The sequence below is a fragment of the Pan paniscus genome, chromosome 1, assembly GCF_029289425.2.
Source record: "Pan paniscus chromosome 1, NHGRI_mPanPan1-v2.0_pri, whole genome shotgun sequence".
In the NCBI taxonomy this organism is placed as follows: domain Eukaryota; kingdom Metazoa; phylum Chordata; class Mammalia; order Primates; family Hominidae; genus Pan; species Pan paniscus.
Window position 1 is genome coordinate 204,578,187 of NC_073249.2, and position 71,632 is coordinate 204,649,818.

General features: G+C 47.7%; 1 protein-coding gene across 1 annotated transcript; it reads left to right on the plus strand.

Moving 5' to 3' along the window:
• The first annotated feature begins 26,177 nt into the window (after positions 1-26,177).
• LOC117976041 (peptidyl-prolyl cis-trans isomerase A-like) lies at positions 26,178-39,195 on the plus strand. The gene is made up of 5 exons (XM_034939142.3): positions 26,178-26,224; positions 31,567-31,633; positions 32,871-32,988; positions 34,798-34,927; positions 38,634-39,195. The coding sequence occupies exons 1-5, from the start codon at positions 26,178-26,180 to the stop codon at positions 39,175-39,177; spliced, it is 906 nt and encodes a 301-aa protein (XP_034795033.3). The 3' UTR covers positions 39,178-39,195.
• Positions 39,196-71,632: the final 32,437 nt, after the last annotated feature.

Consider the following 71,632-nt stretch of genomic DNA (forward strand, 5'->3'; position numbering starts at 1 on the left):
TGGGCTCAAGGGATTCCCATGCTTCAGCCTCCCAAGTAGCTGAGACTACAGGCATGAGCCACCACGCCCAGCTAATCTTTTTTTTTTTTTTTTTTTTTTTTTTGTAGAGATGGGGTTTCACCATGTTACCCAAGCTGGAATCCTGGGTTTTAATCTCACTCCCCCTACTTCCTTCTCTGCAAATACAGAGAAAAGGTATCTGTATTGTAATATGAAGGTCTAGAGAGAATAGCTGGGAAGCCCAGATCACATTGGGGACCTAATGAGATCTCTCTTGCCAGAGTTCCAGGATAGGAGGCTAAGGCTTTACTTTCCTTCTCTTGGAACCTTTTATAAATAGCACCTGGCATAAGTCTTAAACCATTGAATGGTGCTCAATATACAGTTACTGAACAAGTTCCAGGTATATATTTAAATATAAACCCATCTTTTGTTAGTCATTAACACTTTAGTGTGAATTGGCATATAGAAATACTAACTCAGGCAGCCAGGAGAAAAACCAAGCCAAACTGCATGGGAATCAAGTCAGGATTGGGGGAAAGAGGTTCTGAAGGAAAAGACGGGTCTGGGGGAGACATCAGACCTAGAAGAGTCCCTCCAGTTCTCACAGGTAGAGAAACTGTAAGAATTTTAAGAAATTAAGAAAATCAAGCATTTTCTGCTTAAAGGCAGAAAATGAATTGTCTGAGGTTACACAGCAAGATGGAGGGACTAGAACCAAGTGTCCCAACCCCTAGGCTGCCGCCTGACCTCCGTACAGCCCCTTCGTCATCCCAAATGGTGGAGAGGGTGATGGCTGCCCTTCTCAGAACTCATTCATTCAGGGATGAATATCTGGCAGAGGTGTCTGGGTCCTTGGAGAACAACTCAGTTTCTCTTCTCCCTGCTGGTGATGTGCTGGGAGGAAGAGTCCATCTGAGCTGTCCTGTCCGTCTCTCCACTAGCTCAGCAGGTGGGAGTCAGCTTCTCCAGCCTCCTGATTTTTGTTAAAACAGAGAAGGAGATGGAGAAACAGCCTCGCAGAAGAGGGCAGGGATCATTCTTAGTCCTCACTGCAATTGGTTTGTGCCAAGGGCAGAACTTCCTCCCCCGAAGGCCAATCACATTCTCTGGTCCGTTGTCTACCTAAACTCCTGCTCCTTCCAAGCTCCCCACCCGCTCTCAGCGGCTCCTTGCCTTCAACCATCCCTCTAGTGATATCACAGGGTCAGGACTGATGCTAAATACAGCCTGCTCACTTTTCCATTCCAAATAGCTTCTTGACACCTTTTAGCAAGCATCTCAACCTTAACACATCCAAAAGCAACTCTTTATTTTCTAGCTAAAACTTTCCTACCAAAATCTTCCCCCTCTCAAATAACATCACCATCCACCCAGGTGGCAGGGTGCCCAGCAGCAAGAGAGATCTGCGGGGACCCCAATACCATCCACCACATGAGTCATCTCTCATTCCCCGCTCCAGTCACATCCCACATCCTACCCATTGGAAACACTGTCAGCTCTGCCTTCGTGGGGCATTCCATTATGACAAGTTGTCACCACGCACACTTCTTCATCTTAGTCCCTGCCACCACTGCCTGTTGCCTGCACCAACCCCACACCCTCTGCCCAGCCCATCTCCTGGTTTCACTTTGGCCTCCACCAGCCATTCTACAACCAACCACCAATCCAATCTTCCTTCCTTCCTTCCTTCCTTCCTTCCTTCCTTCTTTCCTTCCTTCCTTCCTTCATTCCTTCCTTCCTCTCTTTCTCCTTCCTTCCTTCCTTCCTCTCTCTCTCTTTCTCTCTCTCTCTCTCTCTCTCCTCTCTCTCTCTTTCTCTCTCTCTCTCTCTCTGTCTCCTCTCTCTCTCTTTCTTTTCTTTCAAGACAGAGTCTTGCTCTGTTGCCCAGGCTGGAGTGCAGTGGCTTGATCTCGGCTCACTGCAACCTCTGCCTCCCGAGCTCAAGTGGTTCTTGTGCCTCAGCCTTCTGAGTAGCTGGGATTACAGGCACCCGCCACCACGCCTGGCTAATTTTTGTATTTTTAGTAGAGACGGGTTTTCGCCATGTTGGCCAGGCCAGTTTTAAACTCCTGACCTCAGGTGATCCGCCCCCCTTGGCCTCCCAAAGGGCTGGGATTACAGCAGTGAGCCACCATGCCCAGCCCAATCTTTTAAAAACATAACTCACATTAGGTCACCATCCCTCTGAAATCCTTCTGGAGCTACTCATTGTACTTGGAATAACACCCAAACCTGACCTTTGTCTAGAAGGTTCAGAGTGATCTGCGCTTTCTTTACCTCTTGTACTGAATTTCTCATCATTCTCTTCCTCACTTGCTAACTCCTGACTCCTTTACATTGACCCCTTTTTATTGTTCTTTAAATTCACCCAGCTGGTTCTACCCTCAGGTCCCTTGCCTTTACTGTTTAATTTGGATGCTTCGCCCCCAGACTGGACTCGTTCTTTCTCATCTTGGGGAATCTTAGTTCACAAGTCCTCCAAGTCCCTCTTTGTCATATCAGCCAGCTGAATTTCTTTGTAGCACTTTGCACTGTTGGCAAGTATTCTGTTGATTTTTTCCACCTGCTTACTTCCTGTGTCCCAGCTACAGACTCAGCACTCTGAGTGCAGACTTGCCTGTCTCCCTGCCTAGGACATTGCATACTCACAGTCTAGGACAGTGCCTGGCACATACGGACTTACAATAAAGATTTGTTGAATGAGTAACTGAATGACCCTTCTCCCCTAGTCTCTATCTGTATTAGTCCGTCATTGTGTTGCTATACAGGAATACCTGAGACTGGGTAATTTATAAAGAAAAGAGGTTTAATTGGCTCTGCAGCCTGTCCAGGAAGCATGGTACCAGCATCTCCTTGGTTTCTGATGAGGCCTCAGGGAGCTTCCAATCATGGTGGAAGGTAAAAGGGGGAATCAGTGTATTACACGACAAGAGATGGAGCAAGAGTGAGGGGAGGTACCATGCTCTTTTTAAACAATGAGATCTCCCGTGAACTCACTGAGCAAGAATTCACTCATCACCAAGGGGATGGCGCTAAGCCATTCATGAGGGATCCACTCCCATGATCCAGTCACCTCCCCCAGGCCCCACCTCCAACACTGGGGATTGCCTTTCAATCTGAGATTTGGAGAAGACCAGCATCCAAACCATGTCCCCTATTTTAACTGCTTTCCTCTCCTGGTTTTGGACAGAGGACCCTGACAATGCTGCCCTCTATCTGGACTGTGTTCTGGGGGGTCTACCTCTCCCAACTCCCAGGAAGAACCCTGGCCCCATGAGCATCTGTGACATCGACTCTTCCCTCTGGGCTCAGGAGGACTACATACTAAGCCTGCCCCACCAGGGCCATCACAGCAGAAATGGCGTCAACAACCTCCTCTGCTTTCACATGGGCTGGCTGGACCTGAAACTTTTCTCTTTCTCTTGAAGAATCTTATTGAGGGCTACAAAAAGGAGCCAACACAGTCCAACATCCTTACATTTTTCTACCAAATTCCCTAAGGCTTTAGCCCTTGAGGCACAAAATCAGAGTCTCAGTATACAACTAGTATAGTTTAGCCAAGTGCCTCCTATTACCTAACGAGAATTTTCAATTCCCCAGCAAGGATTGGGGAACCCTCCCAGGCCTGCATCTCCCCTCAACTCAGCTCATTCCACATTTTAGGTTGTCATTTATAATATATCATTTTGGGGTACCAATTTCTAAATACATCATTACTGTTTTAGTTGCTAATGACTAGAAACATGACCATAATAAGCTTAAGCAAAAAGGGGAAGGCATTGGTTCATATAATTAGAATACCGACAGTATGACAGTTTCAGGCATGGCTGGATCCAGGGAATCAAGTGATGTTTCCAAGACTCTGGCCATCTTTCTTCAGTCCTCTCTCTGTAGTTTTCAGCTCTGCTTCCTTCTGTATGTTAGCTTAAATCTCAGACAACCTTTACCTCACAAGGTGAGAAAGAAACTATGCCAAGTCTCTGCCAAACTCTACATTGCTTATGATCCAATAAGTTGTTTTCTCCCACAGTCCATACATCTGACCTCATGGAAGGAATCCAATTGGCTGTGTTTGGATCAGCTGCCCAGTCCTTGGGCCAAGAACTATGAGGGTGAGACCCATGGCAAAACAACAGACACAGCAGGGAGCCCTGCCATTGATTGATCCACTGGAACCATGCGGGATGGGAACCTGGGGAAGACATAGCAAGCGATGTCCCTTGCACCTGTGCTCCAAAGGTTATCCTTGATTCAAATGGAAAACAAAACAGTAATGCCTATAAACCCATCAAAACCCATAAGCATTATAGTTGTTTCCACGCAGGTCATGATGCCAGTACTGTTTCCATGACAAGGCACAGATAGGCTGTGAGTCCTGAGCAAAGCCCAGGGCTAAAGCTGTAATTCCACAGCTTTCTCCTGCACCCAAAAAGCTGTCCAAAAGTATGCGGGTGAGAATCATGATAATTCAATTCCTTCTGAGTCTCAGTGACTTTCTGTAGAATTAGCTGGGATACACCTCCCACAGATTTTCACTTGCTAGGCAAACACTTGAAAGCTGTTGTTCTAATGAATGAACACAGTGATTCCCACAGTATATCCTATAAGATATAGTTGTCATGGGAAGGAAAAAGAATTACGTGGTCAAATACGTTCAGGCAAAATGGATGATATGGTTTGACTCTGTGTCCCCACCCAAATCTCATCTTGAATTGTAATCCCCACATGTCGAGGGAGGGATCTGGTGGGAGGTGAGAGGTGATTGGATAAGGGGGGTGGTTTCCCCCATGCTGTTCTCCTGATAGTGAGGGAGTTCTCATGAGATCTGATGGTTTAAAAGTGGCTGTTTCCCCTACATGCTCTCTCTGTCCTGCCACCTTGTGAAGAAGGTACTTGCTTCTCCTTTGCCTTCCACCATGATTGTAAGTTGCCTGAAGTCTCCCCAGCCATGCGGAGCTATGAGTCAATTAAACTTCTTTCCTTTATAAATTACCCAGTCTCAGGTAGTATCTTTATGGCAGTGTGAGAACAGACTGATACACTACATTAAACAATATCAATCCAGCTTCTTTCATGGAGGATTTTTCAGAGCCTTTAGGTGCTAATGAATATTGTGACTTTCCAAGAGGGAGAAATAGTTTGCAGCATTTCCCAAAACAATTCACCCAAGAAGTTCTTTTTTGGCATATTACCTGGTGGCTCTCATGACCCATGGGACGCACTTGGGGAGTGGAAAGATGACGGGACTTGGAGACAGCACAGCCAGGTTTGGAGCCCAGCTCTGCCGTTTGGTAGCTGTGTGACCTTTATATTTTGAGCCTCCGTTTGCTCACTTGTAACATGGGATCATTATCATTATTGCCTTACCTGTTTTATTTTTGCCTTGTTTTGAGGGTTATGTATATGAAGTCATCCACTGAGAGCCTGGCACAATGAGTTATCCTTCTCTGAACTAAATTCTGCTCTTGCAGCAGAACCATCAAAGGATATGAACAGTGTCCTTGGTGGTGATAGCCTAAGAGTGTCACCCACACACTGAATCCCCCAGGTACAGAAGTCTGGTAACCTTGGGAACTCAATAGCTTGCTTGCGCCTGACATCCTGAAACTGCCCTCCAGCAAGCAGGTGTCTCTGGGCTACGTCACTGGGAGCTTTAGGAATGGGAAATGTCAATGTCTAATGGCTCTGACCAATAGGTTGAGGTGCATGCATTGAAGGAGGGGAGATGTCAGTTCAGCCGAAGCAGAAACCTTCGGGAACCTCTTTGTCCAGTGGCCATTGCTATCTAATTATCCTGGGAACTGTCTGACTCTTAACTTCAGAACCCCTTATGTTTACATTACTGAAACTCTAAATGCTACAAGTTTTATAAGTCCCACCCTATGAGTATAAGGCATGCAAAAAAAAAAATTTTTTTTTTTTTGAGACAGAATTTCCCTTTGTCACCCAGGCTGGAGTGGAGTGGCACAATCTCAAGTGATTCTCATGTCTCAGCCTCCCGAGTAGCTGGGATTACAGGCGCCTGCCACCATGCCCGGCTAATTTTTGTATTTTTAGTAGAGACGAGGTTTCACCATGTTGGCCAGGCTGATCTTGAACTCCTGCCCTCAAGTGATCCGCCTGCCTTGGCCTCCCAAAGTGATGGGATTACAGGCAAGAGCCACTGTGCGCAGCCAAAAAAAAATTTCTGTTAAGGATGCTGTATTTGATTACACTTAAGTTTTGCATTCCATTAGTCATGGATACAGAGCTGACTAGAGGGTAAGTGAGACTGGAGGGGCCTGTACCCAGAATCTATCCCTTTGGGATTCATCTCCCCTGATTCCATGACTTTGAAGAGGAGGTGGGAGGAGGCGGCTCAGGAGCTATCTGGCCCCTCTTCCCTGCTGAAACCGGGGAACCAAGCAGGAGTAAGAGATAGATGCAGATGGCCCTGATCCCCAAAGCCAGCCTTTTAAAGCTGTGAGCTTCAGCAGCAAGGCAACACTTTCCCTTTCTCTTATAAACCAAGTTATGTTTCTGTCTCTTGCAGCCAAAAGAGTACTGATTAATCTGAGGAGTGTTTGAGCCATTTATTAATAAGCAGTTATTCAGCCAGATGCGGTGGCTCATGCCTGTGATCCCAGCATTTTGGGAGGCCAAGGTAGGAGGATCACTTGAAGCCAGGTGTTCAAGACCAGCCTGGACAGTAAAGTGAGACCCCAGCTCTACATAAAATTTAAAAGTTAGCTGGGCACAGTGGTGTGCACTTGTAGTCCCAGCTATTATACTTGGGAGGCTGAGGTGGGAGAATTTCTTGAGCATAGGAGTTCAAGGCATAGCAGCGAGTTATGATTACACCATTGCACTCCAGTCTGGGCAACAGAGTGAAATCCTATTTAAAAAAAAAAAAAAAGCAGTTATTAAACAAATGTTTATTGAGCACCTACTATCTGCCAGGTCCTAGTATGAGTTCTGGAAATGCAATAGGGGACAAAGCAGACATGTTTCCAGTCTTCCTAGGCCTGTCTGGAGTATAGACTCAAAGGGTGAACTAACTTAAAAATATCACCTTTAGGCCAGGCACGGTGGCTCACACCTGGAATCCCAGCACTTTGGGAGGCCAAGGCAGGCGGATCACTTGAGGTCAGGAGTTCAAGACCATCCTGGCCAACATATAGTGAAACCCTCTCTCTACTAAAAAAAAATACAAAAATTAGCTGGGCATGGTGGTGCACACCTGTAGTCCCAGCTACTTGGGAAACTGAGGCAGGAGAATCACTTGAACCCGGGAGGCAGAGGTAGCAGTGAGGCAAGATTGTACCACTCTACTCCAGCCTGGACAAGAGAGCGAGACTCCATCTCTCAAAAAAAAAAAAATCCACCTTTAATTCCCAGTTATAAAATGAATACAAGCCAGGTGCAGTGGCTCACACCTGTAATCCTGCAGCCTTTAGGAGGCTGAAGCAAGAAGATTGCTTGAGGGGAGGAATTTGAGACCAGCCTGGGCAACATAGCAAGACCCTGTCTCTAAAACAACAACAACAAAAAAATAGGCAGGGGGTGGGGGCTCACACTTGTAATTCCAGCACTTTGGGAGGCCAAGGTGGGAGGATCACTTGAGGTCAGGAGTTCAAGATCAGCCTGGCCAACATGGTGAACCCCCATCTTTACAAAAAATACAAAAATTAGCTGGGTGTGGTGGCGCACACCTGTAATCCCAGCTACTGGGGAGGCTGAGGTTCAAGAATCGCTTGAACTCGGGAAGTGGAGGTTACAGTGAGCCAAGATCGTGCCACTGCACTCCAGTCTGGGTGACAGAGCGAGACTGTGACTCAAATAAAAAAATAAATAATAAAAAAATAGCAAAACAAAAAAAAAACACAGAAAAAGAAAAAAAAACATAAACTCCTTGGAATATAAAAAACAGTAGAAAGAAGACATATACAAAAAAAGTAGAAGAAATATTTAAAAATTGACTCATCATCCCATCACCCTGGGACAATTACTATTAACATTTTTATGTATTTAGTTTTTTCAAAACAAATATGCATTTTAAAACGAAAGAATGGGAAATTTATAGCTTTTATCTTGCATTTCCATAAAAGGCATCATGAATATTTTCCCATGTCATTAAATATTCTTCAAAAGTTTTATTCTGAAAAACCATGATTCAAAACAGCTGTACTTTTTTTTAAGCACATTGATCAACAGCGTTTTAAAAAATGAATCCTCTGTTTTGGGGCAGCCAGGTTATTTCCAACATCATGCCGTGATAAATAACACTGAAATGAACATCTTTGTACAAAAACAAACTTCGCCCGTATCAAAAGACTTCTTTAGATAAATCTCCGGAGGTGGCATTGTGGTAGGCCATAGGAAATGAATATTTTAATGTTTTTGGATGGATATCACCAGTCTGCCCTGCAGAGAAGCTGTATCAGTCTGGATCCCAGCCAGTAGGACAGAAGCAGGTCCATTCACAATACCTTCCTCTTTTAGAATTTACTTGGGCTGAGATTGGGTGAGACCCATGAGACACTTGCCTGGGGCACAAAATTTGAGAGGGTGGCAAAAAGCTCAGTAATTAAGATAAATACTATTTCAATGCAATACTTTATTTAAAAATCAAAGTTAACGCCAAAAGAAAATCCATGATGAATAAAATATCAAAATTTTAAATAAAAATAAGATTTGACAGTGTCCACCACACGGCTATGTCGAAGCCTGGGGAAAACCGCGTGCCCCTATACACATGATTTTACGCATTTTTCAAAAATATGCTTCCCAGAATGTTAAAGAAGCTGAAAAGTTATTAAAACATTAAAAAGTGGGTTATTAAAACTCACAATAGTATTTTAAGCTTAAATATCTAGAGAGTATATTCATATCTTTTTCTAAAGTTTTACATTCATCAAACATACTTTCAAAGTTTTCTCTCATTTGTTGTAACTTACAACTCTCAATTGAGAAAGAAAAATAAGCATGGCCAAGTGTGGTGGCTCACGCCTGCAATCCCAGCACTTTGGGAGGCCATGACAGGAGGATCGCTTCAGCCCAGGAGTTCGAGACCAGCCTGGGCAACATGGTGAAACCCTGTCTCTACAAAATATCCAAAAAAAATTTAGCCAAGTATGGTGGCACCTGCCTGTGGTCCCGGCTACTAGGGAGGCCGAGTCAGGAGGATCGCTTGAGCCTGGGAGGTCGCAGCTGCAGTGAGCCAAGATCACACCACTGTACTCCAGCCTGGGTGACAGAAAAAAAAAGAAAAAAGAAAGAGAAAAGAAAAAAAAGAGAAGCAAATAATTACAAATAAGTAGACTGACTTTACATTTTGATTGTTATTGATGAGTTTATTTTCAGCAAAGACAGGCAGGCAAAATTATAATACATTGTGATTTTGCTATAAATAAAATATCGAAACTTAAAAAATAATGTTGTGATTTTTAGTAGTCTTGCTTTTTATTCTTCAATATTCCTTTCCTTAATGTTCTAGAAAAAAATTATTGAAAAACCACCTAAAATACGTATACACAGGCGCACATTTTTCGTTTTGCTTGGGTTCCAATATGGCTTGGCACGGTGGCCCTGGAATTTAGCTCAGTCGTGGTTGATGTGAAAATGACAGTGGTTACATATTCATTTATTCATTCGCTCATTCAGTCATTTGATTTTGTGCACATATTATGCTGGGTCCTGGGAGGAGGGGTGTACACAGGTGAGTGCCACACAGTCTGCCCTGGGAGGCAGAACCGATGCCAGTGAAAGAAAACATCGTTTGGACCTGGGTCCTATCATTCACCAGCTCTTCCGCCTTGAGCAAGCCTTCAACCTTTCCAGGCTCAGTTTTTCCTCCTGTAAGACAGTGATTTTAAAACCCTCCCTTGCAGGGTTGGTGTAAAGATTACATGAGATGATGGAGGTGAGGTGCTTGGTGCACAGTAACTGATGACGGTGATGCTGTGATCATTTATACGTCCAGTTACTTCAAGCCATTCATTCTGCAAACAAATCTGGAGCAGCACCTAATGTGCCAGGCACTGCGATCGACTCTAATAATTGTGTCAACACATCTTAAGTCTAACCTCAAGGTGCATATAATCCCAGGGGCAGTCGGCATTAATGGATAAATGATAATATAATGCAATAACTCCTTGACAGAAGTTGTGTCCTGCAGGATGAAGAGGAGTTTGCGAGGCAGAGAAGGGGGAAGAACAGAGACAGGAGGCAGGAAGAGTCTGGGAAAGAGCGTCAGGTCCAGGTGGCTTCAAGGAGGGCGAGTAGTGCCGACCCAGCCGAGCTTACTTCTTCACCCTCAGAAGAGATTCCTTCACGATCCCAGTGGCCGGGGCGCAAGCTGGTCTCTCCCTGTCTGCCTGCAGTAAATGGCGTTAAGTGCTGAGTGGCTACGGGATTTCATCCAGGACACAGAACAGGGGACTCCAGGACACTGATTCAGTGAAGGCCGAACTTTGTGTTTGTCCTTTGGGAAAAGCTGGAGAAGCCATGGCATTTATGCTTGTTTTGCCCTTTTTCAAATCCCATCTTTGATTATTCACCCCTCCTTCCGCCGTCGTGCATATGGACCGTCCCTGACATTTGGCCATGAGTGTGTTCAGAAACAGCCGCCTGTAAATCACATCCTGTCAACCTGGAGCCAGTGAGAATCGAATGAATGTGACTCTCCCTGTTCCCCACCTCCCGGCCCCCCAACACCCTGTAAACGCCATGAGAGCCCGGGGTTCCTGTCTGGCCGCTTCCCCCGTGTTGGAGGCAGCACGTGGCCTGTAGTAGATGCTGGACGAACCCGTTTTGAATCGACACGAGCCAGGTGATGGGAGGACCCTTTAGGGATGTTTTAGCCGCAGGCTGGTTAAGCGTGGAAGACTTCTCCCTTTTTCTCTGCATCTTCCCAGTTTCCCTGGCTGTGTCCCGTGGGGCCTCCCAGCCTCTCTGTCTGGAAGTCACTGAGCTATAAACAGACACCTAAATGAACGAGTTTAGCTTTTAAAGAATCCTTTGAAGAAGGATTGCAACGTGACTAATCACCCCCTAATTTATTGGCCTGTAAATTTGCATTTTCCTACAATATATTTTTCTTCGCAGAGGGCCCTCGCATCCCACAGACAAAGGCAATTTCAGCTGTGGCTGAGCTGCCCGTTTAGAAGCTACAGATGCTTGTCTTTTCCAGCAGTGGAGTCATTATATTGTTTTAATGTCAAGAACGAGATTATAGGCAGGCAGGGGCCAGGAGAGAGGGTGGGGGCGGGGGCAGGAAGGAGGGGAAGGATGCGAGGGGGGCGGGGCTAGGAGAGGGCTGGGGTAAGGAGCTTGGGCAAGGGAGCAGGAGGTCAGGGGCAGGCCGCCTGGGCCCACTGTTGCCCCCTTTCTTGGCCCCTGTTGCGGCCCCTGCTCAGCTCCATCCTTCTGTACCTGGAACTGCCCTGCTACACCTCGCCCCTCCCCACTCTGGCCTCCCCTCCCCCATCCCTTGGCCAGGGGACAGGGTCGCGCAGGATTTATGGAGCTGGCCCCTGCGGAGAGGATCCGGGGATAAATCTCAGCTTATTTAGGAGCGTGATCTACATTTATTGCACTTAATGTGATCTTTAACGTGTCCAAAAGGGGCCCATAAATCCCAGCCTGGCCGGCTCTGCCAGCAGGGCCCCTGGGCCAGCCCCTCCCCTTGCTGGGGTGAGCTAGTGCGAGTTCCTGGGTCTGTTGATCCCCCTTTCCCTGGGGCTCGCGCCCTGGCTCAGTCATCCAGGAGTGGTGCCCTCCCTGAGCGGGCTGAAGCCACATCCAGAGTGTATGCCAGGTTCTGCTGAGACCTGGGTTATACCTCTCTGGGACAGAAACAGCGCATGCCTCTCTGACTGGGTAACTTCTGAGATCCCTTCCCGAGCTAGATCTGAAAGCGCCAAGATTTGTAATTAACGTGATGCAGGCCCAGATGACAGCAGTGAGCCGAGCAGAGCAGAAGGGAGGCCATGGGAACAGCATCCCAGTGCGGAAGGCAGAGGCGGGGAGAGGGAGAGTCTACCAACACTGCTTCCTATGGTTTTTATAAATATGAGCCCGTGCATATCTAACAACGGTGGGCTCCCTAATGTAGATGGCAGTTTACAATGCATAAAGCACGTCCACACCTGCCCTCCCACTGCCCAGAGGAAGAAACAACGGCTTCCAGAAGCCACACTTACTTAAATTCACAAAATTAATAAGCAGCAAACTGGACACGGACCTGTCTCTTTTCACAGGACCACGCTGCCCAGATGTGTGGGCACGTGTGTACCCCACAAAGCACACACAGATGCTGTGTCCTTGGGAGCATGCCGTGTGTGTTTGTGTGTGTGTGTGTGTGTGCACGTGCACGTGGGTGTGCCTGCTGGAGCACTCCCAGTGGAGATTGTGCAGACACGCTCGAGGTCACCACATGTATGTTTTTAATCCTTTTGTCTCTGTTTTTCTCCTGGCAAAAAGAAGCCATGCCTAGCTGTTAAGAATCTGTATATTCGCATGTGTGTCTCTTGGGTGTGTGAGTGCGTGTTTGGAGTAGGGTGGGAAAATGACGGGGAGGGAATCCCAATTAGTCTATTTGCCTGGAACAAGAGAAGCAGCTTTAAGAACCAGCGCTCATATCAAAGATCATTCTCGTCTCTGGATTAGAGATTACTGTCCCCACCCCTATTTTGGCATCAGCTGGCAGCATGCCCAGCCTCAGGAAACACACTGTGCACACATCTGTCTGCACACACGTTTGCATGTACATGTGAGACACAGGGTTGAAATCCAGGACCCAGCAAGGAGCATTAGGACTGCTACTTAGGGTGAAGGGCATGGCTCATCTATACCCAGAATGCGAGGCGTCCTTTCACAATGATGGGAAGCAGCATGTGAAATGTCAGTGCATCCCTGCACTGAGGTTTTCCTTTGATTAAATTCATAGAAGTAGAATGGCTACCTCAAAGGTTGTACACATTTGAGAGATTTCTACTAATTCCTTTTTTTTTTTTTTTTTTTTTTGAGACGGAGTCTCACTCTGTCGCCCAGGCTGGAGTGCAGTAGTGTGATCTCGGCTCACTGCAACCTCCGCCTCCCAGGTTCAAGCAATTCTCATGCCTCAGCCTCCCGAGTATCTGGGATTACAGGGGCGCACCACCACACCTGGCTAATTTTTGTATTTTTAGTAGCGGCGGGATTTCACTATGTTGGCCAGGCTGGTCTCAGACTCCTGACCTCAAGTGATCCATCCCACTTCGGCCTCCCAAAGTGTGGGATTATAGGCGTGAACCACTGCGGCTGGCCAGTTTCTACTAACTCTTGCTGAATTGCTCTCTGGAAAGCAGAATCTGGGATGGGAGGGTCTGCTTGATAACGGGAACGGTTTTGTTGATAAAGGAGGAGTTTGGGAGTCAGTCCCTTGGGAGCAAAGGGCTGGGGTCATCCTGTCTCTTTTGCTGTGGTTTGGGGTGACAGAGGAAAGGAGGGAGGTATTGAAAGCATTCTGCCACCCTGAGTCTTTTGCCAAGGACCAACCCGACTTTATGCCACCTGGGGCTCTGTCCCTAACACCACGTCTGCAGTCCCTGTGCATAGGGGAGGAGCTGAGTCAACACTAGTGAGAGAACAAATATTTGTTGAATGGACCAATGTTTGTTGAATGTTCCAAAGTTTGCTGATGGAAAGAATGTTTGTTAGGAGAACACTATTGTTCTTGGAAAAGCCGCTGCTGATTCACAGGCTACTTCCCTTCTCCAAAGTTCCTGGTAAGCTCATGGCCCACCTCAGCAGAGCCACAAAGGGGACCACGACAGCCTCCTCCTGGCCGCATCAGGCGGCTTCAGGAGGGTGGGCTGGTCGTCTGTCTTCTCTGAGATTCCAGGATGCAGCCCATTTCCCTCTTCCCGCTGTGTTCGAGAAACGTCAGTTAAATGAATAAATGCCTTGGTTTTAGATCCCTGCTCGACTCACCGCTACTGCTCAGTGAGGCATAGGGTAGGTTGCTTAACCTCCCTAAACCTCCACTCTCAAATACAAAATGAACAGACTGGCCTCTCTGTGGCTATCCATCTTTTTTTCTTTAAAGTAGAATTTTTTTCTTCAAACAAATTCCACTCCAAAGTGCTGCCTCCCCTCCCTCCATGGAACCTCTAGGGTTCTGTGGTACCTAGTTTGAGGGCCCCTGGAATTGTCTGTGTCTAAAATCCACACTAACCCAGGGGCACCATGGCTGGACTCAGCACCATGGATTTCCCCCAAACATAGATGATCATTCAAGAAAATGTGAAGAAAGGGACGTTTAAATCAGGGAGGAGAACTGTGAATTAGATAGAAACACTGTATCGATATTAAATATCCTGGATTGTGAAATTATATATTCTAGATTATATAAGAGAAGATCTTCATTCTTAGAAAATACTCACTTAAGTAGGAAGGCAAACAGTAGCATCACATGGCCTACTTTCGAATGGTTCAGAAAAAGGGAATATATATACATAGAATGAGAAAGCAAATACAGCAAAATGTCCAAAATGCTGAATATGGACAAAAGATACCCAGGAATTCTTTGTACTATTCTCTTGCAACTCTTCTGTAGGTTCGAATGATCTCAAAATAAGAAGCTTTAAAAATAATTCATCTTTTTTTGAACTACTTGGTAAAAAAAAATGTAAAACTTTAAATATTTCTCATTTCAAAATAATAAAAACGAAAGAAGAGACTCTAAGGCCAGGGAGCGTCTGTCTGAGTATCTACAGGCCCATTCAGGTTAGTCCTTTCTGAAGGCGGAAGGGAGTAGGCGGCAGGGAACTCTTCTTCTTCTTTTTTTTTTTTTTGAAACGGAGTCTCGCTCTGTTGCCCAGGCTGGAGTGCAGTGGCGCAATCTTGGCTCACTGCAAGCTCCGCCTCTGGGTTCATGCCATTCTCCTGTCTCAGCCTCCCGAGTAACTGAGACCACAGGTGCCCACCACCACACCCGGCTAATTTTTTTTGTGTGTGTATTTTTAATAGGGACGGGGTTTCACTGTATTAGCCAGGATGGTCTCGATCTCTTGACCTCATGATCCACCCGCCTCAGCTTCCCAAAGTGCTGGGATTACAGGCGTGAGCCACCACTCCCGGCCTCTTCTTCTTCTCCTTCTCCTTCTTTCTTCTTCTTCTTCTTCTTTTTTCTTTTTTTTTAAGATAAGGTCTTGCTCTGTTTCCCAGGCTGGAGTGCACTGGTATGATCATGGCTCACTGTAGATTTGACATTCCCAGGCTCGAGTGATCCAGAACCCTCCTTTTAAGTAAACTCACTGGCCAGAAGTTTGGCTGCACCAAACCTGGGGCTTGGCTGCCTCTTGCAGAAGCCGAAGTGGCCCAAGTTTTCAATGTGCTACCAGGTCCCACTGGGAGAATTTTGCTGATGAATATGACCTCTGGGGCTGCTTGATTTTCTAGCCTTGTTTCCTGGGACAAAAGAGGAGGAGGAGAGGAAGGGAAGGAGAGGAGGGGGAGGAAGAAGAGGAAGAAGATGAGGGTGGTGAAGGTCTAGAAGAGATAGGAAAGAGATGCTTAGGGAGGAGACAGGAAGGAGGAGGGGTCATGGAGAAGGATGGGGTTCAGGGCAGCTGCAGCAGCAGAAGCTGGGTAGCCACTCGATGAGGGTGTTGTTGAGAAGATTCAAGAGATGCTTTTGAGGCTCCCTCCAGCCTTGAAAGAGAAAAATTCAAGGACTGAAAGAGGCAAGAATGTTCCTGGTATGTGGACGTGTATGTAGGTGCGCATGCACACGCACACGCACACGCACGCACACACACAGCCCCGTCCCTCCTGCTCCCATGGCAAGAATATGGCTCTTGACATTTATTACAAGTGAACAAATATGTGGGTTGGTGTACATCAGGGCTAAGCAGCCCACCTGGCTGAGGGACTCGTGAGAGGCACTCACCTGCGATCCTGAAATCCAAGAAGCTCCAAAGGCCGTGTTTTCTATTAACTCATAAGTCTGGTAAAACACAACTTGAAATGTCATGAGGCTATTTATGGCCTTTATTTTCCCCCACTTACTGTGAATATTCACACATTTCACTGCAGAAATAGTCACGTTTGCTTACTGAGTGCTGCTCAGGCCCTACAGAGGTTATTATGAAATCTATGGTATATGCACCAAATTCCCCTTCTAAAATCAGACACATTCTGAAGTCTGAAATGTATCTGACCCCAAGGGTTTTAGATAAGGGACTGTGGACTTGTACGAGGGTAAAATTGTAGTTTCCAGAAGAGGGGTGGGGAGAGCAATTTGCAAGGTGCCTGTGTGTGATTGTGTGTGTGTGTGATTGCATGTGTGTGTACATGTGTGTGTGTAAAGTCTTGATTTGGGTGCCAGTGTCTAGCAATGTTGACCTCTGCAACCAAGCATCAAGATGTTGGCTTTGGGTCTTACAGAAGAATGGGATTCATTCATCATTCATTTTGGAGACATTAGTATGGTCGGTTGAAAAGAGCAAAGCTCACCTTATATATAAAGTGAATTATAGGCACAAACAAAGAAAGTGGGGAGCAGGCAGAGGGCTAGAGTTAACCACCAATCCCCACTCACTAGGACATAGTGAGGCCAAGTCCTGTCCTAGGTCCCCTGCTTGACCCCTCCTGGCTCTATGCCTCTGACTTGCCTTTTCTACTTATTTGTTCCCAGCTAGACTATGTTCCACCACACTCACCTGGCACATTTCAAGGCCCATAGCGATGCAGCGAAGCTGGATGGAGCTGGTGCACCAGGGGTGGACGGAGGAGACGCACTAGGGGCGGATGGAGCTGATGCACCAGGGGTGGACGGAGCTGATGCACCAGTGTTGGATGGAGCTGGTGTACCAGGGGTGGATGGAGCTGATGCACCAGCGTTGAACAGAGCTGATGCACCTGGGGTGGATGGAGCTGATGCACCAGCAGTGGATGGAGCTGATGCTCCAGGGGTGGATGGAGCTGGTGCACCAGGGGTAGACAGAGCTGATGCACCAGGGGTAGATAGAGCTGATGCACCAGCGTTGGACGGAGCTGATTCAGCAGGGGTGGACATAGCTGATGCACCAGTGGTGGATGGCGCTGATGCACCAGGTGTTGATGGAGCTGATGCCCCAGGGAGTGGATGGAGCTGATGCACCTGGGGTGGATGGAGCTGATGCCCCAGGGGGTGGATGGAGCTGATGCACCTGGGGTGGATGGAGCTGATGCACCTGGGGTAGACGGAGATGCTGCACCAGGGGTGGATGGAGCTGATGCACCAGGGGTGGACGGAACTGATACGCCAACTGATGCACATAGCTGTGGTTAAGGAAGATGTTAGCATTTGGGAAAGCGGCGTGAAGGGTATGTGGGAACTCTCTGTAGTATCTTTGCAATTTTTCTAGAAATCTAAAATTATTCCAAAGTAAAAAGGTTATTTTTTTAAAACCTTGTCTTGATTCCACACCCCTCCCACTTCTTTTTGCTTCTTATTTATCAAAACTTCCCCCAAAGAACTGTCTGAACTCATTGTCCCCGGTTCCTCTTCTCTCAGTCTTCTGCAAGCCCACACTCCAGTCATGTTTTCACCATCGATATGTCCCCCAAAACTGCTCCTGTCCAGGTCTCCAGTGGCCTCCATGCTGCTAAATCCAACGGCCCATCCTCAGGGCTCCACTTTCTTGGCTTCTCAGCAGCATTGCTGATCAACTCCTTAAAACACTTCCTCGACTTGGTTTTGAGATGCTGCTGTCTCTTGGCTCTCCTCGTATCTCACTGAGTCTCCCGTTTCATCTTCCTGCATTTGCTTTCTCTCTCCAACCTCCGCATGAGGCATAGAGCCCCAGTCTTTGGACGATCTGCACTCGATCGCCAGCTAACCTTATCCAGCTCCGTGACTTTGTATACCAACTACAGCCTGGCCGCCTCCAAGTCCAAGTCCGCAGCCCCTGGATCACCCGGGAGCAGCCTCTGCTGCCTACTCATCGTCTCCGCTTAGAGGCACAAGAGGCTTTTCGCACTGAACCCATCCAAACCCAGCCCTCAAATCCTCACCATCTTTCCCATGACAGTCAACGGCGACTCTCTTTCCAGTCACTCTGGCCAGAAACCTTGAATTCATCTTTGACCTCTATTTCTCACACATCCAGTCGATCAGCAAATCTAACACATCCAAAATCTGACCACATCTCCCTGCTCCACTGCAGCCGCCCCATCCAGGCGCCGTCGCCTCTCGCCTGAATGAGTTCCCTCATCTCCGCCTCGGTCGCCCATCACCTCCTCCCGGGGCTCTCTGCTCTGCCCTCTCCCCAGCCCCACCTGCTTTAGTCTATTCACAAAACAGCAGCCAGAGGCCCCCTTGCAGATGCGTCAGCTCAAGTCATCTTCACCCCTAGTGACTTCCCCTGGCATTCACATGGAGAGTCAAAGTCCTTACAATGGCCATCAAGGTCCCCTGGGACCTGACCTTACCCCCTAACCCACTTCCCCTTGCCCACTCTGCTGCAGCCACAGATGTGCCAAGCACATTCCTGCCTCGGGGCCTTTGCACATGCTGTTCCCCCGCCCCGTCACTTTCCTCGAGTTTCTGCTCAGAGGTCCCCCTCCCAGTGAGGGCTTTGCTGACCACCTTTCATAACAGAGTCAAACCCTGATTCTTCCCCCACAGTTCGGGCTTCCGCAGCGCTCGTTCTGTGATGCGCTGTCTGCTTGCTCTGTAAGCTGATTGTCCGTCTCTCTGACTAGATGTGGAGTCGAGGAGACAGAAATTTGATTTTGTTTCCCTCCAGATCCTGACAGCCTATAATAGGGCTTGGTGGCAGAGAGATTTTTTTTTTAATCAACTTCCATGACTTAAGCTGGGAAAATAATCCCTTGCTAGGCTGAATGCTGCCTGAAACATTCTCTCCCAGTTCTGGAAGGCCTTTCCCGTGGCAGCCAGGGCTGTGGCCACCTGGCCAGCAGGGCTTTGAGCCCCATTGTCTCCCTGTCCACCCTGTGGGAATCTCCCAACAGGTGTGCATGGTCACTCACCCATGTGCCTGCGGCCTGAGTGTGTGTGGACACTGGGGGACGTGAGAGTGTGTGGAGCATGCGGGTGGCTGCAAGGCACAGGTGTCCCGAGGGCTGCTGGCTAAGTGACTTGTCTTCCCTCAAAGGTTCACTGTGACCTCCTAGGGTGAAAGTGGGGCTGGGGTGGGGACCCCTGGAATGGGAGTCCAGGAGGTTCCCCCCTTCTCCCTCCTCCTCTCTCCCACCCATGCAGCCCTCCCACTGGCTGGCTGCAAACTCTGGCTGGGTCAGGTGTGGAGGGAGAGGGGTCTGAGCACCAGGAGGGGCCCAGGCCAGGGGGAGCTGTAGGACCTGTCAGCTGAAGCAAGGCTGCTGCCTCCTGGTCCCCTCCTCTAACTGATGGGCTGGACCCCTGTCCCTCGTCCCCAGCCGACGCCACCTGTCAGGTGTGTGTCCCTCTCTCTGTCCACTCCCTCTGGCTCCACTTCGTTTCTGTCACTCCGCATTTCCCCTGCTGGCTCCTTACCTTTCTTCTGGTCTCTGTTTCTGCTTTTCTCTTTGTCTCTGAGTCTGTCTCCCTTTCTCTGTCTCCTTATCTCTGTGTCCCCTCTGTGGGACTCTCTCTCTCTCTTTTTCTGCCTCTTTTTCTCTCCGTTTTCTGCCTCTTTTCTCCCTCTGCCTCTGTGTCTCTCACTCTCTCTCTTTTCCTCTCCTCCTTCAGCCTTGCTCCCTGCTCATCTCTGCTCGTTCCTCCGCCCTGCTTGCCTGCCTGCCCAGCCTGCCTTCACTGCCTCCCTCTCTCCCCGCCGGCCTCCCCATCGTCTCTTCCTCGCCCGGCCTCGTCTGTCTCCCGTCACCCTGTCTGTCTCTCCCTCCGCTTTCCGGGAAGGCAGCATGATTTATGAGCTGCGGACAGGGCCAGCTGCGGGTGCAGGAGGCCCTGATTACAGTTTCCCGGAGGAAGCTGCCTGCTCGGGGATGGCAGGGTGACAGCGTTTACACAGAGCAGCCCGGGCTCGGAGCGCGGCTGTCAGCCCGAGACGGATGGAGTGCTGGAGAAGGCCCATTACTTCATTCACACCTCTGCGGGCAAACAATAAAACACTTACACACGGCCTTGACACAGGGCGGGTGGGCCTCCCCCTAGAACATTCCCAGCCTGGCCCAGGGGCTGGGCCTCTCTGATGGGAAAGAGTGTGGGCAGGGGGGCAGTGGTGGTCCCGGGGGAGGCCCACCAGGCCCAAGCCCCAGAGAAAGCCCCGGAGCTGGCTCTGAGCCCAGGCTTTGGTACTGCCAGCCACTTCCCGCCGGGCCTCAGTTTCTTCATCTGTGAAATGGGGTGTAATGCTCACACTGGAGAAACAAGAGAAAAGAGTGCCACACAAAGTAAAGTGTTATTATCAATATGAACTAAGAGTCACATTCAGATCACCATCTTGGGTGGAAAGGGAAGTGCTCAGGATTCTAAACCTGGCCTGCGAAAGAAGGTATCCAAGGGCGTGGGCTGCGACCCAAGGCTACCATTGGACAGGCAGAAAAATGTGAGGTTGGCAAAGTCACCCCCTTTCTGCCTGTTTTCTGGGGACCACTTCACCAAGGCATGCAATTCTGGAATCTTCATTCACATGGAGGTGAAAGTGACTATGAACAGCTGGCTGGGTGGGGTGGCTCACACCTGTAACCCCAGCACTTTGAGAGGCCAAGGAGGATGGATCACCTGAGGTCAGGAGTTCAAGACCAGCCTGGACAACATGGTGAAACCCCGTCTCTACTAAAAATACAAAAAATTATCCTGGCATGGTGGTGTGTGCCTGTAATCCCAGATACTTGGGAGACTGAGACAGGAGAATCACTAGAACCCGGGAAGGGGGCAGTGAGCCGAGATCGCACCATTGCACTCCAGCCTAGGTAATAAGAGTGAAACTCCGCCTCAAAAAACAAAAACAAAAACAGCCATCATGTGCAGCATCACTTCCTTCCCCAGCCATAATAACACCCGTGGGAAGTTGCATTTCACCCGGGAACACAGCTTTCAATTCAGGGAATGCTGCCCCTGTGGCGGAATTTCAGGCACCATCAGGATACAGAGAAAGGACTGAGACTGGGCTGAGGCTGGTTTCACTGACTTGTAACTGACCCTGCATTTCTAGAAAATGAAACTAGAGTGGAAACATCAGTCATGGCACACTCACGGGCCATGGGACATGAACCACAAGTGCCACCCCCATTTGTCATACCCCTTCCATGTGCCAGGCACAGTCCATGCCCTTTCTACCCCTTGCCTCATTGGGACCGTGCAAAGTGGGTATTGTGTCCACATTGCACAGCTGAGGAAACCGAGGCTCAGAGAGATTAAGCAGCGGGCTCAGCAGCTTGTACATAATGCAACTCAGGTTGGAATCCAGCTCTGAAGCTGTGTTCCTCCCCCAGACATGGGAGAGCCATGGGTGGGCTCTGGAGCCACAGCGCCTGGGTCCCAAGTGCTGGCTTCTTGACTTTCCAGCTGTGTGACTTTGGGCAAGTAGCTCAGCCTCTCCTGGGCTCAGCTGCCTCATCCAGACACTGGGGAGAATGATGCTGAGGATCTTCAAGGATGGTCGTGAGGATGAACTGGGATGATGCATGAGAAGTGCTGGGAACAGCGCTTGGTACACACACCATGCAACCAGTCAATTCCAGGCCAGAGCCTCTATCCACGTCCACAGGCCACAGACCAGCCCCTGCTTCCTGCCCCTCCTTGCCCATCCCTGCCTCTCAGCCACACTGTTCATCACTGGTGTCAATTTAACACAGATCCTCTCAGGGGCAAGGCAGGAGGCTGAGGCTACACATGATAGCTGTTAACACAAGGGGTTGATCACAGGTTACTTAACTCAGGGAATAAAATCCACCCCCTACCCCAACAAAAGCCTGCACAACCTGCCTGGGGAAGCAGCCTGAGGGGAGCAGAAGCCAGCAGGCCAGTGTGTTCCTCTGTTTCTTTCTTTATGGTGAACCTACCAGTTGGTGTCATCACACGCCGGCTTGTGGTCAAGAGGTGAGAGGCCTGGGTTTGATTTAGGTTTCGCTGGTTACCGGGTTTGCAGAGTAGCCAATTCCCCTCTTTTCTTGGAGCCTCAGTCTGCCCATCTGCAAAATAGAACTGATGCTGCCTACAGCGAAGGGTGGGTGTAAGGATTAAATGAGTATGGTCATTAATCTAATGAGTATTTATTGAGCATTCACCGTGTGCCAGGCTTTGTTCCAGACACTGGGGACATGTGACAAACCAGACAATGTCTGTTCTCACACTGTGGTGCTCACAGTGTGGTGGGGGGTTTCAGGTTGTGGGAAGGGCTAAGGAGAAGACACATCAACAAGGTGTGATGTAGGGGGCTGGGGAGGATATCTGTGGCCCGGGTGAGCGGGTGTGGGGAGCGGGCTCTCTGCCGAGCCACTTCTCTTTTCCTACCTAAATTGTGAAGGTCCCATTCCCCCAGGGTGAGCAGGCCCCCTCCTCCAGTGCTGCTTTCTGGGGATCCCCTGACTCCATGCTCACAGGGGTTCTGACCAGACCTTTGAGCAAAGAGGCCATGGGGAAGGCAGTCTCCATCAGGGTCTTCTGAGGACTAAAGCGCCCCTTTTCCCAGTGCAGCCTGGCCCAGCCCCCAGTGTCCCGTGGCTCCCGCCCCCACCCTGCCCTGCTGCTGGAGAAGGCATCCTCCATTCCAGCTGGGGTCACGGGGCAGAGTTCACACAGAGGCTGCCGCAGATAGGATGGCCGTGAGCCCAAGGGCAGAGGGTGTTGCAGCAAATGTGGTGAGGCCTCAGCCCTGTGGGTGACTGGGCAGGGCAGCCTGATGTCCCGGGTGAGGGTGTCAGGCATAGCCAGTGCCACCGCCGGTGAGGCTGTCTCGCCTTCAGCGTGAGGACTCCAGCTGGGGGTAGCTGGCCACCAGCATGTCTCACACCCCAAGGGGCCTTCCTGGAGCCACTGGGGTGAATTTACAGGACATGGTCCGCACCCTCTGGGATCCCCCATTTGAATGGAACCCGGAGCCCAGGCCCAGAAATGACCCTCTGACTTCAACTGCCCAAACGAGACTTCTCTGGACTCCAGGGTTGGGGCCAGAGCTGGTACTGGAGTTGGGGCCAGAACTAGGGCCAGAGCAGCATTGCTGTTCTATCCTAAACTGAGAGCTTACAGAGTATGAGCTGGGAGCTGCTGAGCAGAAGCAAAAAGGGGGAAATTCTTACCTCTGTTAGGCTCAGTCAGAGGAGGCTTCCTGGAGGAGGGGGTATTCTTAGGATGTTAAAATATGGTTATGATAATAACATTTACTGAGAGTACTGTGGACCCCTGTGCACACTGCATCTCATTCATTCCATGAAAACTCACCAGGGAAGGGCCTCCAGAGTCTTTGATTAGAGATGGGGACCCTGAAGCTCAGTGAGGGGCAGGGACCATTCCAAGCATTCATGGTGGGTACAGGAGGGAGCTGAGTTCCAGACCCAGGCATGCCAGTCCCAAGAACCCATGTGCATAACCACCGTACCGCAGGTGTCCTGAGTTTAGGCAGCAGCGTGAGAGACAGAGGGCGCGGGACCCAAAGGCCGTCCTAGCTGGAAGAAACCTCCTATTTGCCCACATCACAGATGAGAAAGTGGAAGGCGAAGTGTCCCCCCATTCAGCTCTGTCCCCTGTGAGCTCTGAGGCACCCTGGCTCCCAAGAGTCACATGAGCGGGGAGGATGGTGGCCTGAACCATCATCTCCTGAACACCTGCTACGTCCTGAGAATTCACCATGCGTGGTCTTATCACACACACACCTGCAGAGATGTCAGCGACCCATCCATTCACCAAGGCTTCCATTAATTAATTTTTGTGTTTTTAAATAGAGATGGTGTCACCCAGACTGGAGTGTAGTGGCATGATCTCAGCTCACTGTGGCCTCGAACTCTTGGGCTCGCCTCAAACTCTTGGGCTCAAGTGATCCTCCCACCTGAACCTCCAGGGTAGCTGGGACTATAGGTTCACATCACCACCCAGCTAATTTTTTTTCTTTGGGTAGAGATGAGGTCTTACTACACTGTCCAGGCTGGTCTCAAACTCCTGGCCTCAAGTGATCTTCCTGCTGGGCTTCCCAAAGCACTAGGAGGATGGGCATGAGCCACCCTGCCCGGCCACTTTAATGAATCTTTTTTGAACATCAAGTATGCTTTCACAATTGTACTAAACACAGGGCCAGGGGTTGAGGATAACAAATATCAGGAAATATAAGACACGACTCTTGCCTTCAAGGGGCCTGTGATCCTCAGATAGTGGAAACGTGGGCTGGGAGAGTTACAACAGAAGGTGAGTTTTGTTCTTTTAAGGGTCTTATCAGTACGATCTGCAAATGCTACAGGAACCTGGAAGGGGTTGAGGACCAGTGACCAGGGGGCTTTCCAGAAGGAGGGTGCTCAAAAAGCCCTGTGGAAGTTGCCAGCTGCTTTCCACACACAGACACCTGGTCACTCCTGACTGCTGGTTATGTGTGGAGTATCCAGGTGCATGTGCTCATGGTACCCTGCATCTGCCTGGAATGCTTTGTCCTTGGTCTACCTGAAAACACCCTCCCCTCCTTCAAGGACATCCTTGATGGTCCCCTCTCTATGGCTTTCCCATAGAGATGGATGGATGGATAGGTGAATGAGTGCATGAGTGATTGAGTGGATGGATGGATGGATGGATGGATGGATGGATGGATGGATGGATGGGTGATTGAGTGGATGGATGGATGAATGGATAGGTGATTGACTGGATGGGTGATTGAGTGGATGGAGGGATGAATGGATAGGTGATTGAGTGGATGGATGGATGAATGGATAGGTGATTGAGTGGAGGAGTGATTGAGTGGATGGATGCATGAATGGATAGGTGATTGATTGGATGGGTGATTGAGTGGATGGATGGATGAATGGGTGAATGGATAGGTGATTGAGTGGATGAGTGATTGAGTGGATGGATGGATGGGTGGATGGATGGATGGATGGATGGATGGATGGATGGATGGGTGATTGAGTGGATGGATGGATGAATGGATAGGTGATTGACTGGATGGGTGATTGAGTGGATGGATGGATGAATGGATAGGTGATTGACTGAATGGGTGATTGAGTGGATGGAGGGATGAATGGATAGGTGATTGAGTGGATGGGTGATTGAGTGGATGGATGGATGAATGGATAGGTGATTGATTGGATGGGTGATTGAGTGGATGGATGGGTGGATGGATAAATGGATGGATGGATGGATGGATGGATGGATGGATGGATGGATGGACAGGTAAATGAGTGGATGAGTGATTGAGTGGATGGATGGATGGGTGGATGGATGATTGAGTGGATGGATGGATGAATAGATAGGTGATTGACTGGATGGGTGATTGAGGGGATGGATGGATGGATGAATGGATAGGTGATTGAATGGATGGGTGATTGAGTAGATGGATGGATGAATGGATAGGTGATTGAGTGGATGGGTGATTGAGTGGATGGGTGGATGAATGGATGGGTGATTGAGTGGATGAGTGATTGAGTGGATGGATGGATGGATGGATGGATGGATGAATGGATGAATGGATGGAGATTGAATGGGCAGATGGGTAAATGGATAAATGAGTGATTGAGTGGATGGATGGAAGGATGGGTGGATGGTTGAGTGGATGGATAGCCTGGAGGGATGAAAGGGTGGTGGGTGAACAAATCCATCCATCCACTCAACCACTCATCCACCCATCCATCTCCACTTTCCCATCCCTCTCCACTTCCTTTGGCAGAATTAACAGCTCCAATCTCCGTGGTCTGATCACTATAACTAATATGGACTCTCCCACCTCACTGATCACACAGAAATGTGATCACCTGTTTTTCTCTTCCTTCATAGCCACCATGTAGATGAGGGATCAAGAAGTGATGGCCATCAGGTGTTTCCTTATCACAGGGCCTGGCACCCAGCAGGGCTGCAGTCACACAGGTAGCTCTTGATGTGGCCAGTGGCACTCTGCTTATTCAGCACATGGGTGAGAATGGGAGGAAGAGCACACCTGGGGCAAGACTGGCCAGGAAGGAGCAGACATGCAGGGGGTGCATCTAGGAGGCTTGGAGCACTCTGGAGATCTGCAGAAGTGGATGCCCAGTGGAGGAGCTGAGCGGGAGGAGGGAGGAGGGAGGCCATGTCATCCTTCACTGAGATGAATGGTTCCAGCAACAACCCAGACAGGTAAACAGTGGGGCTGGGGCCAGACAGGGCCCCACCACACCCCCGCTGGCTCTGCACTGGTGACAACTCCTGTCAAGGCTTGACGGGAGGCTGCTGGCTGCTTCTGCCCCTCTTGCCCTGCTGGGGAGTGGGGTTTTACTCAAAGTTGGGGGTCCAGTGGCTACTCTGTTGACTCCAACTGCACGAGAGAGCCCAGGAGGAGAGAAAAGAAGGGTTCTCCTTTCCTCCACCTCCATGGAAATTCAGGAGGATACTGGTCCTGCCAGATGTTCTGTGTTGGTCAATGCCCCCTTCCTCCAGGAAGTCCTCCCTGACCAGTGCTGTTTATCTCTCCTTCTATTCACCACCACTTCACACCCCCGCAGAAACTGATCTCCCATGTGGTGGCTCTGGCATCCACTGTCTGTCTCATTCACTCGACACTTGCACTACTGTTTGTACAACTGAAGTCCAGTCTGCCCTCGCTGGCTGTGTGGTCTGGTCTGCTCTAACCTTTGGTTGCTTTACCTAATTCATGGGAATATGAGGTAGATATTCTTTAAGGTGAACTTTGATCCTAGATCTGCCACTTCCTGTTTTGAGCCTCAGCTTTGCACCTGGCAGATGGAGATCACAATACTGAGGTCCGGATGAAGTGATGCCCTCGTGTGAGGGGCTTGGCCCAGGGCAAAGAAGGCAGGTACTTCCTGAGTGTTAGTGATTGCCTCTTGTGACCAGGTGAGCACAAGGCTCACAGGCTGCCCCTGGACAAGAACTCAGGTGTGAAGATTCCTGCTCTAGTCTCTCTGAGTTGGGATAAGGGATCTGGGAGAGAAAAATGGGGTGTCTGCTACATTCCCTAAAACTCTGTTACCCTAATGACCTGTTCACCTTTTGACGCCCCCCTTCAGTGTTTTTGCACCCACCGAGTATCTGATTTTGTTTGCTCCACTTTTTCTTTGTTGTTTAGCTCCTCAGCTTATAGATATTCATGCTTGATTTGGGGGTGATTAAATAATGATCTCTTAACTACATGGTGTTTTGGTAGGAGATGGGTATCCCTTTAAAATTTATTAATTTACTTTGGAACACTTCTAGAAAGAACAACCTTTCTAGTTTTTTAGAGTTTAAGATCAAGTCACCAAAAGTAATTTTAGTTAATTAACCTTAAAGTGCATTATTATTTGAGGGAAATTTTCAGTTTTGTTTTTAGTTTCAAGACAATTAAAGAGATGTAAAACCACCCCCAAAGTGGGAGTCACTGTAACAGGCAAAAGGCTCAAATGTTCAAGCATTTGTACTGAGGACAAAGGCTGCCTCCTTCCCCCCAGGGTCTGATTTGGGGACCTGAGGGGAGCTGTCAGGACACCCCAAGGAGAATTGAAACTGGGGACCAAAGAGAAGGGTTACTGTGGTCTCCCAGTTGTTCCCTCAAACTTTGCAGGATAGGGCAAATTAGAGTTGGGGGTGAAAATCGTAGGTACAAGGCACTTAGGTGGGGAGAGAGAAGACCAAAATCTGAGCAGAACGGTAGCAGCATCCTTCCATCTCATTCCTCCATCCATCCATCCATCCATCCATCCACCCATCCATCCATCCATCCATCCAGTCAAATTTGTTCACCCACCACCCTGTCATCCCTCCAGTCTAACCATCCACTCAACCAACCACCCATCCATCCATCCATTCATCCAGTCAAGTTTGTTCACCCACCACCCTCTCATCCCTCCAGTCTATCCATCCACTCAACAATCCATCCATCCATCCATCCATCCACCCATCCATCCATCCATCCATCCACTCAATCACTCATTTTTATCCATTTACCCATCTGTCCACTCCATCACCCATCCATCCATCCATCCATCCATCCATCCACTCAATCACCCATCCAGGCAATCACCTATCCATTCATCCATCCATCCATCCATCCACTCAATCACCCATCCATCCATCTATCCATTCATCCATCCATCCAATCACTCATCCACCCACCCATCCATCCATCCATTCATCCAGTCAAGTTTGTTCACCCACCACCCTTTCATCCCTCCAGTCTATCCATCCACTCAACAATCCATCCATCCATCCATCCACCCATCCATCCATCCATCCACTCAATCACCCATCCATCCATCTATCCATTCATCCATCCATCCAATCACTCATCCACCCACCCATACATCCATCCAGTGAATACGTTTTTTTTAAAGAGAAAAATAGAAGTAACAGTAAGATCCCTGGGGTAGGTAAAAACAGAGAGTTTGAGGATTTGAAAGAGGAACCACGTGACTGAAAGTGTTGAGTAAAAAGCAAAGGGAGAGAGAGCTGTTTGAGTACCCGGGCAAGGACCAGGCAGTGCCGGGCCTTATGGGGCCTGAAGTCTGGGTCTGGGGCCTGAGGCCAAGCTGGTAGCAAGGTGGAGGTGACAAGGAAGGCAGAAGCCACAGGAAGCCCAGACCCTGAGGTCTCTGCAGTAGCCTTGGTGCCACCACCAATGACCCCGCAGCCGTGGCAGAGGCAGGAGCTGGGACTAGGAGAAGAGGGTTGGGTTTGGAATCTGCCTGGGTGTGGGTTGGGCTCTGCTTCTAATTGTCTGTATGACCTTTCCAGGCCTCAGTCTCCTCATCGACAAAATGGACATAATCTTTCTATCTCCTGGTTTGCTGGGAGAAGCAAATGAAATAATGGTTGGGAGGTGCACAGGTGAGGTTATGAGAAGCCAAAGAAATCCAGGTACACCTGAAGCACCGGTGCAGGGAGAGGGTGGAGAATGTGGGCAACTTGCTCAAGTGGCCAGCAGGCAGAGGTGGGGTGTGCCCAGGCTCTCGGAATGTCCAGGGGCTCTAGCTGTGGGGTTGGAGGCTTCTGATAGCAAAAGATGGGCAGGCAATCGTGTTCAAAAGGGAAACTCTATACTCAACCCCACTTGCTCAGGGGAATGAGTGGGGAGTTTCATAACAGAATGCTTCAAGAAAGGTTTCCATCTGTCCCTCTGCCCTTGCAGGTGGGAGCCACCACCTATAACTGTGCGACTTGGATCCAGCTAGTAACCTCATCGCAAAGTGAGGGCAGTTGGGTGGCTAGGGGGTGAAGTAGAAAACATCCTTCTCTCCCCCAACCCTAGATTTGTTCCAGAAAAGTATTTAAGGCTGATGTAAAGTACCTGGCACACAGCAAGTGCTCATTCATCCAACAACATTCTCCAGAGGCCCTGAGTGGTCAGCCCTGTGCCCTCCCACCCGCCTTGGCCTGGCAGAGGCCCTTTGCTACTTTCCCCTGGGACTCAGTAGGCTTTGAGGAAAGTAGGAGCAGAGACTTGGGAGGAGAAGGCTGGGGCGCCAGTCCCTGGCAGCTGCCCCCAGGATAATCTCACAGAGATCTGAGCTGGGCCGGGACGCACTCAAGCATGTGCTGGATTCGGGAGCATCCTGGAATCCGTGATGACTGTTTCTTTCCATCTACTCATGGCCTTTGCAAGCATTTGCTGAGCACAGGTTCTGGCTTCCCTAAGTGTGGGGGCCTGGCTGGGGGCCCTTGGGCCTCCGATTGGCCTGAACACCTGGCTCACTAAGCCCAGGACTGGGGAGAGAGGTGTGGGTGAGGGTGGGAAGTATTGTCCCAGACAGACAGGCAGACAGACAGACAGAGCTAAGATAGCCCCCAAGCTTAGTCACCGTTTCAACTTTTCACATCTGAACCCAAGACAACAGATGTCAAACTCAGGCCCTGCCCAGACTCCCACACCCCACCTCCCCTCTCTGGGCCCCTCTCCATCCCCCACCCTGCCTGGAGTTTATGGATGACTCCCAACCTTGCCCTGACACTGTGGGATCCTCACTTCCTGTGTTTATCTTGGAAAGGGATGGGGCTTTCTCCTCTCACCCACCCGGTCGGCTGACAGAGCCACCCCACGCAGGTTACAGCGTGTACTCATGAGTGCACCGTGCGTGTGTGTTTGTGCATACGGGCACGAGGGTGAACCAGGGCACGTGTGTGGGGCCAGGAAGTCTTGCTGTCCTTCCGGGGTCTGTGGTGTGTGCGGGCTCTCACTCGTGTGGGTGCCTGAGTGTGTGTGGGGGGCAGCACACAGGTGTTGGGCTCCTACCAGTTGTACCTTCAGTACCGCCCCTTTCTGTCCTCACTGCATCCCCATTAGTGATGCCCCCATTTTGCTGGGGAGAGAGATGAGGCTCATTGTGATGAGGTCACTGAAGCAGAGTCAGAGAGATGCTGAGTGGATGGAGGAGAGTCTAGAACACAAGACATTCCTTTTTTTTTTTTTTTTTTGAGACAGACTTCCACTAATACCCAGGCTGGAGTGCAGTGGCATGATCTCAGCTCACTGCAACATCTGCCTCCCGGGTTCAAGTGATCCTCCCACCTCAGCCTCCCAAGTAGCTGGGATTACAGGCATGAGCCACCATGCCCGGCTAATTTTGTATTTTTTGTAGAGATGGGGTTTTGCCATGCTGCCTACACTGGTCTCGAACTCCTTGACTCAAGCAATATGCCTGTCTTGGCCTCCCAAAGCGCTGGGATTATAGGGGTGAGCCACTGTGCCCAGGCCCCTTTCTTTTTCTTAATAGTTGTGTTATTTCTTCCCAATTAGAAAAATTAAAAGTACAAAGAAGAAAATAAAAATCACCCATAACCCTACTAGAGATAGCAGTTGTTAATATTTTTGTACATATGCTCCCAGACTTTCTTCATGCATACAAATACACACACGACTCATTTACTCAAAAAATGGAATCATATATGGAATCCTTCTTTTCTTCCCTCCCTCCCTCTCTCCCTCCCTCCCTCCTCACTCCTTCCTTCCTTTCTCCCTCCCTCTCTCCCTCTCTCCCTCCTCACTCCTTCCTTCCTTTCTCCCTCCCTCCTTTCTCTCTGCCTTCTTTCCCTTTCTCCTTCCTTCCTTCCATCATTCTTTCCCTCCCTCATTCCTATTTTTCTTTTTTACTTTTTATTATAGAAAAGCTCAGCATATACAAAAGTTTAAAGAATAGCATAAATATCCCCCAACAGACATTTTAAAACCTTCTCTCTTCTCTTCATTCATGTGAGCAAATGAAGACTCATGCCGTGACTTTTGCCCACGTATGAAGCCCTGACCATCAGCTGTGTAGACAGTGGGAGTCCTGAGGCATCGGTTTGTGATTTGTCTTGTTAAGGGCACGAAAGCTGCGCAGCTGTTTCTTCCCTTTCCATCCCAGCTCCCCCAGACTCCAACAGCTGGTTATAAACACTCATTTCTGGTCTCCTGAGCACAGGAAGGGGCTGGCACAGGGTTTGGGGTGGTTAGTCTGGGGGCACTGCCTGTCAGAAGTCGCCGTCCTTGTCCCTGTTTCCTTCTTCAGGAGGCATCCTTCGAAGGAGAATGACCTAGAGCAAGGGGCACAGAGGCTACGAAAGACCCTGCTCCTGGTGCCATGTGGCCCCCTCCCAGACCAGCATTTACAGTTCACCATCCACCCACCCACCTTCCACCTGCAACACAGGAGAGGGTCCAAGTCCCTCCCCCTGGGAACACTGATGTCACTCTACAGACCAAGAGAGGGCCAGAGGGGTCTGTGGGTGGGGGCTGTGCAGAGAAAGCCCCCTCCCTCCCAATGCGTCTCCCCTGGTGGCATCCCAGTCCCCACAGTGGCTCACCCTGTGGGGAGCTCTGGCTTTCTTCCCTCTAGGATGAATCCCTATCTTCTCCACCTGGAAGGAAATCTGCTCAGGGAGTGAACAGATGAATTCACCCTTAAGGGTCACTGCCTGATGACCAGTTCTATGTCCTCCCCCGTAGCACTCACATGTGACATACGGGAGAGTCTCAAAGGTGAGCAAGGCTCCTGGGGACTCAGGCAGTCGGGAAGGCATGGTGGACAAGCAGACCGTGTCCGGGCTGCAGCTGAGATACACTCAGCCTCAGTCTCCTCGTCTGCAAAATGGAAATAACCCTTGCCTTGCCTTATTGGGTGGCTGTGAGGATTAAATAAAGTCATGTGGAAAATGCTTTGCTCCTAGGAAAAGCTAAACATCATTTGCTGTTATCATCAGAAGACCTGATACCTGGGCCCAGAGCAGTGAGTTGGTGGCAGAGCTGGCCCCATTTACCCAGAGGGCACAAGGAACACATCCTCATGGGGCCTTCAGATAATCATTAAATCATTCAATAATCTATAAATGATAATAATTATAATTTATCAACAGTCTAATTGATATGGAAATGTTAATTTATTAAATCACCTATAATCACTACAACAAATGATTATAAAGTGTGCCAAGTACATTAAGAAAACAGACGGCTGGATTGGAGAATGGATTGGGTCACCAGTCGGAGGCTCTTGGAGGAGGCATCATTCAATCTGAAACCTGAAGGCCGAGGAGGTCTCGGGAGGGTGCGGAGGAGAGCATTCCGGCGGTGTGGGCAGTGTGTGCAGAGGCCCTGGGGTGGAGGGAGATGAGCTTGCTGAGTTTCAAGGAACAGAAGGAAGCCTGAGTGGCTGGAGTAGAGTGGGCAAGGCAGAGTCCCCAGGGGCGGTGCTGGAGGGGCCCCGGGGTCATTTGTCATCACCTTGTCTGACTCTAGGCTCTGCCAAGGCCCCCTTCCTGGCATGCCAGCCGATTGCCCCCAGAAACAGGGCTCTCCCTTTCCTTTTGCCTCCCCCAGTACTTCATCCGAGGCTTTGCACCAGGGTCCCTGGAAGCCCCAGGCCCATGGGTGGGCAGGAGCCTTCTGGCCTTCTCCAGACGTCCCAGCCCTGACTTTGCCTTGACCACAATGTTCAGTGGGCCCAGGGCCAGGCCAGGGCTGGGGGAGGCCGGTTTCCCTCTTGCTTTCATCTGCAGGCAAGATCTCTTTCATCGTATCTGTTGTTTTTAGGCCATGTGTTGGGCTGTGGACAGTGAATGAGAGCTCAGGAACACACGCCTATAAATCTGCGTGGAATGAAAGAAAGGTCCAAGCATCAGGGCGCCTGACGCCCCATGGGCCCTCCCCCTTCCCCCGTCCATCTGAGGACTCCTTGGGGTCTGATGTCAGGGGACAAGCTAAGAAAACTAAGGAACAGGGGTGGGTGGCAGACAGATGAGACCTGGAAAGGAGCCCAGAAATATCAAACCCAGCACAAGACGGGTGGGGGACTCGCTCAGCACATTCGGCCAGAGCCAGACCAGAACCAGGGTCTCTGACGCCGTTCCATGAAGGACCTGAGCACCTACTGGATGCTGGGCCCTGGAAGGAAATGAACAATCACTGTGAGAAATGCCCTGATGTGGGATGGCCACCTGACTGAGCAGAGCCAGGAACTCTGGGCCAGTTGGGTGACCTTGGGCAAGTCGAAACCTCCCTGAGCTTTTCGTCTTTCTTCTCTGCAAAATGTTTCTGCCAGTGATGTTGGGAGGTTCTACAATCACATGAAGCCACCTATGTTGAGGGGCTCTTGGAGCTGCTGTATCTGTGCAAGCCTCTGAATCCTGTTTTTAAATCATTTGTTATTTTTTTAACCAGTCAGGCATGGGGCTTCATCCTTGTAAGTACATCCCATTTCTGTCCAGCCTGAGTTAAAGGTGGAGGACTGGGAAACAGACTAACTCACATGACACATAGAGCAAACAGTTCAGCATTAATCCTGCATCTGATATCTCCTCCTATGCCTCCACAGATGGGCAGCTTACTACCAAACAAGGCTGCTGTTTTCCATGGTGAAATAGCACTAATGGGTTATAAAGCGCCTTCTACACCAAGCTGCAGTCAGCTCTTGCTCCTGACGCCACTAGACCTACAATAAGCCTGGTTACTCACCCATTTTCATGGTGATCCTTCTAGAATCCTCTGGCCTTGAGTATGCTTCCCTGCCAGCTCCCAGAACCCAGGCTGACTCTAGTTTCTGAAGCCTTTCTCATCTCTTGAGTTTTCTACAATGAGCATGTGCTGCTTTTTCTATTTTTCAAATAGATTATATTATTTGTGATAACCAATCAATACAGAATGCAAGAAGAGGAAGTGAAAGTCTCCCTATTTTTCTCTCTCCAAACCTGGCTCCATGCAAGGCCCAGCGGCACCTTCCTCCCGGCTTCTCTCTCCCTTTGGTTATGTATTGTTTGGAAGCACAGATTAGCCCTGAGAATGCAGCAGGCAACACGGGGGAGAGGTTGAGAGCACAGGCGCTGGAGCCTGCCTGTGGCCAGGGCTTGAATCCTTCCCCTGAACCTCAGTCTGCTCATCTGTAAAATGGGGTCATTAGGGTACCTGCCGCACAGGGTCATTAGGAGGATCGAGTGAGTCCATGCACGCAAAGTGCTCAGACCAGTGCTGGGCGCACATGAGCCATTATAGGCGTTTTGCTTTGTTTGTTTAATTAAAAACGAATGGCACCACACGTACATTTCATTCTGTAGATTACATGTTCATCATGGACAGCTCTCCATGGGAGCTCAGGTAGGCCTATCTCATCCTGCCAACAGCTGTAGAGCTGTTCTGTGACCACACTCATGCTTTATCCACTTTAAGATCAGGAAAAGTCACTTTTAAGAAAGGACCCAAGGTGGGGCCCTTAAGCAGCCTTCTGCCACTCTTGGTATCATTTTGTCCCAAGGAAATCCTTTGGTTCTCTCCTCGGTGGCCCATGGCGGCCCTGAGCCGGCCAGGCCAGCTCCAGGAAGTGGGAACCAGGCCCTGAACAAGAAGACAGCTGGGCCCAAAGAGGGTTTGTCCCCAATGAGAGGGTGGGTACAGATGAGAAGTGACCAGGCTCCTCCCGGTGGGCCAGAACCCCTCAGAGAGGATCATGTGGGCAGGGCTACTCACAGAAGGCTTCCTGGAGGAGGCAGGGTCTGAGTGGGGTCTTGAAGAGTAGGAGAGAGCTGAACAGACAGAAGTGGGTTGGGGGAGAGGCACTCGTGGCAAAGACAAGGCTGTTTGGGCTGGTGAGGAGTTAGGATATCTAGAGCCAAAGGGCCACATAAGGGAAAAGGGAGAGTACCTTGAACACCAGGATGCATGTGGGTTTGCCCTGCCAGCAGTGGGGAGCCACAGAAAGTTCTGGATGATAACAAATAATAACACTCTGTGTGACCCTGAGAAGGCTCGAAGCCTCCCCAGGCCTCAGCTGCCTGTGGGTGCTGGAATAGACCTGAGGGAGGCAGAGGGGACTACTTAGGGGCAGGAATTTGGGATCAGGCCCTGCTTCCTCTAATCAAGGGGACCCAGAAGTGTGAGGGCAGTCCCAGAGGTCAGTCTCTGCCTTCAGATCCCCACTCCACAGAATTCAACGTTTCCTTTCCTTTTAACCTGCTGGCTTTCCAGGGAAATCTGATTTTGCGAACATGTTTTCTTAGCCAGGGGAAATGAGCACCATGCAAACAACGAAGATGGCTGCGTGTGATAAGGGGCTGGGCTGCTCCAGTGTGGCCTGGAGGGGAAAGAGGGACTGGTCGCTGCTGGCTGCCTTAGGTGGAGAGAAGACATCAGGACTCAGAATGTCTGAGCTGGAGGGGGCCTTGGGAAGTGTCTAGCCACAGATGTGAAAGTAAAGGCCCAGACAGGGAAGGGGCTTGCCCAGCCAGCATGGAGGGCCTGAGTCTGCTGTGGCTCATGCCCCACACTCCAGCTGGAGGGGCTGCGGTGGGACTCCCTTTCTCTCTGTAGCAGGCTGGGCCAGTTGAACCCATGCTGGGATTCAGAGTCTGGCTGATGGTGGCCCTGCTGGGTCCTCTCTGGTGAAGATTCACAGAGGGAGGGAGGAGCTGGGCACTTGAGGTCAAGAATGAGGGAGATGAGGGTGACAGGGGAAAAGGGGGAAAAGGTATGTCCTCCACCTCGGTTTTGAGTCTTGTTGAGAAAAGGACAGAGAAAGATGCGGCCCAAGCCGTTGTCATGGAGACCATGCAAGACCCAGGGTCCTGGAAGGGCTGCCTTAGGGCCCAGGTGACAGTTTGCAAACTGGAGTTGGCCTAAGCCCACTGCTTGACTACCTCCATGGTGATGTGGCAAACATGGCGCCTCCATGGCCATGACAAACGTGGCACCTGGAAGCTCAGGGTGACCAGGGTGGAGGGTGGCCACACCTGGTGCAGCGTTTTTGCAGGAGCGCCTGTGGCCAATGCAGTCACCAGGCATCTCACCAAGAAGTGGAGAAAACTCCCGGCTGGGGTTTGGACACCACTTGGGGAGGTGCCGGGAGTAACTGGCCTTCTGGCTGGGGCTGGGGAGGGGTGTTTGGAGGGGATGAGGTCTAAGAAACTTCTTCATCTGGATATTAACATAAGTGTGACCTGGGTACCTACAGGCTGGTGAGGCCTGGGCACAGCAGAATTCCAGTGAGTTGCCATCCTCCTGCATTCAGCAGCAGGGCCAGAAGCTCCAGGTCTGCTGGGGGGCCCCTCCATTCAGGAAGAACACACCTCCTTTGCCCCCTGGAACTGTGTTGGGAGTTTTCACAACCTGAGGGGGTTGGTGTTGGTTCCATTTTTGAGATAAGGAAACTGAATCTCCTAGGCTGCTGTGCAAGTGACCTCACGTGTGACTTTCCTTTCTTCTCAACAAGGTTGTGCTTTCTCTAGAAGCTGTTCATGGTGGAATTTCTAATGTTGCAACAGACTAACAGCAAAGGACGTTGCTGGGCTATTTGTGCTCCTGGGGGCACCCACAGCTTCAGTTGAGCACCAGTAAAGAGTACCAGCTTCCTTTGCAGCCCCCCATTCCACCCCCATCAGTGACTGTGGGAACCAGGGATGTGGGGTGTTTTCCTACATGATTTCATCTTCCTGAGGACCATTCTACACAGAATGGGCTGCCCCCAGGGAGGCCCAGTCACTTCCCATCCCCGCTATTCTTGGGCAGTAGATGCCAAAGTCAGTTCAGTCAACATCTCGCACACAAGACTGGTACAACCGTGACATTCTGACCTGACTTAACCCCAGACAGTGAACCAGGCACTTTCCTCTTCCAAGCCATTATTCTTTCTAATCCCCTTTGGGCAACCTCTCTGAGCCTCAGTTTTCCCTGCTGTAAAATGGGGATTCATAGAGACAACACCTCATAGGCCTGTTATCTTTCTCCAAGGCCTGACATTGTCACTGAACAAACTCAGAGACAGAGGTTTGGCTGGGTGCGGTGGCTCACACTTGTAATCCCAGCACTTTGGGAGGCTGAGGCAAGTGGATCATTTGAGGTCAGGAGTTCAAGACCAGCCTGGCCAACATGGCAAGACCCCATCTCTACTAAAAATACAAAAAATTAGCTGGGTGTGGTGGCAGGCACCTGTAGTCGCAGCTACTCAGGAGGCTGAAGCAGGAGAATGGCATGAACCCGGGAGGCAGAGGTTGCAGTGAGCCAAGATCGTGTCACTGCACTCCAGCCTGGGTAACAGAGCAAGACTCGGTCTCAAAGAAAAAAAAAAAAAAGATATGGAGATTCACTTGCTTCTTATCCTGCGAGCTCCCACCCAAGTACCCTGTGGGCTTCCCATCCAAGCCAGGGCCACCAGCAACCCACGAGAGACCATGCAGCTCTCCGGACCCGGATCCTGATACCTTTACTTACCCAATTACTTACCATGACCTCAGAAAAGTCCCGTAGCCTCTAAGTGCCTCAGTTTCCACATGTGTAGAATGGGGACAGTAACAGTACCCACCTCATAGGATGAAATGAAACTCAGCCCAGGGCCTAGTTCTCAATTGCTACATAATACATGGCAACCTTGAGTGCAACTGGGAAGCACAGTGAATATGGGGAATGGAAAGTGTTTCATCCCCGGGGAGGCCACATCAATCTCACTTTATTAGATCATAAGTGCTTTTAACAAGGCAAACAGCAGAAGGCCAGCAGCCCGCCAGCCAGAGCCAAGAACCGAAATCCAGTTCTCCAAGACCCCGGACATCAAAACAACAATGCAAAAGGCTGAACATCAAAGAATGAACAGCAAGTCCAAACATTTCACTGTGCTCTTATCTTAATTAAAGCAAGTCATACTCAGAGTTTTGGATGACACAAGTTGAAAAGCGGGGTCTGGTTTTATTAGCTTTTGCTGACACCCACAGAGAAGTCTGTGACTTACCCAAGGTCACCCAGCACCCTGGGGCCAGAGTTGGGGTCCAAAACCAGGCCTCAGCTGCTGGAGCCGGCGCGCCTTTCATAACCTCCCTGCCCCCACCCTAACCCGAGCTACAGGGACCCAGGGTTGTCATTTCAGGGGAGAGGTCTCCGTTCATTCATCCAGCTATATATTGAATCATGTTTATTGAAGGTCTTCTGCTTTCTAGGCACTGTTCTAGGCTCTGGGGATACAGCAATGAACAAGACAATCTAAACGGTTGGGGAAAGCAGACATCAGTAAATAATTATGTAGATAATCATAGTCACACGTTACATAATGACGTTTTGGTCAACACTGGACTGCATATATGACCATGGTCCCATAAGATAATAATGGTGCATTCGCTTTGCAGACACTGCCACCGCCGGGAGCCCCGTACTATCAGCCACGGTCAACCCCACTGTGTTCATTGATGATGAGTCCTTGGGCCACGTCTCCTTCAAGCTGTCTGCAGACAAGTTTCCAAACACAGCAGAAAACGTTCATGCTATGAGCACTGGAGAGAAAGGATTTGGTTATAAGGGTTCCTGCTTTCACAGAATTATTCCAGGGTTTATGTGTCGGGGTGGTGACTTCACGCACCATAATGACACTGGTGGCAAGTCCGTCCACCAGGAGAAATTTGATGATGAGAACTTCATCCTAAAGCATACAGGTCCTGGCATCTTGTCCACGGCAAATGCTGGACCCAACACAAATGGTTCCCGGTTTTTCATCTGCACTGCGAAGACTGAGAGTTTGGATGGCCAGCACGTGGTCTTTGGCAATATGAAAGAAGGCATGAATGTTGTGGAGGCCATGGAGCGCTTTGGGTCCAGGAATGGCAAGACCAGCAAGAAGATCACCATTGCTGACTGTGGACAACTCCAACAAATTTGAATTGTGTTTTATCTTAAACACCAGCCCATTCCTTCTGTAGCTCAGGAGAGCACCCCACCACCCCTTTTGCTCTCCGTATTCTAGAATCTTTGTGCTCTGGCTCAGTTCCCTTTGGGTTCCATGTTTTCCTTCTTCCCTTCTATACTTAGCTGGATTGCAGAGTTAAGTTTATGATTATGAAATTAAAACTAAATAACAAAAAAAGATTATAATGGTGCTAAAAAATTCCTATCACCTAGTGATGCCCTAGCAATGCAACTCATGACCTTTTCCATATTTAGATACACAAATACTTACCATTGTGTTACAATTGCCTACAGTATTCTACACAATAACATGCAATAAAGGTTTGTAGCCTGGGAGCACTAGGCTAAGCCATAGAGACCAGGAGTGTGGTATGGTGTACCATCTAGGTTTGTGTAAATGCACTCTATGGTGTTTGCACAATGACAAAATTGCCTGGGGATGCATTTCTTAGAACGTATCCCCATCATTACATGGGGCACGGCTGTATTTTGTTGCAATTATAAATGCCATTTCTTATGTCCCTTCTCTCTGAATCTGGGCTTGACTGACAGATTTCAATGGAAGTGTTTGCTGTAATGCTTTCCAGGCCCAAAGCTACTTTCCCTTCTCCTGGGATGCTCACTTCTGAAACCCAGCAGCCACGGTATAAGGAAGCCCAAGCTGCCCCGTGGAGAGAACCAGGTGGGGAGAAAGCAGTCAAGCCAGTCACCACTGCAGAGGGGAATCCCCCAGGCCCTGTCAGCCACCCCCAGCTGCCACCTACACTATGGGGAGGGGAGCGAGATCAGCTGGCTCTGCCCAGCCCTGCCCAAATTGCAAATTCATGAGCAAAACAAAGGATTGTTGTTTTGAAGCCATTCAGTTGCAGAGTGGTTTATTATGTAGCAATGGACAACTAGAGTGCCACCTTTTACCCTCGTGGGGTAGCATAGACCCAATTATGAGCCCCATTTTATAGACGAAGAAACTAAGGTTCAGAGAGGTAAAATGACGGGCTCAAGGTCAGACGGGTAACGAGTGGCAAGGCAAGATTAAATGACGTCAACTTCTGTGTTTTTTCCACACTACCCCTTTACTGTCAGCGCAACAGCATGGCGACCCGGAGGTTTCCATTAATGCCATTCTCACTCAAAAGCAGGAAACTCCAAAGGGGGATTCTTGGGCATGGCGAGGTGGCTGGGGAGACAGTGGCTGAGCAGGGGAGCTTACAGCGGTCTTAGAGTCCTCCCGAGTGTACCAGGTAGATGGGAGTCTGCTCGTTGTTTTGTAAGGAGAGGCCACGGAGACCTTTTGAGATGAGTAAACACAGGCTCGTTTGCGTGTTGAAGGCCTCTGTTTCCCCTTTTGTGAAAGGGGGATGGGAAAACCACCCTTGTCCTGCTCTAGCCGCTGCTGGAGATGAGTGGGCCCCTTGTCAGCTGCTAGCATTCCATTTTGAAAGAAGTGAGTAATAGCGGAGACTCCCACAATGAGAATTTTTAATGCAAGAAAGTCCGTGGTAGGCAAGAGGGAGAGGGCAAAGCCCGTTCCTGAAAGCTTTGTAAGCAAAGCCCCTGCCAAACTGTGTTGCTTCTGAGGCCAGAAGCAGCATGAAAGATCCAACCGGGGAGGGAGGCAGGGGCTCTGATTCTGGTCCCAGCTCTGATCTTGACCTACTGTGTGACCTTGGGCAAGTCACCGTCCCTCTTTGGTCCTTATATGTACAATGAGAGGATGGGCTGGCTGATCTGGAAGATCCTGACAGTGTCCAACAGGCAGGATGGACAAACCCAAAGAAACTGAGAAGCTTCTCTACCCTGCAGCCCCAAGAGCTTGCAGAATTTAGCAGTCAGTGAGGAACCAATCAGTCCCTTAGGCTGTTCTAGAGGCAGTGATGTAGGTGAGCTCCTCCAGGCAAATTCTTCTCCCCCTCCTCTCCCTCATTCCCCATTGTCATCATTATTATTTATTTGCCTTTCAAATGGGCCACCCGGAGCTCTTTATAAAGATAAAAATAGCGTAATTCAAAGCCTCCACCAGCAACCCAATCCCATCTGTGTGATGGAGGGTTGCACACAATCACTTTGTTCCTCCCAACTCTGACTCCTTCAGGGTCTTATAAAATGAGAGCACGCACTTTCAACATCTAATTGAAGATAATGAGGATGATGCCCATGATGAGGGTGGTGGCTGTCATGTGCCAGCACGGGCTTTGTGTCAACAGGGTGTATAGCATGGTCTCATGTGATCTTCTCAATAACCCTACAATGTAGTCAACTATCATTACTTTTTTCTTTTCTTTTTTTCTTTGGAGACAGGGTCTTGCTCTGTCACTCAGGCTGGAGTGCAGTGGCATGATTATGGCTCACTGCAGCCTCATCCTCCCAGGCTCAAGTGATTCTCCCGAGGAGCTGAAACTGCAGGCATGCACCATCACAGCTGGGTAACTCTTTAGTTTTTTGTGGAGAGGGGGTCTCTGTTTCTTGTCCAGGCTGGTCCCAAACTCCTGAACTCAGGGGATCCACCCACTTCAGCTCCCAAAGTGCTGAGATTACAGGCATGAGCTGCCACATCCACATCCCGTTACTACTTTTACACAGATGAAGAAATTGAGGCCTACAGAGGGAAAGTAACTTGTCCAGGACTGCAGAATTAGCGACTGGGATTCAGACCCAAGCATCCTGACTCCAGAGCCTCGATTCTGAATTATTAGGCTATTTTGCTTCCCAGCAGCATCAGCAACAACAACTACTACTATTACTATTACCCACTACTACTTCACTGAGCACTTATTGTGTGCTAGGCATGGAGCTCAGGGTTTTAATTCTGTTCTAGCAAATCCATGCTGCAGAACAAATCAATCCAAAGTTGATTAGAACAATAAATTATACTTTTGTGTTCATGCATCGGTAATTTGGACAGGGCTCAGTGGAGACTACTCATCTCTGCCTCAGCTGGGATGATTCCAAATGCCTGGAAGAGCTGGGGCCTGGCTGGGTACCTCCCTCTCTCTCTTCCTGCAGGTCAGGGCCTCCACGTGGCCTCGCCAGCATGGAGTTCCCAGGGTCATCAGTTTCTTTTGTTTTTTCTTTTTCTTTTTTTTTTTTTTTGAGACAGAGTTTCACTCTTGTTGCCCAGGCTGGAGTGCAATGGCACGATCTTGGCTCACCGCAACCTCTGCCTCCCAGGTTCAAGTGCCTCAGCCTCCCTAGTAGCTGGGATTACAGGTGTGCACCACCATGCCTAGCTAATTTTGCATTTTTAGTAGAGATGGGGTTTCTCCATGTTGGTCAGGCTGGTTTCAAACTCCCGACCTCAGGTGATCCGCGCGCCTCAGCCCCCAAAGTGCTGGGATTACAGGTGTGAGGGTTTATCCGTTTCTTACATGGTGGCTGGGGCCTCCTAGAGACTAACACAGAAGCAGCAAGGTCCTTCTGCCCTGGCCTTGGAGGGCAGCAGCGTCACTCCTGCTGCATTCTGTTGGCTACAGACAAGCATAACGTGGGTCCAGATCCCAGGGGGATGGGAAGTGAATCCCCCCATCTCAGTAAGAAGCTTGTCAAAGCACTGATGGCCATCTTCAACTCGCCATGCTTATGTTCTCATTTAAGAACTTTTACAATGATCTATGGGATTCATTTATCCACTCACATCCATTGAACACCTACCGTGTGCCCAACACTGCTGCAGGCCCTGGGAGACAGCAATGAATGTGAATGTCATTACGCTCACTTTACAGATGAGGCGATGGGGACTTGCAGGGGTCTCAAGGACCAGCCCTTTCCCTGTAGACCCTCACGAGTTCTTTACAGTGAGCCCATGAGGCTGGTGCTGTGACGGCCAGCCTTGAAGTGGAGAAGCGGGATCTGCATGCTGGCCAGGCACTTGCTCAGCACCCCTTCCTTGCCTTAGTGAGTTCCAAGTCTGCACTTCACTGTGACATGGATGCATGGGTCCCACTGGACTTGGGGGGCATCCTGCAGGAGGGGCCAGGCTTATAGAGAAGAAGCCCGCGGTGCTGTTCAAATGCCAGCCCTGATGCGAGCGAGGGAGGGAGGGTTGCCTGAGGGCGGGAAGCGGTGAGGGAGCCGGGATAATGGCCCAGCCTGAACCTGTCGCCACGGCAACCGCAGGGGCCGTCTGGAGCCAGCAGCCTGCCAGGCCTTGGCCCCACAAAGCCCGAGAGGGAGGCAGAGGGGGCGGACCTGGCGGGGCATAAATCAGGGAGTTCTATGCCCCTGACTCCGGGCAGACGATTTATGGGACTACTCCAAGCCCACGAGATGCACAGGGGAGAGCTGAGAGGGTCTCCCTGTTCCCACCGCCCCTGGGGGCCCCTGCTTGGACTCGGATGCGTGTGCAGGGTGGGCAGGAAGAGGCCCCTCCAGGCCACCCTCAGAGCTGCTGGAGGCCCCTGCCCCCACCCATCCCATAAGACACCTCTGTGCCCACTGTACCAGCATGCGGCCCCCATGCCGACAGCAAAAGTCTCAAGAAAGAGATACCTCTAAATTCTTGAAATGCATGCTGATATTTTCTATCTTATTCTGTTCTATTCCTTTTTAAAAATGCTGGTCACAACTCACTAAATTAATGTCATGACTCATTCATAGTTTGTGACCTGCAGTTAGGTCAACACTGATCCAAAGGAACCCAGAGGGGGAAACTGAGGCTCACCGACTCCCTCCCCTCACACACAACTGGAGCAGACTTATATGCATCAATCAGCTCCTCCAGTCTCCCCACACACCTTGCTCTGCCTCAGGGCCCAAGCTTGTTCCCACCACCCATTGTAGCCATTCAAGATGGAACCAGCTTCCTTGGAAGGTAATGAGCTACCCATCTCTGAAGTCATCCAAACAAAAGTTGAATGACCACCTGCCGGGTGCTCCAGGGAATCCCGGCATCCCTTAGAGAGAGGCCAGACTACTGAGCCTATACGGGGTGGGAAGCAGGCAACGCTGACTACTTTGCCCACATAGTGGCTGAGCCATGGACAGGATGGGAGACAGGCTGCAGGCCAGCCAGGCCCACTGGAGGGGGCTCAGAGCTTCAGGCTGGCTCAGATAGACAAGGGGCAAAGATAGCATCAAGAAGGTGAGTGTCCAAGGATGGTGGCTCACACCTGCAGTCTACCTCAGTACTTTGGGAGGCCGAGGCCAGAGGATCGTTTGAGCCCAGGAGTTCAAGGCTGCAGTGAGCTATGATTGCACCACTGCACTCCAGCCTGGGTGACAGGTGAGACCCTGTCTCAAAAAAAGAAGGTGAGTCTGCCTGGTGGGAGCCTGGCAGAGACAACAGGGGCCACTTAAGAGGTCCCAGCACCCAGCCCCCTTCCTCCTGGCCCCTTTGCACTACCCTCCCAGACCTGCAGGGGGCTGTGCCTTCCCTGGCTGGGCCCCTAGTCCTGGAACAATGTTCCCAGCCCCACAATCACTGTTTCCGCCCTATCTCCTGCCTCTCTCAGCTGTCTACCTCCAGAAACAAGTTCCTCTTACCAGGTGGTGCCGAGATGCTAAGAATGGCTGATGACTGTGTTTCCGCACAGCACAGGGGCCTGCTGCTCCAGATTCAGACAGACCCGGATCCCAGGCCCAGCTCTGCCACTCACCTGTGTGTGATCTTGAGCAAAAGCCTTGACCTCTCCCAGCCATTTTAGTCAATAACATGAGGCCATCATATCTACCTTGTGATCATTGATAAGGGAAGACATCCAGGGTATATTAAGTTAAAAGGGCAAATCTGTTCCCATGTTTGTTAAAAACAAAAACAAAAGCAAACCCCTTTATTTATATGTTCGCTATGCATGCAAAAGCTTGGAAGGAAATGCCCCAAACAGGTGGTAGAAGGGTCATGGAGAGGGAGAGGTGGATGATTTTCATTTCCTACTCTATACACTCTTTGAATTTTTTTTTTTTTTTGAGACGGAGTCTTGCTCCATCATTCAGGCTGGTGTGCAGTGGCATGATCTCGGCTCACGCAACCTCTGCCTCCCGAGTTCAAGCAATTCTTCTGCCTCAGCCTCCTGAGTAGCTGGGATTACAGGCACACACCACCACACCTGGCTAATTTTTGTATCTTTAGTAGAGACAGGGTTTCACCATCTTGGCCAGGCTGTCTCGATCTCCTGACCTCATGATCCGCCCGCCTCAGCCTCCCAAAGTGCTGGGATTACAGGCATGAGCCGCAGCTCCCAGCCTGAAAAATTTTAAACCAATAAGCATGTACTAATTTTGTAACCAAAAAATTGAAATTAAAAACAATCCAACCCCAGCCCCATTCCTGATGTGAGGACCTAAAGGGTAAATGCATACAGAAGGCTGGTGGTGGTGGGGGTGGGAGACAGCCCAGCCCCCGCCTTCTCATTCATTTTTTCTCTCCAGGGGCCTTGTTCATTCCCAGTTTGTGTGTTTTATAAACTGGTGAATTAAAGATGTATAAAGATGTATTAGTGTTATTCCAATTAATTGGACACCAATGACTCTCCTTCACCCCAGAAAGCATTTCTTGACCACTGTCCAGCATCCTGCAGGAGTGAACAGTGGAAATCCAAGCACAGAGGGACTTGCACCTCCATTTAGGGACCCCCACTCCCTTTAGGGACCCCTGGGGAAAAGGCAGTCTTTAAGCGTCACACCAGTCTGAAGAAGTGCATGCAGTTATGACGGCCATCTTACAGAGTGAGAAAGTGAGATTCAGCGCTAACGCCTCGTCCAAGGTCAAAGGCTTGTGAGGGGCGGGGACAGGGGAGTCCAAGTCCTTCCCCCTCTGACTCCTGTGCCCAGGGCCTCGTAGGGCTTCCCTCGGACCAGGAAGTGGAGTGACTGCTCTGGGTGGCTGGAGAGCAGCACCAGCGTCAGAAGCCTGACATGGGGGGAGTGAAGCCACTTCTGCCAGCCTCCTCCGCAGCAGGCCGACACCGGGTCCTCTTGCTCATTTCATCTTCACCATGGCCCTCCATGCCCTCAGGGCCTCCGCACTGGCTGTTCCCTGGCCTGGAACGCTGTTTCACCAGATGTCTGAATTTTTTATTTTCTCAACATGCAGGTCTCAGTCCCAGAGGCTACTTCCTCAGAGAAGCCTGTTCTGACCATCCGGGCAGAATGAACGCCATCCACGTGTCCCCCAGGGACCTTGGCCAACCACCTACCACTGTGTGTTCCCTGCCTGCTCTGTTGGGCATTATCCGCTGCCTCGGGGCTTGCTAGTCACCATCTGCCTCCCTCTCTGAGTGTCAGTTGTGGAGCTGCACTCCATGTGTTTAGAATGGCGCCTGCACCACACAGTAGGCCCTCAGTAAAGGCCTGACGGACACTGTTGCTGGTCCACCCACACCCCCGCAGCCTCCCCTTCCTGCGCACCCTGACTCCCAACACTCCCAACTGGCAGCACCTGCAATTCTCACCTAGGGACTTTTTTGGCAGCCTGAGCCTGCCCTGTCCACACATTGGTCAGACCATAAGTGTCAGGGGTGGGTGTTCCCCAGGAGCACCTTTCGGGCAGGGACAGATGGAAGCTGGTGAAAAAGACCCCAGCTCCTTCCCCTAAGATGGGGTAACTCCGAGGCACGTTCCCCCGTCTACCCGAGCACCCCCAAGGGACTGGGCCTCAGTTTCCCACATTGGAACCTGCTGTACATGCACACAGCCCTATGTTGACTCTCTCCCCTTTTCTTCTAGTGTCCTAGGGCTGCCATAGCAAACTTCCACCAACGAGGTGGCTTAAAGCAACAGAAATGGACTCTCTCATAGTTGAGGAAGGTAGAAGTCTGAAATCAAGATGTTGGCAGCATTGGTTCCTTCTTGGGGACTCAGAGGGAGAATCTGTTCCGTGCCTCTCAACGTCTGGTGTTTGCTGGCAATCCTGGGTGCTCCTTGGCTCGTGTCAGCGTCATGCCGTCTCCCTCCATCGTCACATGGCGTCCCCCATGTGTGTCTCTATGCCTTCACGTGTCCCCCTACCCTCCCTGTGTGGCAATGAGCCCCAGTTCCCTTCATTCAATAAGGACACCGGTCACTGGATCAGGGCCTACACTAACCCAATATGACCGACCTCAACTTGATCACACCGGCATGACCCCATTCCTATGCTAACCCAATATGACTGACCTCAACTTGATCGCATCTGCAAGACCCTATTTCCAAGTACAGGGTCACATTCCCAGGTGTCAGAAGTTAGGACTCTTTCTGTGGGGGACACACGACTCGATTCACAATACCTTCCCTGTCTCAATCTCCTCTTCCCCAAGGTCCTTCCTGAGCTTCCCTTCCAAACTACTTCACTTGAATCCTTGTCTCCAGTCTGCTTCCAGGGAGGCCCAGCCAAACACATAATATCTGCGGAATACATGAATGCAGGAATGAATGATTCCTGGCAGAGGAGGAAGCTGAAATTCACAGAGATGACAGCCATTGCTCAGGGTATCCGAGCTGGGATTTTACCTCAAGTCCACCTGTTTCCAAAGCCCCCTAAGAAGAGAGACTATGGAGAGCTGCCTATTAATGGCATGATTGCTCTGAAAGGTAGTGAGCTCCCCAGCCAGGCACGGTGGCTCGTAATCCCAGCACTTTGGGAGCCTGAGGTGGGTGGATCACCTGAGGCCAGGAGTTCGAGACCAGCCTGGCCAATATTGTGAAACCCCATCTCTACTAAAAATACAAAAATTAGCCAGACATGGTGGCAGGCACCTGTAGTCCTAGCTACTTGGGAGGCTGAGGCAAGAAAATTGCTTGAACCCGGGAGGTAGAGGTTTCAGTGAGCCGAGATGGCACCACTGCACTCCAGCCTGGGCAACAAAGTGAGACTCTGTCTCAAAAAAAAAAAAAAAAAAAGAAAGAAAAAAAGAAAGAAAAGAAAGGTAGTGAGTTCCCCATCCCTGGAAGGCTGCAACCAGAGACTGCTCAGGGGATCCCTGCAGAGGGCTGAGAGTTGGCTTGGGTGACTTCAAAGGCCCAACTGGCCCTGACGTCCGAGTCTACATTTTCAAAGCATGTGGTAAAACACCCAGGCCTCAGGGTCAGCAAGCAGAATAACCTTCCCCTGACCTCCCCAGAGCCTCTCAGCAAAGCCAAGTTTGTCCAGAATCAGCTTTAATTTGATGTCTCTTCCTCTCGTTTATTAAAGGGACACAAAAGAGAGAAAACCACTTGAATGGTCCCCCAGGCCGGCTGGCTATAAATGTCTTCATAGAAGGGCCCAGCCTGGACTTTGGTGCCCAGCAATTACGGCCTCCGTGCACCCCGCCCAGACGACCAGCCTGAGGCACCTCTTTGGTCTTCTCCCTGCCCAGGCAGGTCACAGCCAGCAAGAGTCCCTCTAGGAGAGCAGGCCAATGACCCCAACGGGCTGGCCACCTAGCAACTCAAAAAGCACACCCAGCTACTCTTGCCCAGCACAGGGATAGCGTGGCTGTGGGGGGCATGTTCCCCCCAGTTCCCACAAGGGCACAGCAAGCTCAGCTGAGAGGGTGTGGAGGAGGGAGGGTCATGGGTGAGTTCTCGTACACAAAACACCCCTCACCTCTTCAGTTTCCATATGGGACTCCAGCCTTCCACAGAAGAGGGGAGGAAAGGGTTGGCTCCCCAATTTCCTCCTTAAGAGCTGTGCACAGCTCTCTGCTGCCTCATGAACAAAGCCCCAACCCCTAGTCTGGGAGAGGAAGAGATAGAGTTAGAGAGACCTAACAGAACAGAACAGCGGCGACAAGCACAGACTCTGGTTCAAATCCCAGCTTCCATGCTTCTGAGCTGTGTGGCTTCAGGCAACTCTGTGAACCCCTCTGAGCTTCTGGGTTCTCATTTGTTAGATGGGTTGATAATAATGGTACCTACTTCAAAAGGCTGTTGTAACTCTTAAATTTAGATTTAATCCATGAAAATCCCCTAGCACAGTGCCTGCTACCAGGCACTACCCAATAAAAGCCGGGTTTAATACCCGTTGGGTACTTGCTATGTGTCCAGCACCGTGTAGGGCACTCCAGACTGTCATAGTTTATCTTCATGATCACCTTGTGAAGTAGATGTTATTATTGTCCCCATTTTGCTGAGGACAACACTAAGATTTCAAGCAGTCAAGTAGCCTCCCCACAGTCTCACAGGAAAAGGGTGGGGCTGGGATTTGGATCCTGGTTTCTCTGATTCTAGGATCTGAAGTCTTGCAGGGATCCAGGCAGCTCCTGGATAGAAAAGGAAGGTCTGGCCGGGCGCCGTGGCTCACGCCTGTAATCCCAGCACTTTGGGAGGCTGAGGCAGGTGAATCACTCAAGGTCAGGAGTTCGAGACCAGCCGGGCCAACATGGTGAAACCCCGTCTCTAATAAAAATACAAAAATTAGCTGGGCATGGTGGCACATGCCTGTAATCCCAGCAACTTGGGAGGCTGAGGCATGAGAATCGCTTGAACCCGGGAGGCAGAGATTGCAGTGAGCCTTGAACCCGGGAGGCGGAGGTTGTGGTGAGCCAAGATCACACCACTGCACTCCAGCCTGGGTGATGGAGCAAGACTTTGTCTCAAAAAAAAAAGAAAAAAGAAAAGGAAGGTCTGCGTCTGGCTCTGCCCCAGACACATTTATTCATTTGTTCCTTCTTTCTGTCATGTATTCATTCAACAAACATATAGATGTTGTGTCAGGCCCTGCAGATGGAGGCTAACAAGAGACACAGAGACCATGCTCTCAGCGAACTCACAGCCCATTGTTCCCTCTGGCTTCCTCTAGATACCACAGTTTTCAACTATAAAGGTTCTAGAATATACTAATAACCCTTCCAAACCTAGCTCAAATGCTTCTTTCTGAAAAGCCTGTCTCAATCTCCTCCCACAACCTGATAATCACAAGTGACATTTCGTAATGCCATTTGTGTGCCAGGCATGGTGCTGGGGGCCATTCAGGTATTAGCCCACTGGGGGAGTAGGATAAAGCAGGCTCCTGGACTTTCTGACTTCTGAGGCAGAAGGCACATGGTAGATCCACAGAAAATGCTAACTGACTTACGGTCCCTCTTTCTAGGAGCATGGTCCATTGAACATTTGTAAAAGACCAAATCCTTCCAATGGTTGAACTTGACCTGCCCCAGCCCTGAACTCATCTTCTACTACTCACCCCCTCCCTCACTCTGCTCTGACCACACTGGGCTTCTTGCTATTTCTAGGTTCTCCAAGCACACTCGCACCTCAGGACCTTTGCACATGTCCTTCCTTCTGTCAAGAAGTCTCTTCTCCAAAATACCACCACACCTGGCTTCTTCAGCTTCTTTACATTGATGCTCAAATGTCACGTTATCATTCAGGCCTTCCTTGACTCTCTGCTTAAAATGACAACTCCACCCCACCCCACACCCCATCCCCTAACCCTGCTTTTTCTTTCCCATTAGAGTACCTATCATTGTCTAATATATTAGATATTTATTTATTATTATTATTATTATTATTATTATTTGAGATGGAGTCTCGCTCTTTTGCCCAGGCTGGAGTACAGTGGCACGATCTCAGCTCACTGCAACCTCTGCCTCCCTGGTTCCAGCGATTCTCCTGCCTCAGCCTCCCAAGTAGCTGGGATTACAGGTGTGCACCACCATACCCAGCTAATTTTTGTATTTTTAGTAGAGATTGGGTTTCACCATGTTGACCAGGCTGGTCTTGAACTCCTGACCTCAAGTGATCCACCCACCTCGCCCTTCCAAAGTGCTGGGATTACAGGCATGAGCCACTGCGCCTGGCCAGATATTTATTTACTAGCATTTATCTTCCCACTCTCCACTTTTCCCTCCCAAGAATGTGAATTCTAAGAGGTCAAAAATATCATGCGTATTTTGTTGATTGAAGTATTCTCAGACCTTATTACAGTAGCTGACACACAGTAGGTGCTCAAAAAATGCTTTTGAGTGAACAAATGAATGTATGTCTGTGGTTCCAAAAAAGGTTTTATTAATAATAAGTAATAGTTTGTGAATAGCAAGTAACCAATAAGTGTACGTGGCTTTTACAAACAGCTTTGGCCGGGTGTGGCGGCTTATGCCTATAGTCCCAGAACTTTGGGAGGCCAAGGAGTGAGGATCACTTGAGGCCAGGAGTTTGAGACCAGCCTGAGCAACAGCGACCCTGTCTCTACAAAAACATTTTTAAAAAGGCTGGGTGCAGTGGCTCACACCTGTAATCCCAGCACTTTGGAAGGCCAAGGCAGGCAGGTCACGTGAGGTCAGGAGTTTGAGACCAGCCCGGCCAACATGGTGAAACCCTGTCTCCACTGAAAACGCAAAAATTAGCTGGGCGTGGTGGTGAGCGCTTGTAATCCCAGCTACTAGGGAGGCTGAGGGCGGGAGAATCATTTGAACCCAGGAGGCGGAGGTTGCAGTGAGCAGAGATCACACTATTGCACTCCAGCCTGGGCGACAGAGTGAAATTCCATCTCAAAAAAAAAAAATTTTCTTTTAAGATAAAAATTAAAACAGCTCTACTGAGCTACAGTAAGCTTGTACAGTTAGATGCATTTTGACACGTGGATGCACCTGTGAAACCAACACTACAAGCAAAAGAGACTCTTTGTAATTTTTCCTTCCTCCAACCCACCCTCTTCTCCAGGCAACCACTGGTCTGCTTTATGTTACTAAAGATTAGTTTGCATTTTCTAGAATTTCGTATAAAAGCAATCATACAGTATTTTCTGATGGTTTTTTCACTCTGCCTAATTATATTGCTATGCATCTACGCAGTCTCATATGTTAGAGCGTGTTCCTTCTTATTGCTCCATTGCATGAATATACCATAATTTGTTCATCAATCACCAGCTGAAGGACATTTGGTTGATTCCACTTTGGGGATATTACAAATAAGTCTGCTATGAATATTTGTGTACAAGTCTTTGTATGAATAGATGGGACACATGCTTTTTTTTCCTCATGGGTTATGTGGTACGTGTATGTTTAACTTTGTTAGAAATTGCCAAACTCTTTTCCAAAATGTTTGTACCAGCTTCCATTCCCACCAGCAGCATATAAGAGACCCAGTCATTCCCCACACTCAGCACCAACACCTGCTATGATCAGTCTTTCAAATACCAGCCATTCTAATAGATGTGTAATGATAGGTATCTCCTTGTGCTTTAATTTGCATTTTTCTAGTGACATGTTTTACTTTTTGTGTGTGTGTGAGACAGGGTCTCACTCTGTCACCCAGGTGGGAGTGCAGCGGTGCCATCATGGCTTACTGCAGCCTGGACCTCCTAGGCTCAAGCAATCCTCCTCTCTCAGCCTCCCAAGTAGCTGGGACTACTGGTGTATGCCACCACAGCCAGCTAATTGTTTTATTTTTTGTAGAGAAGAGGTCTCACTATTGTTGCCAAGACTGACATGTTTTCTTTTTTTTTTTCCCCTTCAACTTTTATTTTAAGTGTTGGGCTACATGTGCAGGATGTGCAGGTTTGTTACATAGGTAAACATGTGCCATGGTGGTTTGCTGCATAGATCAACCCATCACCTGGGTGTTAAGCATAGCATCCATTAGCTATTCTTCCTGATGCTCTCACTTCCCCCAGCCAACCCCGACATGTTTTCTATCAAACATCTTTTCACATGATTATTTACCATCCAAATATGTGATTTGGTGAAATGACTTCAAATCTCGCCCATTTAAAAAAATAAGTTGGGTGCTCTCTTATTTGAGTTTTTGAGAGTTCCTTATGTATTTTGGATATAAGTCCTTTATCAGATACAGGATTTGAAAAAATTTCCTCCTATTATGTGGCTTGTATTTTCATTCTCTTAACGTTGTCTTTTGAATAGTACAAGTGGGTTTTTTTAATTTTTAATAAAGTCCAATTTATCCACCTCTTTTATGAGCCATGCTTTTGGTGTTGCAGCTAAGAAATATTTGCCTAACCCAAGGTCATAAGGATTTTTCTCCAACGTTTTCTTCTAGGAATTTCATAGATTTAGATTTTACATTTAGATCTATGATCCATTTTGAGCTCATTTTTAAAATATAGTATATAGATAGGTCTTTCTTTCTTTGTTTTTGCAAGTAGATATTCAATTGTTTCAGCACCATTCCATAAAAAAACTGTTCTTTCTCCACTGAATTGCCTTTGCATCTTTGTCAAACATCAGTTGTCCGTACACATGTGTATCTATTTCTGGATTTCCTTTTGTATTCCATTGATCTGTGTGTCTATCATTAAGCCCATGCCACAGTGTTGATTACTGTAGCTTTATGCTAAGTCTTGACATCAGGGAGTGTTAAGTCCTCCCACTTCACGGTTTTTCAGGGTTGCTTTGACTATTCTAGGTCCTTTGCATTTCATGCAACTCTTAGAATCAGCTTATCAGTCTTACACAAAAGACTGGGATTTTGATTGGATTACATTGACTCTATGGGTTTATCTGGGGAGAGCTGACATCTTAACAATGTTGAGTCTTCTAACTCACGAACATAGTATACCTCTCCATTCATTTAGGTTTTCTTGCACTTCGGCAATGTTCCATAATTTTCAGTGTACACGTTTTGCACATTGTTTTTCAGTGTTTGCACTGTGTTTCAGTGTTTTCATGTCTTTTGATGCTGATGTGAATGTTGTTTTTAAAATTTTCAGTTTCTGTATTGTTCATTGATAATACACAGAAATAGAATTGAATTTTGAATGTTAATCTTGTATCCTGCAATCTTGCTAAACTCAGTAATAAATTACAGTGCAAATTAGTTTTTCTACACACAAGATTATGTCATCTACAACAGATTTACTTCTTCCATTCTAATCGGAATGCCATTTATTTATTTATTTATTTATTTATTTATTTATTTTTCCCTCATCGCTCTCGTGAGGACTTCCAGTACAGTGTTGAATAGAAGTGGTGAGAGCAGACATCCTTGTCTTATTCCTGATCCTAGTTTGTTAACAGAGTGAATTACATTGATTAATTTTCAATGTTAAGCCAAATTTGCATTCCTGGAATAAATCCTACCTGGTTATGATGTATCATCCTTTTGATATGTTATTGGATCCAATTTGATAAAATTTTGTTATGAATTTTTACATCTATGTTTATGAGGGGTATTAGTTGTAGTGTTCTTTCTTGTAATTTTCTGATTTAGGTATAAGTGTGACCCTGGCTTCATAGTATGAATAGGGGAGTATTCCCTCCTCTTCAGTTTTCTGGAAAAGATTGTGCAGAATCGATATTATTCTTTCTTAAATATTTGGTAGAATTCACCAGTGAAGCCTGAGGTTTCCTTTGAGAGAAGTTTTCTAGCTATAATTCAATTTCTTTAATAGATATGCATTTACATCTATTTCTTATTTATTTCTTTTTGAGTGACCATTGGTAGCTAACATCTTTCAAGGAATTTGTCTATTTTTTTAACTCATGGAATTATTAGCCCAAAGTTATTCATATTTTTCCTTTATTGTCTCTTTAGTATCCATAGAATTTGTAGTAATGTCATCTCTCATTCTTGGTATTGTAATTTGTATCTTCCCTCTTTTTTGACTAGTGTGACTAGACGCTTATCAATTTTATTGATCTTCTCAATAACCAGCTTTTGGGTTTACTGATTTTTCTCAGGTTTTTCTGCTTTCTATTTCATTTATTTCCTCTCTGAGTTTTATTATTTCCTTTCTTCTGCTTCCTTTGGTTTTATTCTGCTCCCATTTCTCTAGTTTCTTTAGGTGGAAGCTGAGGTCCAGGATTTGGGAAATTTTTTCCTTTTCTAATAACATACTAGTGCTGCAAATTTCCACCTAAGAACTGCTCTATCAGCATGCCACAAATTTTGATATGTTGTGTGTTTAATTTCGTTCCATTAAAATATTTTCTAATTTCCCTTTTAATTTCTTCCTTGATCCTTGAGTTATTTAGAAGTGTGTTATTACATTTCCAAGTGTTTGGGGGATTTTTCTGGAGATCTTTCTCTTATTGATTTCCAATTTAATTCCATCATAGTCAGTGAACATTCTTTGTATGACTTGAATCATTTTAAATTTATTGAGACTATATTGAGACTATATCTTGCAACCATTTCATGTATACTTGAAAAGAATATGTATTTTGCTGTTTTGAGTGGTGTGTTCTATGAATATCAATTAGATCAAGTTGGTTGATAATTCTGTTCAGACTTTCTGTATGCTCACTGATTTTTTTCCACTAGTCCTATCAATTCTTGAAAGAGGAGTATAGAAATCTCTGATTATAACTGTGGATTTGTCTGTTTCTCCTTGGAATTCTATCAGTTTCTGTTTCTTCTACTTTAACCTCTTTATAAGGTGCATATATACTTAGAATTGTTATGTCCTTTTGTTGAATTGACTTCTTTATTATTATGAAATGACTTTATTTATCCATTGTCAAATTATTTGCTTTGAAATATACTTTGTATGGCATTAATATAGCCATTGCAGCTTTCTTTTTATTAGTATTAACATGATATATATTTTTCTATAATTTTACTTTTAACCTATTTGTGTCCCCATATTTAAAGTCAGTTTCTTATAGGCAGCATATAGTTGGGTCTTACTTTTTCATCCAACCTAACATCTCTATCTTTTAATGGAGATGTTCAGATCATTTATATTTAATGCTATTATTGATATAGTTAGGTTCAAATCTAGCATCTTAGTATTTGTTTTCTAATTGTCCCTTTCGTTCTTTGTTCCCTTTCTCCTCTATTTTCCCCCTCTTTTTAGATTGATTAATTTCATTTTCTCTTCTTTATTTGCTTGTTAGCTACAACTGTTTGTTTTGCTATCTTGGTCCCTGCTTTAAGGTCTATAGTATGCATATTTAACTTATCATTCTACCTTCAAGGAATATTATACCATTTCACAAATAGTATAAGAACCCTAAAATAGTATTCTTTCAGGCTGGGTGCGGTGGCTCACGCCTGTAATCCCAGCACTTTGGGAGGCCAAGGTGGGTGGATCACGAGGCCAGGAGATCAAGACCATCCTGGCTAACATGGTGAAACCCCGTCTCTACTAAAAATACAAAAAAATTAGCTGGGCGTGGTGGTGGGCGCCTGTAGTCCCAGCTACTAGGGAGGCTGAGGCAGGAGAATGGCGTGAACCTGGGAGGCGGAGCTTGCAGTGAGCCAAGATAGCACCACTGCACTCCTGGGCAACAGAGCGAGACTCTGTCTCAAAAAAAAAAATAGTATTCTTTCATTTCTCCTCTCTCAGCATTTGTGCTATTTTCATACATTTTACCTCTATGTATACTATAAATTCCTCATTACCTTGTTATTGATTTTGTTTAGTCCGATATCTCTTAGATTTTTTAAAAAATTAACAAATAATAATTGTATATGTTTATAGGGTACAATATGATTTTTTAAATATATGTGTGTGTATATATATAGTGAAATGATTAATTCAAGCTAATATATTCATTGCCTCACATACTTATTTTTGTGATGAGGTCATTTACAATCTATTCTCTTGGCAATTTTCCAATATATAATGCATGATTATTAGCTATAGTCCATGCTGTATAACAGTTCTCCAAAACTTATTCCTCTAGTCTAATGGAAATTTTGTACGTTTTGACCAATATTTCCCCATTTCCTGCCCTCCCACCCCAGCCTTTGGTAACCACCATTGAACTCTCTGATTCTATGAGTTCAGTTATTTTAGATTCCACATATAAGTGATAGCATGCAGTATTTGTCTTTCTGTACCTGGCTTATTTCACTTAGCATAAGGCCTTCCAGTTTCCTCCATGTTGTTGCAAATGAGAGGATTTTCCTATTTTTAAAGGCTGAATAGTATTCCATTGTGTTTATATACCACGTTTTCTTTATCATTCATTCACTGATGGACACTTGGATTTATTCCATATCTCATCTGCAATAATGAATTGTGAATAACGCTGCAATGAACATGGGAATGGAGATGTCTCTTCAATGATTTCAATTCTTTTGGCTATGTTCTCAGAAGTGGAATTGCTGGATCATATGGTAGCTTTATTTTTAGTTTTTTGAAGAACCTCTATATTGTTTTCCATAATGGCTATACTAGTTTACATACCTACCAATCATGTACAAGATTCCATTTTCTCTACATCCTCACCAACAATTGTTCTCTTTCAACTTTCTGGTTAACAGCCATTCTAACAGGTGTAAGTAGTCAATTATCTTTTAAAGAGATTTAAATAATAACAAAAAAGTTTGCATTTTTAATCTTTAGAGTGATCATGTCAGGTGCTCTTCATTCTTCTGTGTAATTTCATATCCCACACGATACCATTTTTTCTTCTGCCTAAAGAACTTCCTTGAACACTTCTTACTGTGTGAGTCTGCTGATAGTGAATTATTTTGGCTTTTGTATGTCTGAAAAAGTCTTTATAATATATATATTTTGAGACGTGGTCTTACTCTGTTGCCCAGGCTGGAGTGCAGTGGTACAATCATGGCTCACTGCAGCCTCAACCTCCCAGGCTCAAGCAATCCTCCCATCTCAGCCTCCTGGGTATCTGGGACCACAGGGGCAAGCCACTGTGCCTGGCTAATTTTTTTATAGAGACAGGGTTTCACTGTGTTGCCCAGGCTGGTCTTGAACTCCTGGATTTAAGCAATCCACAATCCTCGGCCTCCCAAAATGCTGGGATTATAGGCAAGAGCCACTGCACCTGGCCTTGAAAAAGTGTTTATTTTACCTTCTCTTTTAAAGGATATTTTTTCTGGGTATAGAATTCTAGATCAATAGTTTTTTATTTTTCTAATACTTTAAAGATGTTGCTCCACTGTCTTCTCACTTGCATTGTTTTCAATTGGAAATCTGCTGTCATCTTTACTTTGTTCCTTCATACACTGTGTCTTTTTTTCCTCTGGCTCTTTTTAAGATTTTCTCTTTCCCATTGGTTTTGAGCAATCTGATTATGGTGTAACTTGGTGTAGCTTTCCTCATGCTTCTGTGCTTGGAGTTCGGTGAAAGTCTTGGCTCAAATTTTTAAAAATACAGTCATTTTTTTGTTTGAGTATTTTTCTTTCCAATGATTTTTTGCTTTCCCTTACCCCCTTTCTCTCCTCTCCTTTGGAAACTCCATTTACCTACGTATTAGGCTGCTTGAAGTTGTCCCCCAGATCAATGATGCTTTGTTCATTTTTTTTAATTGAATATCTTTTTTCTCTGTGGTTCATTTTGGTTTTTGTTTGTTTGTTTTGTTTTGTTTGAGACAGGGTCTTGCTCTGTCACCTAGGCCAGAGTGCAGTGGCATGATCTTGGTTCACTGAAACCTCTGCCTCCTGGGTTCAAGCGATTCTCATGCCTCAGCCTCCAAAGTAGCTGGGACCACAGGCATGCACCACCATGCCCAGCAAATTTTTGTGTTTTTAGTAGATACAGGGTTTCACCCTGTTGGCCAGACTAGTCTTGAACTCCTGGCCTCAAGTGATCCACCCACCTTGGCCTCCCAAGTGCTGGGATTACAGGCATGAGTCACGTCACCTGGCTTTCTGTGGTTCATTCTGGATAATTTTTATTGATATATCTTCAAGTCTACTGGTCCTTTCTCCTATAATATCTAGTCAGCTATTATTCCCACCCAGTTTATTGTTCATCTCAGATGTTGACATTTTAATAGATTTTTTATTTGGGTCCTTTTGATATCTTCTCTGATTCCACTTAACCTGTTCAATCTTTCCTCTCATTTTTCTTTAACAAATAGAATACAGTTATAATAACTTTTTGAATGTTTTTTGTCTGCTAATTCAAACCTCTGTGTCAGTTCTGGGTTGGTTTTCATTGACTTTTCTCCTCATTTTGGGGTTGCATTTTCCTGCTTCTTTAAATGCTTGGTAATTTTTTATCAAATGCCAGACATTGTGAATTTGACTTTATCGGGTGCTGACTATTTTTGTATTTTTATTAAAATGTTTGATCTTTGTTCTGGGACACAATTAAATTCCTGGAAAACAGTTTGATCTTTTCAAGTCTTGCTTCTTAGATTTGTTAGGAGTGACGAGAGCTGCATTTTGTAAAGGGATAATTATTCCCACTGTTGAAGCAAGACTCTTTTGAGTACTCTCCCCAGTGCCCCATGAGTTATGAGGTTTTTCAACTGACAGGTGAGAATAGGCTCTGTTGAGTTCTGTGTGAGTGTTCTGTGTGAGTGTCGAGTATGGTTCCCTCTTGTGCTCTGGGGTGGTTCTTCTTATCTTGGGCAATTTTTTCACATGCACATATGCTTATGGGACTTAGGGAATCTTCAAAAGCCCTGAAACTATGCACAGAAAGACCCCTGCATATTCATCTGTTATCTGGAGCCTCCTATTTTCTTTTTTTTAAAAAAGAGAAAAAAAACCTTTTATTTTAAGTTCAGAGGTACACGTGCAGATTTGTTACATAGATAAACTCATGTCACGGGAGTTTATACATTATGTAATCGCCCAGGTATTAAGCCTAGTACCCATTAGTTACTTTTCCTGATCCTCTCCCTCCTCCCACCATCCACCTTCCAATAGGCCCCAGTGTCTGTTGTTCCTCTCTTTGTGTCCATGTGTTCTCATTATTTAGCTCCCACTTATAAGTTAGAAGATGCAGTATTTGGTTTTTTGTTCCCATGTTAGTTTGCTAAGGATAATGGCCTACAGCTCCATCCATGTCCCTACAAAGGACATGATCTAGCTCCTTTTTATGGCTGCATGGTATTCTGTGGTGTATATGTACCACATTTTCTTTATCCAGTCTATTATTGATGGCCATTCAGGTTGATTCCATGTCTTTACTATCATGAATAGTCCTGCAGTGAACATACAGGTGTATGTGTCCTTATAATAGAAGAGTTTATATTCCTTTGGGCATATAACTGGTAATGGGATTGCTGAGTTAAATGGTATTTTTGTCTTTAGTTCTTTGAGGAATTGCCACACTGTCTTCCACAATGGTTGGACTAATTTACACTCCCACCAGCAGTGCATAAGTGTTCCTTTTTCTCCACAACCTTGCCAGCATCTGTTATTTTTTTTAACTTTTTAATAATAGCCATCCTGACTGGTCTGAGATGGTATCTCACTGTGGTTTTGATGCACATTTCTCTAATGATCAGTGGTGTTGAGCTTTTTTTCATATAATTGTCAGCCACATGTATGGCTTCTTTTGAAAGGGTCTGTTCATGTCCTTTGCCTACTTTCTAATGGGGTTGTTTGTTTTTTCTTGTAAATTTTTTCAAGTTCCTTATAGATGCTGAATATTAGACCTTTGTCAGATGCATAGTTTGCAAAAATTTTCTCCCATTCTATGGGTTGTCTGTTTACTCTGTTAATAGTTTCTTCTGCTGTGCAGAATTCTTTAGTTTAATTAGATCCCATTTGTCAATATTTGCTTTTGTTGCAATTGCTTTTGTCATCTTTGTCATGAAATCTTTGCTTGTGCCTATGTCCTAAATGGTATTGCTTGGGTTGTCTTCCAGGGTTTTTATAGTTTTGGGTTTTACATTTAAGTCTTTAATCCATCTTGAGTTAATTTTTGTATATTGTGTTAAAAAAGGGGTCCAGTTTTAATCTTTTGCATATGGCTAGCCAGTTATCCCAGCACCATTTATTGAATATGGAGTCTTTTTCCCATTGCTTGTTTTTGTCAGTTTTGTCAAAGATCAGATAGTTGTAGGTGTGTCGTCCTATTTCTGGGATCTCTGTTCTGTTCCTTTGGTCTATGGGTCTGTTTTTGTACCAGTGCCACGCTGTTTTGGTTACTGTAGCCCTGTAGTATAGTTTGAAGCAGAGTAGCATGATGCCTCCAGCTTTGTTCTTTTTGCTTAGGATTGTCTTGGCTATTCAGATTCTTTTTTGGTTCCATATGAATTTTAAAATAGATTTTTCTAGTTCTGTGAAGAATCTCAATGGTAGTTTAATAGGAATAGCATTGAGTCTATAAATTGCTTTAGGCAGGTCATTTTTACTGTATTGATTCTCTCTATCCATAAGCATGGAATGTTTTTGCATTTGTTTGTGTCATCTCTGATTTCTTTGAACAGAGTTTTGTAGTTCTCCTTGTTGAGATCTTTCACCTCCCTAGTTAGCTGTATTCCTAGGTATTTTATTATTTTTTGTGTGTGTGTGGAAATTGTGAATGGGATTGCATTCCTGATTTGGCTCTCTGCTTGACTGTTGTTGCTGTATAGGAATGCTAGTGATTTTTGCACATTGATTTTGTATCCTGATGCTTTCCTGAAATTGTTTATCACCTTAAGAAGCTTTTGGACTGAGACTGTGGGATTTTCCAAGCTATAGGATCATGTCATCTGTAAACAAGGATAGTTTGACTTTCTCTTTTCCTATTTATTTCTTTCAGTGGTGTTGATGCCCTTTCTTTCTTTCTCTTGCCTGATTGCCCTGGCCAGGACTACCAATACCATGTTGAATAGGAGTGGTGAGAGAGGGCATCTTTGTCGTGTGCCAGTTTTCAAGGGAAATGCTTCCAGCTTTTGCCCATTCATTATGATGTTGGCTGTGGAATTATCATATATGGCTCTTATTATTTTGAGGTATGTTTCTTTAATACTTAGTTTATTGAGAGTTTTTAACATGAATGGATGTTGAATTTGATCAAAAGCCTTTTCTGCATCTATTGAGATTATCATGTGGTTTTGTCTTTAGCTCTGTTTATGTAAGGAATCACATTTATTGATTTGCATATGTTGAACCAACCTTGCATCCCAGGGATAAAACCTACTTGATCATGGTGGGTGAGCTTTTTGATGTGCTGTGGGATTCAGTTTGACAGTATTTTGGTGAGGATTTTTGCATTGATGTTCATCACAGATATTGGCCTGAAGTTTTCTTTTCCTGTTGTATCTCTGCCAGGTTTTGGTACTAGGAGGTTGTTGGCCTCCATCCTATTTTCCACAGTTGTTTTATTTTCCAAACATCACAGCAATGAAGACAAAGAGCCCACCCTCCAACCCAATACCTATTCTGAATTTAAAAAGCAAATCCAGTGATAATGACATGAACTGGGGACACTGTAGACCAGCCAGGTGTAATCCTTGGTCACCAGTTTTGGTCTTCTATTTCTCCCTTCTTATTCCATTAATGCCATTATCAAGCATAACAGAAAATCATTTATTAAAATGAGGGACTCTGGTGACCCAGAGATTTGAGTCTTTTTTTTAATTCTCTGCAAGTGTTGCACAAAATGATTTGAGGCTTTTAAACAAAAACAGTACTGAAAAGATAAGCAGTTTACCCCACCACGAAATTCCCAAGCTGAAATTATTTTCAAACTGTACCCCAAATAAAATTATATCATCTTTTTTCTTCATTTACTGAACTTAATACTCTTAATGTGCTATGTCAGTATATGGATGACATTTACTTCAATTTAATAGTCTCATGCATGCGGTACTTTGGTGCATTGCCACGCCAAAATGTGCTAACTTGGATCAGATTCTTTAAGGAGTCAGTGACCAAAAAGCAAATTAAGAATAACCATCCAGGCCGAGCGCAGTGACTCACACTTATAATCCCAGCACTTTGGGAGGCCAAGGCGAGTGGATTACCTGAGGCCAGGAGTTTGAGACCAGCCTGGCCAACATGGTAAAACCACATCTCTACTTAAAAAAAAAAAAATTAGCTGGGTGTGGTGACATGCACCTGTAATCCCAGCTACTGGTGAGGCTGAGGCAGGAGAATCACTTGAACCCAGGAGGTGGAGGTTGCAGTGAGCCGAGATCGGGCCAGTGCACTCCAGTCTGGGTGAACAGACTAAGACTCCATCTCAAAAAAGAATAAAGAATGAAAGGACAACCATCCAGCTGGGCGCAGTGGTGTGCACCTGTGTTCCCAGCTCAGTAGCTGTGGCAGAAGGCAGAAGGACCACTCAAACTTCAGGAGTTTGAGCAAGAGTTCTAATCCAACCTGGGAAATATAACAAGACAGTGTCTTTAAAAAATAATAGTAATAATAGCCACCAGAGGAAGAAATTTTGACATTCAAAGCTTCCTCCCATTCCCCTTCCTCTGTCCTCTCTTTTCCTCCACTACCCTCTCGGCTCTTCTTCTTCTTTTCTGTCCTCTTCCCTTCTTTCCCAGCTTCTCCCACTTCCATATCATGTTAAAGTCAAAAAGACCTGGGCTTAAATCCTGGCTCCACTGCCTTCTTCTTGGATGACCTTGGTAAGGTGACTTCTTAACCTGTCTGAACCTGTTTCTTCACATATAAAAACAGGACGACGCTCTTTAGCTAAGAGAGTGGTCACGAGGATCAAATGAGATAATATGCATCAAACACCTGGCACATCATATGTGCTTAGTAATGGAAGATATTAATCCTTCATTTGATAAACGTCTGTTGAGCACCTGTTCTGTGGGGGCCTTGTGCTGAAGACACAGAAACCAAGGAGTACAATAAGGGTATAGGCAAACAAATAAATTGCACTGAAGTATGGTAAGAAATATTATAGAAATCTGAATAAAATTATCAGAGGACAGGGATGCCCCTAGGCTGAAGAGTCCTCCATCACTAGAGGGGTATAAGCAGAGAGCATGGGTACCATGTTTTCTTGCTGCCTGGTGTCTGGGTATAAGGGTTGGGTGGGAGAGGGACCTCTGAGCTTCGGGTGGAGTTGACTCCACTCCCAGCTGGTAAGGATAGCAGTGCATGTGACTAAGCCTGGCCAATGGGAACTCACATCCCAAGGTCTTCTGAGGGACTTGATAAGGGTCTGGGGCTGCTGGCAGGCACCTTACCTCCTTATAATACTGAGAATGAGGCTACCATGGAGGGAGCAGAGCTGAGGGATGTTCAGAGACCCACCTTTGATGATATGGTTGGAACAGCTGGATTCAACCATACCTGAAGCCAAACTCTCCTTGGATTTTGATGTAAATTAAGCCCCTTAAAAAATACCCCTTTAGTTTTCATCTACATCAACTTGGGTGCCTTTCCTCTATTCCTTGTGGACCAAAGAGTCCTGTAACTGACAATGAAGATGCTGAGAAGCTCAGTAAAAGTTTGGTGAGAAGGGGGTATGGGAGGAGCTAGATGACCTCCAGAAGCCCTTCCGGTGAGAGAGGCTTTGAGTTGGGCATTGAAGGGGCTGAATTGTTGGTTGTTTGAAGGACAGCAGAACAGAGCGGGCAGTGCAGTGCCCCAGAGTTCCGCCGACTCCAGTTTCCATTCCGGGAGCACTTCCTGGTGCATTTAAATGTGCCCCTGTGTATGAGTGCCTTCAGGGGGTTTCAAAATAGCCTGAAATATAAACAGACTGGAAACCTACTCCTTCTCTTCCTCTCCCTGCTTTTCCTCTCTCCCGGGGTGGGGATGGGGGAAGCTGGTGCCGGTGCTGCAGAAGCTCCATTTGGAGGATTTAGAAAACATTTCAAGTTCGGTCTCCTTCTTTCTAAGTCTGGCAAGCCCGCCTGCCTGGGGCAATTTTCCCCCTGAGTGCCAGGCCCAGGTGTGTGGGCAGGAAAAAGCAGCCCATTGTGTTCCAGCTTCGGGTCCTTCCGGTCCTAGGACTTGGCCCCTGCCAGCCTTGGGTTCCCAAGGAAAAGAGGCAGGGAGCGCACTGGAGAAGCAGTGGGGCCTGGCACTTTCCTGCTGATGGAACAGATCCCGTCACGATAAAATTCCAGGCCACAACAGTTTATTGAGCAACTACCCCTGGGAGCTAACCAGAGGGACAAAACTCAGGGAACAGAACATGCTTTAATCTGGGATTCGGGATGTTAGCCTGCCGTGAACCTGGGGTAACTGGTTCCAAAGCCAGCTCCCAGCACACCTCCCAGAATTCACACCCTTGTGGGGCCCCTCCCCTGGACCTGCACAGGCTCCGTGACTCACTTTTAACCAACAGAACACAGCAGAAATGATGCTGTGTGATTTCGGAGGGGAGGTCAGAAGCCTTGCAGCCCCAACTGTCCTTCTCGGGACACCCGCCCTGGGGTGCTCCCTCTAGGGGCCCAGCCACCTGCTGTGGGAAGCCCAAGCCACAGGGAGAAACCACAGATAGTATCATGTGTTCCGTTGTGTTTCCCCACCACACCCAAATTCATATGTTGAAGTCTTAACCCTCAGCACCTCAGAATTTCCTAATCTAGGAATAAGGTTGTTGCAGATGTACTTAGTTAAGATGAGGTCACCCTGGAATAGGGTGGCTAATCCAATGTGACTGGTGTCCTTATAAATCGGGGAGATTTTGGGCACCGAGACATGCACATGTGGAGAATGCCATGTGAAAATAAAGACAGAGATGGGGGTGGTGCTTCTACAATCCAGGAAATGCCAAACATTGCCAGGAAACCATCAGAGCCTGGAAAGTTCTCCCTCACTTGGACTTTGATGTGAACTGAGTCCCCTAAAAGGTCTCCCTTTATTTTTCCTCTAGATCAGCTTGGGTGCCTTTTGTCTTTTGTGACTAGGGGAGTCCTATAACTGACAACGGAGATGCTGAGATACTCAGTCAATGTTTGGTGGGAAGAAGGGACGAGAGGAGCTAGATGACCTCCAGGGGCCCCTCCTTCTCTCTCTAGGAGAGAGTCTGGAAGATTCTCCCTCACAGTCCTCAGAAGGAACCGACCATGCTGACACCTTGACCTTGGACTTCCAGCCTCCGGAACTGTGAGACAGTGTGTGTTGAGTGATGACCTGGCATCTCCTCCCTCTGTTTCAGAAATTTCAAAAATGTGGGTACCAGAGCAAAATTATTGGAGGGTTGACGTCGGTCAACCTCCCAAATGGTTCAGACCAAGGCATTCTTAGCCAATGTGGGACATTCTTTCCTTGCTCAGGAAAAAAGCAAACATGCCCTTAATTCAGTGATGCCAGAGTTGTTCTTTTGCAAGGATTAGGGTCAACGCATGGCAACAGAGGGCCACGCACTCGTCGTGTGAGACCAGACTGGCTTGGGCCTGGGGAAGAAAAAATCCATGCTTGTTAATGCAACGTGGGATCCTGAATTGAATCCTGGAATGGCAAAAGGGCATTCATCGAAAAACGGGTGAAACCTGAATAATCTATAGTTTAGTTAAGAGTAATGTACCGATGATGATGTCTTAGTTTTGAGAAATGTTCCATGGTAATGCAAGATGCTCACATTAAGAGGAATGGAGTGAAACGTATACAAGAACTCTCTGTACTATCTTTACAACTTTTCTGTAACTCTAAATGTTTTTCAGGATAAAATGTTTATTAAACAAAAAAAGCTAGCATTTGCAGTGATGAAATGTGTTTGTCTTTAGACAGGTCAAAGGGGAGTTGGCCAAGTCCCTTGCTGATGAGGAGGTCATCTCAAAATCAAAACCCTTTGCCCTCCCAAGTGACAAGTGGGGTAATAGTTGTTGTTCATAGGGTTATGTCAAAGACTAAATGAAATAAAACATGTAAAGGGCTTGGCATAGAGCAAGGACCGTGGCAAGCATTCAATAATCGTAATCTGCTGTTGTTGTTTAGTAAAACCACTTCACTAACAGTATCCCCATGATGCCACATCGGCTGGTGTGAGGAGTTTATAGCTCTGCCAGCCCACTGTGGTTTTGCTCTAATGCACTCTCAAATGTATGAGTTCTCTGTTGCTGAATAACAATATTACCATTAACTTAGTGCTCTTTTTTGTTTGTTTGTTTTTTGAGACAGAGTCTTGCTTTGTGGTCCAGGCTGTAGTGCAGTGGCACAATCTTAGCTCACTGCAACCTCCCGGGTTTAAGCAATTCTTATGCCTCAGCCTCCCATGTAGTTGGGATTACAGGTGTGCACCACCATATGTGGCTAATTTTTATATTTTTAGTAGAGATGGGGTTTTACCATGTTGGCCAGGATGGTCTTGACCACCTGACCTTCACTGATCTGCCCGCCTCAGCCTCCCAAAGTGCTGGGATTATAGGTGGGAGCCACCATGCCCAGCCAATTTAGTGCTTTTAAAACACATTTATGGCCAGGCATGGTGACTCACACTTGTAATCCCAGCATTTTGGGAGGCCAAGGTGGGCAGATCACTTGAAGTCAGGAGTTCGAGACCAGCCTGGCCAACATGATGAAACCCCATCTCTACTAAAATACAAAAAATTAACCAGGCACAGTGTTACGCACCTGGAATCCCAGCTACTCAGGAGGCTGAGGCATGAGAATCGCTTGAACCCAAAAGGCAGAGGTTGCAGTGAGCCGAGATTGTGCCACTGCACTCCAGCCTGGGCAACAAAGTGAAACTCTGTCTCAAAAAAATAAAAATAAATAAATTAATTAAATTAAATTAAATTAAACACATTTATTATCTCACAGTTTCTGTGGGTCTGGAGTCTGGGCATAGCTTACCTGAGTCCTGTGCAAAGCTGCAATTGAGATGTCAGCCAAGGTCAGGGTCTCATCTGAAGGACCAAATGGGGAAGAATCCACTTCCAAGCTCATGTGGTTGTTGGCAGGGCTGAACTATTTTACAGTGCAACACCTCTCACACCAAATGTGTAGGGGTTTTTTCCATACCACAATAACCAGTTCTCCAACTCTCCAGATATCAACTAGGTGTCCAATGATTCCATTCAAGTCTGACACTAACTACTGGGAGTTAGCATCTGTCCCCACAGGTTAAGGGCTCAGTCTGGCAAGACCACTCCCACCCAGGCACCAATTGCAAGTTCTGGGCCTCCTGTACTTCTGACCAACAAGCTATAAATCAGGAGTTCCCATGACCACCTCTCTATAATTTGCTAGAAAGACTCAAAGCACTCAGGAAGCACTTTACTTACTACTACTGGTTTATTATAAAAAAATACAACTCAAGGACAGCCAAATGGAAGAGTTGCATAGGGCAGGGTGTGTTGTGGGAGGGTGCAGAGCCTCCATGCCCTCTCAATGTACCATCCTGGCAGCACCTCAATGTGTTCACCAACCCAGATCGCCAAACCTGTTGTTTAGGGATTTTATGGAGGTTCCATTATGTAGGCATGATTGATCAAATCATTGGCCATTGGTGATAAACTCAATCTCCACCCCTTCTTTCTTCCCCAGAGCTCTGGGGGATAGGGCTGAAAGTTCCAACCTTCTCATCTTGCCTCAGTCTTTCTGGCAACCAGCCCCAATCCTGAAGCTATCTAGGGACCCCCAACCACCAATCATCTCATCAGCATACAAAAGATATTCATTATTCCAGAGATTCCAAGGGTCTTAAAAGCTCTTACGCCAGGAACCAGGAACTAAAACTAAATATTATAACAACAGATGCTCCTATCATCCCATCGTGCAGGAAATTACAAGCATTTCAGAAGCTCTGAGCCAGGAATCAGAGATGAAGAATAAATATATATTTTTAATATTCATAGTATCACAGCAGCATTCAGTTCCTTGTAGGTTGTCTTGCTAGTATTGGCTGTAGACCACCCTCAGCTCCTTGCCAAATGGGCCTCTCCATGGGGCCGCTTACAGCATAGCAGCTGGCTGCAGCAAGCCAGCCAGGGAGAGAGGCTACCAGCAAGAAGGAAGTTACAATCTCACCAAACGTCATCCCAGAAGTGACATCCTGTCACCTCTGCTGGTTAGAAACAAGTCACAGGTCCTCCCCAATTCAAGGGGAGGGGATGACACAAGGCATAATAGCAGGAGATAAAAGTTAAAATAAAAATAGGTAAAAATCACTGGGGATCATCTTTTTTAAAATTTTTTGTTCTTGTTTTTGCATTTTTTGAGACAGGGTCTGTTGCCCAGGCTGGAGTGCCATGGTGTGATCTCAGCTTACTGCAGCCTCAACCTCCTGGGCTCAAGCAATCCTCCCACCTCAGCCTCCTGAGTAGCTAGGACTACAGGCACATGCATGACCACACCCAGCTAATTTTTAAAATTGTTGTAGAGACAGGGTCTTTCTCTGTTGCCCAGGCTGGTCTTGAACTCCTGAACTCTGTTGTCCAGGCTCAGGTGCTCTTCCCACCTCAGCCTCCCAAAGTGCTGGGATTACAGGCGTGAGCCACCATGCCTGTCCCCTGGGGAGGGACCATCTTAGAGTCTTCTGAGCCCAGAAGTGTTGAATCAAGGCCTGGCAGTTGGTGAATGCACAGCTGCCTAGTACCATGAATTAAAGGAAGCTGAAGAGGGTCTGAGGTGTCCAGGGACATAGACAATAGTAGCTACTACTTACTGAGCACCTACTACATGCCAGACACTGTCCTAAGCACTTTGTAAATACTTGTTCATTGGCTCCTTCAACAACTCTTTGAGAAAGGGGTTACAAATACCTCCTTAGAGAAAAGGCCCAGTGAGGCTCAGAAAGATTAAGCGACTTGTCCAAGGTCACACAGCAGAGTGGTGGCAGAGCTCAGGCTGGGATTCAAGCCCAGGCTGCCTCACATCAAAGTCCTGGCTCTAAATGCTTATGGTGCCTTGTCTGTGTCAGCTAGTTGAAAAAAAAAGATTTGAATCAATGGCTGCTGAATCTGGACATTTCTCTAAAAATAAAAATAAAGGTCAGTCCCTGTCACATGAGGGAAAGATGAAAGAGCTGGGTGTGTTCAATTGGAGAAGAAAAGGAGAAAGGTCATGTTCGCTGACTTCAGAACTCTGAGTGGTTGCTGCAGGGAAGAGCAGGGACACTTTTTCTGGATGGCTCAAAGGCAGAAATGGAGGGGCGGGGGCGAGCTCTGGGAGCCGCGGGAGAACCGTGGACAGACCCCAGCCTGGCCAGCGTCTTTCCCCTTCATGTGGAAGGAGAGACTCGAGCTTGTCCTTGCAGCTGAGCAAATATTTCTACTTCCCCGTTGCAGGCTGGAGTCGGCCTCTTCTCCAGCCAGCTCGGCGGGCCTTCAGAGCAGCGGCCTCGGGCCGTGGGGTGGAGGTCAGCTCGGCCACCCTGACCAGATGGGACCAGAGTGACGACTGCCAGGCCCAGGTCAAAGGGCTTTGCTGACATCCTGTCTCCTTCTGAGCCTCATCACCGTGACTGCAAGGGGCTGCAGAGTCCCCCTTTCCAGCCCATTCTCCATGCCACTGCTGAGTTGTCTTTCTAGAACTTAAAGCAGACCAGGTCACTCCCCTTCTCAAACCCTTCCATGGCTCCCTACTGCCCTCAGGATACATTTAACTTGGCCCAAAGGCCCCACATGATGTGGCCCTGCTCACCTCTCAGGCCTTGCCTCCAACTGCTTCCCCTAAAAGTCCCATCCCACCTTTCAGGCCTCTGGAGTGATATGCTGTTCCCAAGACACCAGACAATTCCAGGCCTCTGGGCTTACTCTGCCTGAGCTGCCCTTCTCTTGACACTCTCCTATACATCCATCAAGACTCAGTCCAAACATCATCTCCTCTGAGAAGCCTTCCCTGGCTCCCTCCTATGGAGTTGCTTCCCCTTCCTGTATCACATTAAACCCAGGCCTCACAGAAGCTCACATTTGGCTGGGAGCAGTGGCTCGTGCCTGTAATCCAGCACTTCAGGATGCTGAGGTGGAAGGATCGTTTGAGCTCAGGAGTTCAAGATCAGCCTGGGCAATATAGTGAGATCCTGTCTCTATATAAAAATTAAATAATTAAAAAAAAAAACACAGAAGCTTACATTTCCTGAGCACTCACTCAGTGCTTCACATGCATGAGCTCACTCAGTCCTCCCTGCTGTTTCAGTTTCTCACCATCCTTATTTCCCAGATGGAGAGACAGGAACAGAGAGGTCGAGCGCCTTGTTCTAAGACACACAGCCAATAAATGGCAAAGCCAGGACAGGAACCATGTGTGTCTGACTCCAGAATCGGTGCTCTTTAAGTTTCATTGTTTATGTGTTTAAATAAAGTAAGCCATGCGAATGGTAACAAACAACAAACGCAGGAGTGGCGGGGACAGAAGAGAGGTGAGGGGAGTCGGTGGGGAGGGGAGGGGAGGGGAGGTCTCTACCCCCACCCCACACCAGCGACATCAGCCAGAAAACTTTTTTGATGTGTTGAGAAGCTGGGCCCAACAAAGCCCTCAGTTGCCCAAATGCCTGTGTAAAAGGTCCATCTTGCAGGGCAGAACACAATCTCGCTGCCCAGGGAGCTCAGCACCAGAGCAGGGGCAGCTGCCACCTGCTTCTCCACGTTGGCCACAAGGCCAGACGCCCTGAAATGGCCTGGGGTGAGAACATCAGCGAGAAGTGACTTCTCACAGAAATGTCGAGTGGCTTTTTCGAGCTGGGAATTATCCCACAGAGGAGCGTTGTGCTGGAGGAAGACACCAGCGCCAGGTGGGTCTAGGGGGTCATGCCCAAGAGGGCACCGGGGGGCAGATTCCCAGACATTTCTTAAACAACAAAAAAAGACCCTTCTTTTTTCTTATGGAATATTCCGCTGAAACCCACTAGGAAAAGCAAGAGTAACAGTAGTTCTCGTGTGTTGAAGACTCATCACAGGCCAGCACTTTTGAAGCCTTCTGTAGCATACGTTCCTAGAATCGTCACTGCACCATTCTGAGATCTCTCCATTCTCGTGTTACCGATGAGGAAACTGAGGTACAGAGTGATAAGTGACTTATCCAAGGTCATATAGCTCATGCGTGGTGGAGATGGGATCTAAACCCAGGCAGCGTGG

What these genes read in the sequence shown, in the direction of transcription:
- LOC117976041 (XM_034939142.3), top strand. Translation starts at nt 26,178, where the DNA reads ATGTCATCCTTCACTGAGATGAATGGTTCCAGCAACAACCCAGACAG. An exon ending in TCCAGCAACAACCCAGACAG is followed by an intron (nt 26,225 to 31,566) that starts GTAAACAGTGGG and finishes TTCCTTCTTCAG; the next exon opens with GAGGCATCCTTCGAAGGAGA. An exon ending in GGTTTGTCCCCAATGAGAGG is followed by an intron (nt 34,928 to 38,633) that starts GTGGGTACAGAT and finishes AAGATAATAATG; the next exon opens with GTGCATTCGCTTTGCAGACA.